The sequence below is a fragment of the Pistacia vera genome, unplaced genomic scaffold (assembly GCF_008641045.1).
Source record: "Pistacia vera cultivar Batoury unplaced genomic scaffold, PisVer_v2 Contig260, whole genome shotgun sequence".
NCBI lineage: Eukaryota > Viridiplantae > Streptophyta > Magnoliopsida > Sapindales > Anacardiaceae > Pistacia > Pistacia vera.
The window spans coordinates 784,209-856,297 of NW_022196069.1; the positions used below are offsets into that span (position 1 = coordinate 784,209).

General features: G+C 38.7%; 2 protein-coding genes across 2 annotated transcripts; both read right to left on the minus strand.

Moving 5' to 3' along the window:
• Positions 1–12,920: 12,920 nt before the first annotated feature.
• On the minus strand, positions 12,921–14,230 carry LOC116132842 (early nodulin-75-like). Its single transcript, XM_031418514.1, has one exon. The coding sequence runs from the start codon at positions 14,222–14,224 to the stop codon at positions 13,199–13,201; it is 1,026 nt and encodes a 341-aa protein (XP_031274374.1). The 5' UTR covers positions 14,225–14,230; the 3' UTR covers positions 12,921–13,198.
• Positions 14,231–32,179: 17,949 nt separating this feature from the next.
• On the minus strand, positions 32,180–32,848 carry LOC116132804 (early nodulin-75-like). Its single transcript, XM_031418472.1, has one exon. The coding sequence runs from the start codon at positions 32,846–32,848 to the stop codon at positions 32,180–32,182; it is 669 nt and encodes a 222-aa protein (XP_031274332.1).
• Positions 32,849–72,089: the final 39,241 nt, after the last annotated feature.

The window sequence follows — 72,089 nt, forward strand, 5'->3', positions numbered from 1 at the left end:
TGCCCAAGAACCAGGGCTAGCATAAGCATGCGTCAGTAAGAACCAAACAGAATTCAGGAAGGTTTTCTGATGCCAGGATGCAGCCACGTCCCTCAAGGACTAGAGGGGTAAGGTCATCGTCAGTAAGGCAGGTGAACGCCAGGCCTATGGGTGGTTGGGAATTGTCCACCTACTTAAGTTGTGCATGATTTAAGGATACCTCTCGTACAGGCAGCCCATGGGAAGCGGGTTAGGAATTGTAACACACTTGCCTGCACGCAGAATCATGATTGCCATCTTGGATCCTCCCACTATAAATAGAGGGCTCTCCTCCAGTTTACGGGATTGGCTCATTCACCATCTGAACTCTCCCTATCTCCCTCTCTACCCATTCATTCTCTCTATTGTAATTCAGCTCGTCAAGCACGACCTGACTGTAACCTGCTATTAATATAATCACAGTGAACGTAGGATTCGCCTTAGAGCATCTGAACCACTTTAAAAATTGTTATCCACTCCATCTCTTTCTTTGCATTTCCATATCACGTGTGATTTCTAAATCCACTTAGCACTTCACACGTGCGAATAGTTGGTGCCAAAATCAAGCATCAACAGTTTGGCGCTAGAAGGAGGACCTGATTTAGTATCCACTCTTCATCAGATACCTCTGACCAATTCCATCCACCAGCCAATGGCTCACGGTTTCGAAACTAAGCGACCCAATGTCAACAATAAGGAAGTTCCCCAGGTACAAAATGACACTTCTCCTGAAGTGCTGCTAGCCTAGTAAAGTATCATGGCGGATATTCCTTCGAGCTCACAACTGGACCCAACCGTAATGAATTACCTAGAGAGGTTCAACAATACTCTTCAAACGGTTAGTCGAAAGCTGGACCGTTTGGACCAGGTCGTGCCACCAATGTCTAACGAAGCAGTGTCACCATCAAAGATGTCTGTAGGTCACGCAAAGATGAGAAAAAGGACAAAGGCCTGAACCGTGCGCACTGCAGCGCATAAAAATAAGGGGAAACAAATGGCGACCAGTGAACTTGGAGGCTCCGAAGGGCTAGCGAACACTGGTCGTATAACGGGTAGAATACCCATGGCATTGCGACTTGGTGACATGTCGCAACCTAAGCTATCCAACGCCACGTCGTATGGCCACACCCATAAAAGTACAGGTCGGGGGAACTCCCAACCTACTCAAAGTAATGGTCTTGACCATTGCCACAAGGGAATCCCCACCATCCACGGGTCGGTTTTGACCACCGTGGGGGTCAGGAAAATTCCCCGAGCCATTCACTACCCTCACACGACTCTAACTAGCGTGTGTTAAGGTGTGTCGGAGCTTCCAATCGAACAGCGAAAGGGCCGGACCATCGATCCTTCCTCGATCGTAATCGTGAAGGTCGAATCCACGTTACGAAAAGTAACCCCTCGATAGCTCCGCTATCTTAGATCAAGGAGTTGTAGCCACAATTAGATCAGCTCAAGGCTCAGCAGAACGAACAGGGTAAGATCGTAGAAGCGTCCCCTTTCTCTCCTACAGTACTAGCTGCTCCTTTCTTGTCGAGATTTAGGATGCCCAACCTGCAGGCATTTGACGAAAATTCTGATCCGCAAGACTACCTCTACGAGTTCAATGACCTTATGGAGCTCCACCAAGTCTTCGACTTGGCCAAATGTCGTTGCTTAGCAGTGACATTAACCGCCCATGCCAAGCGCTGGTTTAGGTCGCTCCCTACGGGAACAATAAGCTCATGGCAATAAATGAGCTCGTTATTCTTAAGGCACTTCTAGGCAAACAGGAAGTTCTCAATACCTTTGAGTTATCTGAGCAATATACGGCAGGAAAAGGATGACTCCCTCCAATCTTATACAGACAGGTTTCACTGCGAACTCCACAAAGTGGCTCACACTCCTAAAGAGTCCATTCGAACTCTCATTATCGCAGGGGTTCGCCCATAGACTGACTTATGGAAAGAAATACAGTCAAAGGATGACGTTTTCCTCACTCGTTTCTATGACCTCACCGAAAAGTATCTCCGAATAGAAAATTCTGTGGCTATTCTCAATCGCCATAACCTCGGCCTATCAACAAGTGCTCCCAGCCGAGGGGAGAACAGTATAAAGGCTGATCGCAGTTGGGCTAATGATGATCAGCGAAAAGGGAAGAAACAATGATTCGAGTCCAAAAAATCTTACGCCTTAGTTCCTTGTCGCGATCGCGACAAGGATCAGTACACTGCTTTGAATGCGTAAGTATTGACAATTCTAGATACTCAGAGGAGCCAGCATGCTTGAATAACCGGAGCCCATGAAGAATCCTCATTCAGCTAGGAATAGCAAAAAGTACTGTCGCTATCACTGGGACAATGGGCATCACACTGATGAGTGTCGGGCTCTCAAGCAAGCAATCGAAGACCTCATCAAACAGAGGCACTTCAAGGAGTATGTCGACAGTCTAACTCCCATTCGGGAAAAGGATCAAGAGGAATAGAGGAAGAGGCATCGTGGTCGCAAGGGGCTCTACTATTTGGGGATCATTTTCAGAGGGGGAGAGGGGCCCTACCTTGCGGGGAACTCTTGAGGTGCCTAGGAAAGGTATGCCCAGGAAGCTCGCCATGACCCCTTGAGTTTGATGAGCACGAAGCCACGACCTACTAAGATCTGTAGGGAAGAAGACATTACCTTCTCTGAAAAAGACGCAATATGCCTAGATCACCCCCACGACGATGCACTCATCATCGCGCCTAAAATAGGCCGGAAACTAGACGAGGCAGACTTGAAGCCTACCTCTTTCCCCTTCTATGGTTTTACCAGGGATCACCTAATTCCTAAGGGAATAATTACACTCCCTATCACGTTGGGGGAAACCAATGAAGTGACGAAGGTGACGGAGTTCTCAGTGGTAGATTATCCGTCTACCTTCAATGGCATCCTGGGACAACCTCTATTACGGAATTTCAAGGCTATCACCTCTATCTATCATTTGAAAATAAAGTTCCCCACCCTGATGGGGATCGGGGAAGTGCAAGGATCCCAACATGAATCCCGCGACTGCTACATAAGGGTAGTCTAGATGGCGTGCAAGGGAAAAAAGAAGCCAGTAGGCACCCCCGAACACACCATGGCAATCAATAGGATCAAACCACGACCTGGACCAACAAAGGATAACATGGATCCTCTCGTCCATGAGTGTCCCTATAGCGGGTCAGTTGAGGACCCGTCTAAGCTGTCGGTCGATGAAAGCGAGCCAGCCAAAGTGTTAAGGATCAAGAGTAATCTCAACTTGCAGCTCGCCAAAAACCTGACAAGCTTCCTCAGAAAAAATATCGATGTTTTTGCATGGACTCACGCCAATATGGTTGGGATCAACCCAAACTTAATATGCCAAGCTCTAAACATTGACAATACAGTCAAGCCAGTCCGCCAAAAGAGAAGAGCAATAGACCCTAAACACTATGCCACCCTGAAAAGTGAGGTGGATAAGCTCCTCTTGAAGGGGTCCATTCGAGAGGCACTTTACTTGAGCTAGGTTGCCAACCTGGTCTTAGTAAAGAAACCCAACGGCAAATGGCAGACCTACATCGACTTCACCAACCTCAATAAAGCCTGTCCGAAGGATAGCTTTTCCCTGCCAAGGATTGACCAGCTCGTTGATGCCACTTCTAGCATGAGCTGCTGAGCTTTATAGACAACTACTCAGGATATAATCAGATCCTGATGTACGCGTCAGATGAAGAGCATACCTCATTTGTTACATATTAGGGACTGTATTGTTACAAGGTCATGCCCTTCGACTTGAAAAACGCTGGGACAACTTACCAGCGGTTGGTAACTATATGTTTTCCGAACAAATTGACAAAACAATGGAAGTCTATGTTCATGACCTACTAGTTAAGTTGCATGTCCCTTCAGATCACATAGCGCATCTTGCCAAAATTTCGACATACTCTGAAAGTACATAATGAAGCTCAACCCTCTCAAATGCTCATTCAAGGTATCCTTGGAAAGTTCCTAAGGTACATGGTCAACCAACAGGAAATCGAAATCAACCCCAAAAAGATCCAAGCTCTCCTCGATATGAGAAGCCCCGCCAGCAAAAAGCAGGTTTAGAGCCTAAATAGCAGGATAGCGACTCTAAGTCGCTTCATAGCGAGAGCAACAGATCATTGCTTGCCATTTTTTAATGTGCTTAGGGACAACAAAAAGTTCGAATAGACTCTAGAGTGTGAACAGGCCTTTCAGAGTATAAAGGAACACCTCGGAAAACCACCTCTCATGTCCAAGCCTCTTCCCAAGGAAGTCTTACTCCTGTACTTGTCCATCTCTCAGCATATGGTTAGCGCTGCCCTCATCTAGAAAGAAGGCAAAGTTCAGTGGCCGGTATATTACGCAAGCAAGCAATTGCTAGACGCTAAAATGCAATACCCAAAAATAAAGCGATTAGCTTATGCCCTGCTAATCGCCTCCAGAAAGCTACAACCCTACTTCCATGCCCATATAATGTTTTGACCAGCTACCTGTTCAGGAAAGTCCTTTAGAAGTCGGAGGCTTTAGTTAAGTTGCTTAAGTAGGCAATGGAACTGAGTCCGTTCGATCTATATTACAGACCAAAAGCGACCATTAAAGGGCAGGCTGTTGTTGATTTCATCTCAAAGTTCTCATACCAGCCTGATTGAGGACCCAAGAAACCAACCAGCGAGGTTGTCCAAGAGAACGCTCAGAAACTATCAACTTGGAGCCTTTATGTTGATGGTTCCTCGAACAGAAAAAGGGTCAGGGCAGGTCTTCTCCTCCTCAATCCTGAAGGGACGCGCATTCATGGAATCCTCTAGTTCGGGTTCCAGGCTACTAACAATGAGGCTGAGTATAAAGCGCTACTCACTGGTCTGCGACTAGTAAGAGAAATGGGATCCGAGTGATCAACATTCACAACGACTCCCAATTGGTCGTTAATCAGATCTTGGGAGAATACCAAGCCAAGGAAGAGAACATGATCAACTAACTAAAGAAAGCAAAGGTTGCACTCGAGCCTTTCAAGCATTTCACGATCACGCAAATCCCAAGAGACAGTAACTCTGTCGCGGATGCCTTGACAAAAATAGCCTCATTGCTAGACTCGGATGTACCAGACAATATCCCAGTCCAGCACATAGGAATCCTGAGCATTAGTTTGCCTAAACGAACAGTAGCCACAACCGAATCAGTCTCTTGGATGACCCCAATCATTCTGTATCTTCGAGATGGGACCCTACCCAGCAACAAAACTAAGGCAAAAATCCTGCGCACCAGAGCTTCTCGTTACACCCTCATCGGGGATCAGTTGTACAAGCGAGGATTGAACGCCCCTCTCCTCCGATGTGTGACCGACAAGGAGGCAAATTATATTATGAGGGAGATACATGAAAGGATCTGTGATAATCACACTGCCGCTCGATCCTTTGCCAATAAGATTGTCCACGAAGGATACTATTGGCCCCTGCTTCAGGAAGACATTTTCAACTTTGTAAAAAAATGTGACAAGTGCTAATGGTTTGCAAACATCCCACGAGCTCCTTCTCACCAGCTGACTATAATGACCAGCCCCTGGCTATTCTCTACGTGGGGAATTGACCTTATTGGGCCTATGCCCACTGAGAAAGGGGGCGTCAAGTATGTCGTGGTTGCAGTAGATTATTTCACAAAAAGGGCAAAAGCCAAGCCCCTGGCTGCGATCACCACCAAGAAGCTCAAGGACTTTGTCTTCAAGAGCATAGTGTGTCGATATGGAATCCCTCATACTCTCATCTCTGATAACAGTAAGCAATTCGACAATGAGGAATTTAAGCAATTCGACAATGAGGAATTCAAGCAATTTTGCAACGAGCTGGGGATCCACAAAAAGTTCACCTTAGTCACCATACCACAAGCCAACGATCAGGTTGAAGCTATTAACAAAACCATCAAGCACACCTTAAAGGTCAAGCTTGGCGCTTCCAAGGGTAATTGGGTCGATGACCTCTCTGAAGTTTTGTGGGTATACAAAACAACTCCTAGAACCTCCACTTCGGAAACACCCTTCTCACTAGCATATGGCTGTGAGGCAATGATCCTGGTAAAAGTGGGGACTGGTTCACTTCAGAGAGACCTGTTTGACAAAACGGACAATGAAGTGCTTCTACGCGTAAGCCTAGACCTAGTCGAAGAACATCATGACAAGGCTCGATTAAGAATAGCATCTTACCAGCAGCGTGTAAAAAAGTTCTTCGACTCCAAGGTCAGAAGAAGAGACTTGCAGGTCAGCGACCTGGTTCTACAAGAAGTCCTTCTCGGTACAAAGGAACCAAGCATGGGGGTATTATGACCCAACTGGGAAGGTCCGTACTGTATTGCTAAAGTGATATAACTAGGGATGTATCACCTCAAGAGGCTTAACGGTTCTGAAGTACCGAGAGCTTGGAACACAAAGCATCTTGACCCCTATTATCAATAATTCCAGGCTCACTCTCAGTGTTCCATCTTTTTTACTTATAAAGTTTTCCTTGTAACCTTCATGAATGCGATCTTTCTTCTTCACCTTGAATAAATGTTTACATGATCTTGTTCATTGTAATATTTTTATAAGTTTCTCAATGAGATGTAATATCAGTTTTGTAAAGCACTCGAAATTGTAAAAAGATACTTTTTTCATTCATAATTTACGAAAGTATAGTGAAAAACCAAAAAAGAAAAGAGTTAGAAAAAGCAGAAAAAGATAGACAAATCACTAGGCTTCATCTCCAAGATGCAAGCGCGACCTCGTCATCCCCTAGTTGGTCGCTGGCTGTTAGGTCAACCGCTGGATCCGCAGGAACATATTCCCCTGGCTAATCATCCTTCGGAGTGGGCTCTTGTCCCTCAGCCTCATCGTCAGCTCAAGCCATGAAAGCAAGGATGTCTTGATAATCAGGCGGGAGGTCAGAGAGAACCATTCCCAGGTTCCTTGCCCGCAAAGCATAAATGGCTTGAATTGCCCAGTCGGCGACTTTCCCTTTGAGCTCAAGATTCTATTGCTTCATCTGGTCAATCAGTGAAGTGACCAACCCTCGGGAAAGCTTGAGGTCCGTTTCCAACGCTCTTCTCTACTTCTCGGAGGTCTCCCACAATCTAGCTCTCTCTTCTTCCGCCCTCGCGAGACACTCTGAGTTTGCCTTCAGCTCCTTCTCTTTCTCGCCATCCTCTTTGGTAAGTCTGGCTACTGTTCTCCAGGGTTGTTTGACCTCTTAGCCTTTCCTTTTGAGTTTGGCCTTCTGGAAATCCACAGTGCTAAGGGCGAAGTTTTTCTCCAACAGTTATTGATTTGCTTGGAGGTTGAGCGACCTTGCTTCCACATCTCGATCCTCGAGATCCTTCTTTAGATTGGCATTCTCTTCTTTCAGGCCGTGGATCCCTCCGACATAGTCTAATTTGACCTTCTGTTGGGCCATGTGCAAAGCTAGCAAGGTCTACAAAAGAAAGAAAGCGAAAGTTAACTCCCATTTTTTCTGAAAATTATTAAAGCCAGAAAATCAACCAAGTTTGAAGTCCTCGATGAGGACGAATCGCCCTACCTGGCTTTGCAGCTGAAGAGTAATGGTCAACAAGTCCGTAGGCCGGGAAGCCATGAACTCCTCAAAGGCCGAAGCTAGTTGACACTCCCGCAGGGTGTACACCACCAACTGCAAATGCTCCAGAAGTTGCCCCATGGAGTTTAAGAGTGGTGTATTTGCCTTTGTAGGAAATGGCAACTCATTGACCTGCTCCTTGCCCGCTCTCTTGCGGGGGACCATGGTTTCCCCCTCTCTTTGGCTCAAGCTCTCAAGGATCACGGAGACGCCCAACGGGCGTCTCGAGTAGAAAGCCTGGTAAGGTTGCAAACTCCTAGGCTGCACCCCAACGCCCTTTGACTCGAACTCCGATTCGTTGACTTGTAGCTGTTTTCTCTTATTAGTCTTTTGGCCCGCGGTCTTCTGTTTGGGAGGACGAGCAGCCGTAGGCTGAGGAGCTTCCTTATGTTGCTCTAGAGGTGTTCGCCCTTCGATGCCAATTTGTATCCCCCTTGTGGGGATATCACATGGACCATCTCGATTAGCTCAGGCAGATCGACCTAGGGAAACACAAACTTTCTCAGCACCTTGGGCAGCATGATTGCTGCACACCATAAAAATGTTAGTAATACAAGTCGCCACAGGCAACCAAAAAGTATTCTAAGTATGGGGGATACTTATGGTCCGACTCTAAGGATGCTTTCAAGTTGAAAAAGCCGTACTTCCTCAAATTCCTCAAATTAGCAACGGTCACGAGTAGCTTCGCGTCACGACAGTGGTTGGGAAGACGGCCAAATGAGACAATTCGGTTGTAATTTGTTAGATTTCCCAACCTGGTCGTCTTATTTCCTACAAAGAGATAGAAAGTTTCGTCAGATACAAAAACCAAAGGTATAACAACTCGCAAATGGAAAAGAAAGACGTACTTGGCTCCCTGAACTAGCAAACGGCCATCGTATTCAAAAAAGAAAAACTTTGTTTCATAAGCCCCGACGTTGCTGGGGTAATTGAAAATTTTTCTCTCGATCGTGGATCGCTTCGAGAGATAGAAGGAATCTTTGTCCTTGCTCTTCTTCAGATAGTAAAAGCACGCGAGCTCCAGTACTATCAGCTCGCCAAGGTCATCTTCGCCACATGCGATATATATAGCAATAGCTATCATAAACGCATTGAGCGTTAACTGCATTGGCGCGACCTCGAAGTGGTCAAGAATTTACCTTACGAAGGGATGAAAAGGTATCAGTGCCCCACACTTAAAGATCATCTCTGAGATCGCGGCCTTTCCCTCTGGGGGATTCCGAGCCATACGGTTTCTGTGCTTGTAGACATCCACACTAAGTGTGTATTGGTCCACTGCCTTTTGAATCTCCTCTCGGGTGATCACCGACAAGGTCTTTGGCATAGGACCCGCTTGGGTGGCTAACGCCTGCAAGCTCGTGCCTTCGGCTCCCCTGGTCGCTGAAGCGTCCATTGTTCCTAAGGTCTGAAAAGGGCCGACGTAATAAAAAATAATAAAAAGTAATATGTGATAATATATAATAAAAGATAGGAAAAAGGCTCAGTCTTCGTACGATGTTCCATACGGTGACGTGGAAGGACAAGGGGAACCCTAATGCATCCTTCTAAAACCCTAGTAAAACCCTCAAAAACCTTCTGGGAGTTAACCCCCAGGGATCTGTGCCCTAAACTTCTCATTTCAAGGAAGACTAAACCCCTCTCCCCACCACTGTCTGGGGACATGCACTGCAAAAGCCCACAGGACAACCCATGCTCACCATTACCAAACAAGTCATACAGAACCGTTGAGCGATGGAAGAAAGTGAGAGAGAAACTCTTCTTACCTCTTGGTGGCGTGGGAAGAATTTTCTATCATAATGAACGGTGCACATCAACGGAAGAATGTGGGCTGACTGTTGCGAAAGCTTTGTTTCTCTTTCTGAGAATGAGAGTTTATGGTAACAAATCTGAAGCAAATTCAGATTTTATAGGCAAAAAGGCATCGATTGGGTTTCCTGAGTAGGCGACGTTTGGGCGAGACACAATCCTCACCTTTGATTACAACCATGTATCATTAATCTATGAGAAAAGTAACTCCCACACTTCGAAAAGCCAATCGATGTTTCCCTCCTTTGGAATAACCAAACGACGGCACAGTTACCCTTCTCCACATTAAATGCGCCCCTATCCGCATTTAATACCCTAACAGAGAATGCCGTTTTAGCATGGCTTGCATTAAATGTATATGGCTGACACTTATTGCGTAATGGACAAATCTGTCAGAAGCAAGAATATTTTATTGGTTAGGTAAACTATCACTTGCAATGGATAACATCTAAAGTGGTCGTTCGAATTAACACTCTTCATCGTGCGTTGGTTTCAAGGCAACACAACCCCTCGCTTTTGATAAAAGAGGTAATAAGGCTTTCTCAGGTCGCGTGATAGAGTTGAGGCTCATGACATATTGATACGACACTGATTACGAGCTGATCCAGGTCGCTGAACCTACCATAAAAAAAGTTGTGTCAAGTTGCTAAGTATAGTTCTCAGGGATCCATGCAGCTCGATCGGTTGACAACCTAATTCGCAACATAATCATAAAGTTCTCAAGGTTTAATCCTTAAACCTTAAGAACTAGGGGGCTTCTGTTATGCTCAAGAACCAGGGCTAGCGTAAGCATGCGTCAGCAAGAACTAATCAGAATTCAGGAAGGTTTTCTGACACTAGGATGCAACCACATCCTACAAGGACCAGAGGGGTAAGGCCATCGTTAATAAGGCAGGTGAACGTTAGGCTTATGGGTAGTTAGGAATTGTCCACCTACTGAAGCTATGTATGATTTAAAGATACCTCTCGTACAGGCAACCAATGGGAAGCGGGTTAGGAATTGTAACACACCTGCCCACACACAGAATCATGATTGCCATCTTGGGTCCTCCCACTATAAATAGAGGGCTCTCCTCCATTTTACAAGATTGGCTTATTCACCATCTGAACTCTCCCTCTCTCCCTCTCTACCCATTCATTCTCTCTATTGTAATTCAGCTCGCCGAGTGCAACCTGACTGTAACCCACTATTAATATAATCACAGTGGATGTAGGATTCACCTTAGAACATCCGAAACACTTTAAAAATTGTTATCCGCTCCATCTCTTTCTTTGCATTTCCATATCACATGTGATTTCTAAGTCCGCTTAGCACTTTACACATGCGAATAGTTGGTGTCAAAATCAAGCATCAACACCACTTTTTTCCTATGAATATGTCTTCTTGCAATACAAACTCAAGCACACCAAACCCTTTTCTTTTTTAATTCTATCTCCATTCACAAAGGTAAGCACAATACATATTGAGCACACACTCAACAGAGGACTCTTTTTCCAGTAGCCAAATACTCAGCTCGACTCTGATAGAATTTAAGGTGGGCCTAACTCCTTACCCAATAAGGCCTTGTTGAATGGGAGGATTACCCCCTCTTATAAACTAGTAGGTTTGAGGGTGCCTAGTTGGTGTAGGACTCCAACACTCTCCCTCACGGTCAGGGGCGGATCCAAAGTGTATTAAGGGTGGGCCATGGCCCACCCTCAATTTAAAAAAAAAAAAATTAAATACATTATCTTATTTACTTTGACTTTGGCCCACCCTTAATTTTTATTGTAAAATATTAAAAAATTATGGCCCACTCTCAATTTTGGAACTGAAAGTCTTGGCTTATATGGTTTGGCTCCAAGTGTAACATAGTCTAGCTATCGTTTTCCAACGGGTTTATAATATTTAAGTTGTTAAGTCGAAAATCATTTTTTATGCGCATCAACTTTGCTAAAGTAAACGATAAGCTATCGTAATTGGTCACATTAGTTATTAGTTGAGTAGATATATATGGTAAAACAGTGACACTTACCCATATAGACTATGAAATTCGAAGCACCGACTATTGTATAATAATATAAATATAGTGAACAAATTTATTTTAGTCAATCAATAAAATCCGATTAGAAAGAAGGCCCCTACATATATAAATTATAGAACTAGAAGCACCGACTACTATATAATAATATAAATTTATTTCATTCAATGATTCAATCAATAAAATCCGAATAGAAAGAAAGAAGGGCGCGTTATAATGAGCAAAGTGCAAGCTACATGTGAACAGTAAATTACTCTAATTGGTCTTGAGAATGGGGCCCAGCATTCGTCATCATACATGTCATTTTGCAATACTACGTTAACTGCTGCTACTCTTTGTTACAAAATGTTCGGAACACATCAATTATTGGGTCCATTTAGTTGAGATTTTTGACTTTTAGTTTAATTGTCTGCTTCTCATCATGATTTCATAATATAAAAATACAAATATAAAGACTTAATTAAGTTACATAAATTACACAAATCACTAAAATTTTAGGAGAGCTCATATAAAAATAGAGTTTAATTATAAATCATGTATCCTTTTTTTATTAATATTTTCAAACATTTTTCTTTCCTTATTTATGAGAAGGTGTAATATTTAAATTATATATATAGGGCACAATACTTTTAGTGTCACATCATTTTATTTATATAAGTTAGTTTGACTGAATTGAGTTTGTATACAAATTCATTCATTCATATTGTGTATTCTTATATATTAAAAAATTTATATATTTTTGCATGAGTACTTTATAAATATAATATTATTCTATTCTTATGAATAATGTTATACTTATAAACTCTTTGTAATAAAGAGATTAATATAAAATTACGTGATATTACTATTTAAATGACATACCAATTAATAAATTGATTTTATCATATAAATTTTGTCATATCATTTTGTATATATATTATTAAGTTATGTGCATTTAAAACTTTTCATTATTGTCTATATAATTGCTTACAATGTCTTTGTGATGAATTCTTGACAAGATTAATTAATTTGCCTTATTATAAAGTTCCGTGTTGGGTAAAAGCAGCAAAACGTAAAATCAAAGATCGATATAGGGAAACATCTCCTTGCATGCGGCGAAAAGACTTGCTAATTATGCGTGATAGTCGACCTTCTTTTCTCATCCTATATTTCTGTATAGAAATATTATCTCAATACCAATTAAAGCGTGTCAGCTTGACCTTTTGATTTTTCGTATATTTTTTTGATAGATTACTTTTTTGAAAAATAATTTTTACAATTTTAACAGAGATTTCAGACAAATTTTAAAATTAATTAAAATCTATCTGCAAATTAATTGTGTTATGTAATTATATGAATTGTCAATGAATTTTTTGAGCCCCTTCTTTATTTTTTCACTTTCGTTATTTGGAGGTCGATAAAATAAGATTGTATATTAATTGATGATAGAAGAAATCTTAATCCTTATAGGTTAAAATAAAGATAAAGGAAAAAAAAAGCATGCAAATAGTGAACAGAAGAAATCTCAAGTATAACTCGGGAAACTGGATAATTTACATGACAACATAAGACGAGCAAACTACTGAATAAAATATGCTCATCAGGTACAAGCCAACTGATAATAAGCACTACAATGACCAAAGCAAAACAAATAATACTCCTCTTAAGTAGTAACTAATACACAGAACAGAATACTAATCTCAAGAAATTGATATATGATTTGCATGGTCTGTTATTTCTTCATACGAGGAAATTCCTATAGATATATATATGTGTAGGTGCTGATCAATTGGAAGATGGGGGCTTATGGGGTGGCTTGTGGTAGGGCTTTGGTTCCTTCTCTCCATGAGTTGGTGGCTTCAGCTTCCTGGGTGGCTTATGTGAATCCTCAACTTCTCCATGAGTTGGCGGCTTGTGCTTTGGTGGCTCCTTCTCTCCCTTGCCACCGTGGCCAGGGAAATTAGGCTTGTTGGGTGGTTGCTCCTCTCCCTTGCCACCATGTCCTGGGAAATTAGGCTTGTGTGAGTCCTCAACTTCCTCCTCCAACATGTGTCCATGCGGTGGCTTGTGTTTGGGTGGTTGCTTCTCTCCCTTGCCACCCTGTCCTGGGAAATTAGGCTCGTTGGGTGGCTGTTTCTCTCCCTTGCCACCATGTCCTGGGAAATTAGGCTCGTTGGGTGGCTGCTTCTCTCCCTTGCCACCATGTCCTGGGAAATTAGGCTTGTTGGGTGGTTGCTCCTCTCCCTTGCCACCATGTCCTGGGAAATTAGGCTTGTGTGAGTCCTCAACTTCCTCCTCCAACATGTGTCCATGCGGTGGCTTGTGCTTGGGTGGTTGCTTCTCTCCATTGCCACCATGTCCAGGGAAATTAGGCTCGTTGGGTGGCTGTTTCTCTCCCTTGCCACCATGTCCTGGGAAATTAGGCTTGTTCGGTGGTTGCTTCTCTCCCTTGCCACCATGTCCAGGGAAATTAGGCTTGTGTGAGTCATCAGCTTCCTCCACCAACATGTTTCCATGCGGTGGCTTGTGTTTTGGTGGTTGCTTCTCTCCCTTGCCACCGTGTCCTGGGAAATTAGGCTTGTTGGGTGGTTGCTTCTCACCCTTGCCACCATGTCCTGGGAAATTGGGCTTGTGTGAGTCCTCAACCTCCTCTACCAACATGTGTCCGTGAGGTGGTTTGTGATTTGGTGGTTTGTGTTCTGGTGGCTTATGCTCATTTTTGGGAGGCTCATGATGGTTATCAGCAAGTGAGGAAGTGATGAAAAGAACCACTCCGAGAAGGAGCAACACTGGTAAGTATTTGGAAGACATTTTCGAGTTTGTGGAAAACTGAGAAGATTGAGTGCCCTTTTATAGGGAACGAGGGAGCTAGCCATCGTCATCACTTATGTAAGCCTCATTTGTCTTTTATATCACTGCTACTGAACTAGTTTGAGTGCACATGCACATGCACATGCACAAACGATACATTTCTTTTGATATCTTCTTCTGGTTGCATTTTTCAAGGATAATGTGAAAAGGGCCGATTCAAGCCCTCTAATTTGAAAAATTTTACAATTTGGCAGAGGTCAAGGCCTTGTTGTAGACTTTTTTCTTTCTTCTTTTACTTTTTTACAGTAAATTTCGGCGGAACCGGGAACTTCTCCCATTGTTTTCTCTTTAAACATTTCACTACCATCTTTAGGTAATCACCCAGACATACATTATCTTCCTGATACTTTCGTAATAAATCTCCAAAATAATCTAAATTTCTACACCGATCAACTGCGAAGTATTGATACATGTCTTTGATTTCAAGCATAGAAAATTTTCTGGTTAGACCAGTAGCTTATCTCATGAGCATATATCATGTATCCATACTATGCTGAAGTGATTTTGAAAAAAAGGCAAAAAAATAATGCACAATATTATATATGGTAGCTTTTTGTTGACGATACACATGAAAGGGTAGTACCATATATCATGTATCCATACTATGCTGAAGTGATCCTGAAAAAAATAATGCACGATATTATATATAGCAGCTTTTTGTTGACTGTAGACGTAAAAATCTACCAGTACAGAAGGAGGGACTGATCCCGTGAGATTGAGGCCACTAGCAATCTGCTGTACCTGCACACGTAAAGAAACACATGTGAAGCAACGGAGAACACCGGGGTGGTGTTTGCCGTAGGCACTCCGACGCTCAAGTCAACAAGGCTGAAAGGCTGATTTAGTGAGGGCTAGAGAGTAAAAAAGTTACCAGAAGTCTAGTTGGGGACTGTGACTGCAGCTGTAATGTGAAGTTCTCAAGCTAGAACTCCGAGGTCTATAAGTGTAGTTTAATCTGTCTTGTGAGAGGGATGACCTCTGTTTAAATAGTGACTGTCTGATCTCCCAATCCTGGTAGGATTGGGAGTTCTCATTGTAATCGTCCTCCCCTTGTGATGTATCCTTTGCCCCCCATATCCTGGCGTGAAAGGGAGTCCAAGTATGATTCGGATACGGGTGTTGGAGGAGTTGCGGTAGTAGTGGACTACCCTATTAGAGTTCAAGTAAGAGTGCGATCCGTAGTTGACTGTGGGCTTCGAATTTGGCCATAGGCCCAGGTGGTGTGCTGGGAGCAGGAGGCCTAGGTCCAGATGGTATGGACTGGCTATTCTTCACACTGAATGTGCTTCATATGGGGAATTCTGGCCCGGGCCGCATCGAGATTAGGCCTAGGCTTAACTCTGTCAGATGTGTTATCCTATTTGGGCTGATGACTTTTTTTGGCTCTGACTGTTTGTCCCCCACTCTCTGAGTTAAGGTCTGCTTAACTTAGAGAGTAGGAATCCCCCGAGGCGTCTCTGGTCATCCTCTGCAGTCGACCGATCGCTAGCACGATCCCGCTAGAAGTTAATGTCTCCAATGTAACTGATCGGTCGGGTGGAGATGGCGTGTGGTCAAGAGTCATTTGGTGTCCTTCGCGGAGTCATGTTGTGCACCCAGTTCAAGGGGATGTGGTCGATCGGTGTGCAAGGCCAAGCAGATCGAGTAGGGGCAATCCATCTGTGTACAAGTAATCACTCGGTGTGTCCGACTGAGTGCAGAGATGAACAGTTTACTTATCACAGGTGTCTTCGATCGGTATGCCAGGTCGAGTGAGTAAACAAGTTAACCGAAGGCGAGCTCGCTCGATGTATTAGGCCGAATGAGTAGATGAAATCGACTCGACCGGTTTGCTTGACCGCATGGAGGATACTAGAGTGATCGCTTGGGGCTATCTTTACTAGGTGCCATTGGACCAAATGGGTGAGATTGGGCCAAATGTTCGCTCGGGCTGAGCGGTCTGATCCAGGCCAAGGGTTGTGCGAGTGCTAACAGTACCCACTCGTCCTCTAGGGAAGACCGAATATCCAGGCCCTCTTGTCTCACTTGTTTCAAGGCAAAAGGTCTGGTAGACTATTCCGGGCCAGTCGCCCCGATTGGGAGAATCTCCTAGACATGAAGCATGGGAGTGTCGGCTTCGTTACGAGAGCTAGCATGTTGCAATGTGTTGGCTCGGTCGGGTAGGAAGGGCGATTGAATCTTTAGACAGGTTAAGTTTATGATTTGATCGGTGGCGTAGGGTGGGGTGAGTTGTGATAAAGTCATTAAGTTTGAAAAGACCGGGTCGATCGGTGTTATAAGGAGAGTGGTTATCCAATACTTGGTTCCTGGGGAGTGAGGATTCTAGAGTTGAGTTGGTTCGTTGGTCGATCGATCGGTTGGGTAGAGTGGATACGCTAAAAATGTCTGGTTCGGGGTCGAGTGGTTCTGGTGGGGCTAGGGCAGATGTGCAGAATGAGTACGAGAGTGTCCTACCCATGGTAATGATGCCCGAAGGGGCTGTTCCGGTAGGTATACCGACCGGTGTGAACGTAGCTGCCCAAGGGACGAATGTTACTAAGCCGAGTGGTTTGGGTCAGCAAGGGGGGACTGGGGAAGATTCAGGAGGAGTTGGTAGTCCATCTTCATCCAGTAGTGGCTCTGAGGATGAGCCGAGTCAACAAGGAAATGGGATTCTAAGCAGGGATTATCTGCCCATGCTTAAAGAAAATGACGTGTGGTAGCTCCGGACAATGTATCACATTCCTGATTCGATCCAGATCAGGGCCCACGCTTGTACGAAAGGGTCGACTGGGAGGTAAAAGGTTGGGTAAGTGTTGGTGATAGGGTGATCGAGTTGGAGATGGGAGAGACGACTCGAACTGAGGACACTTAGCTTAGTTTTTCCTTTAACTCCTGTATTTTAGGGCCTGTGATGCCCTTTTTCTTAGCATGTGTGCTTTTCATTGTACTATGAACTGAGCCGTTTTGAGGCTGTTTATATGTTATACTTGTTGTTATGTTTTTTGATGCTTTCTTGATGGGTGAGTGAGTTGTTGATTGCTTCTTTGCTCGTAGATGTACTAGGGGTTAAACTCATATACTGGTGTTGACTTTGGTGCAGCTTAGTGGTTGAGTCATGTAGACTTCTCGTTGGGTTAGGTCAATGACTTGTCGATTTATGGGTGTAACAACCCTTCGCTCGGTCTGGCCAACTGAGTGTGTAGCTTCATGAGTCGATCCGAAGGTGTAAATTCGTGGATCGAGTAGGGTCGATCTGAAGGTGTAAAAAATTCATGAATCGAGCAAGGTCGATCCGAAGATATAAAAAATTCGTGATTTGAGCAGGGTCGATCTAAAGGTGTAAATCCGTGGATCGAGCAGGGTCGATCCGAAGGTGAAAAAATCCATGAATCGAGCAGGGTCGATTTGAAGGTATAAATTCATGGATCGAGCAGGGTCGATCCGAAAGTGTAAAAAATCCGTGGGTCGAGTAGGGTCGATCCGAATGTGTAAATCTGTGGATCGAGCAGGGTCGATCCGAAGGTGTAAAAAATCCATGAATCAAGCAAGATCGATCCAAAGGTGTAAATCCATAGATCGAGCAGGGTCGATCCAAAGGTGTAAAAAATCTGTGGGTCCAGCAGGGTTGATCCGAAGGTGTAAAAAATCCGTGGGTCAAGCAGGGTCGATCAGAAGATGTAAAAAATCTATGGATTGAGCAGGGTCGATCCAAAGGTGTAAAAAATCCGTGAATCGAGCAGGGTCGATTCGAAGGTGTAAATCCGTGGATCGAAAAGGATCGATCCGAAGGTATAAATCCGTGGATTGAGCAGGGTCGATCCGAAGGTGTAAAAAATTCGTGAATCGAGCAGGGTCGATCCGAAGGTGTAAACTCGTAAATCGGGCTGGGCCGATTTGAAGGTGTTAGTTGCTGAATAATGCTTCATTGAATTCGGGCCATGAGACCGACTGTCTGTGAAGGAGGTGGATGGGCCCACTCATCCTTTTTAAATAAAAAATGAAAAGACAACAAATATTTAGATTGAGTTCACCTAAAAGTAGTGGCGTGTGGGATGAACTGCATTCCAACTGTTGCTGATGTCTTTACCTTTGGGAGTTTGGGGTCAGTAGGTGCCCTTCCTTGCTGCTTTGGTGATCTTGTAAGGCCTACAATCGATCTAAGCTCTGGCCTCCTATCATTATGCATTCAGTCATACTTGACATGACTCGCCCGATTATTTCTTCTTCCTCCCACCTTATTTGAATCATCGCTGTGGCCAAGGCATCTTCCATCGTGGTGCAACCGAGCTTCTCAGTTCTTTGTATCATTCACCATCCGGGAGGAGACCTTTTCTGAATGCATCTACGGCTGTCTCGGGGTTGCAGGAAGGAATGGAAATTTTCTCTCTGTTGAATCTGCTGACATACTCTCTCAGTGGTTCCCCCATCTTCTGGTATACTATGTATAGATCAGCTGATAGTTTCTCGAGCTTCTTGCTATTGGCGAATTACTCCACAAAGGTGTTCATGAGTTGTGCGAATGAGTCAATAGAACCGTTTGGGAGATTTGTGTACCATTGGAGTGCTGGATCGGTAAAGCTTGAACCAAAACTCTTACACATGTAGGCTTCCCTCAGCGCTTGGGGTATTGAGACAGTGAACATCCCCTATTTGTACAAGGCTATGTGATCATCTGGGTCAGTTGTGCCGTCATAGGGCTTCATACTGGGAATAGTAAACTTATGGGGCATGTCGGCTAGGGCGATAGCATCCACAAAGGGTGAATTCACGTAGTAGTGAGGCTTGCTCTTCTTGGTTGGGATCGACATTCTTGGTATGTGCCTCATCACTGCCTCTACATCAGCCAGTCTCTTGGCCAATATCTACTCCATAGGAGAGGGGGATACCACTAGGTCATCCCGTTTGACTGGGTCGGCCATTACAATCGCGCTCAACATATTTTGTTGGGTCATTCCACATGGTGTAGCCTGGTGGATCATTCCTTTGTGTACATCTTGGTAGCCTAGATCGCCGTTCATTCCCTCCGGTTGGATGACTCCCATTATAACTGATCGGGTATTTCGCCTTACATGGATGGTCAGGGGGATTGTTTAGTATTCGTTCGGCCCATTAGGATGGATGGACTCGAGTAGGATAGTTTGGTTTGGGTGGCCGTTCGACCCGCGAGGGTGAGCCGAGCCGAGCCTAGCTAAATGGTGTTTGTGTAGGGATGGTCGACTGGAGGTGAGGTGGGATGGCAAGGATGGGTTGGTCTTACTGGAGCGGGTTTTCTGTGTTAGTGTATATTAGTGTATGCCCTAGAAACCATTCGTGTTATCGGTTTCAGAGCATTTTGTCTTGCATCTATATATCATAAATAATAGAAGAAAGAGTTCTTCAATTCATATATATAAATTGCTTCCTTTATTCAGTCATGCATTTAAAATAAAGTATGTATATGAAATTCATATATATAAATTGCTTCCTTTATTCAGTCATGCATTTAAAATAAAGTATGTATATGAATTGTCCAGATGATTTATTTAATCGGTAAATGAATTGTCGAAAAGGGTTCCCTATGGAAGCAATATAATTTGGGCAACTATATTGCATAGTAGGCATATCGGATGCTTCCGAAAGATATCATGAGTTGATATAAGTATAGATGACGATGATAGTCATGTCACTGAGGCATTGGTATGGATTAGCGGTTGGTGAACTGTTTTTCGAACATGACCAAATAACGACAAATCACTTGGAAAAAACATGTAGTCAATGATTTATCGTTTGGTTATATCAGTGCACGATGTAGTCCTTTGACCTGAGACATTGTAGTCGGATCCGATACGGATACGTATGGTTCATACGGTGTATAAGTACGAGACTAATCATGTTTTGTATAATAAAGCCTATTTGATCATACGCTGTTCATATGCGGAAACGAACGATGGTCAAGAGGGGATCCATTGACTTGGAAATATAGGATCGAGAGCACCGCTGACTCCATCTGAATTCGAGTTCCTAGAATAACGTCAATAAATGTCCGAAAACAGAATCTCTGGCTAGAGTTTATTATTAGTCATACAAAAGCAAGTTTGTGATGATAAGTTTCGAATATATTGATTGACGATTCGGTAGAAGATCGAGTTTAGGATTTTGACGTTAAATGAATCCGTGCTCGATCAGGATATTTCAATGGAGGGACTTTACCTGCATGGTACGTATGATTTGAAATGGGTTCGATGAAGTATTTCTTCATCGTGGTTTAGGTACTATGGCACATTGCTAGATGTTTACCATAGTCGTTGGGCCTTCAGACATGTTTCTAGATTCATCCAGAATCGGCTCACTGCTAATCCATGGTGGACCTACATGGTCACACCAATAGCCTTGAGAAGTTAGAGAATGGTGAGAGAGATAAATGATTATTCGAAGATTATCCAAAGAGGGCTAGCACCTTCCGAGGGTAATGATGGGATTTCTATGGTAATAGTTACATAGAAAATTGTTTGTGACATTTTAATGGTTAAAATGGTCAAACAATAATTAATTATATTTAATTATTATATCTTAAAGCATTAAGATTAATGAGATGAACGAAAATTACCTTTTAATAGTTAAAGGGTAAAAGGGTAAATTTATGGGTTGTTAATGTAAACTAGTTTAGTTTACATGGACCCTTGAATAATATTGATTATTCAAAGGGTGACATAATAAATTTAATAAACACTTGGGCTCCCTTTTTAAAATAAGATTTTATTGGGCTTGGAAGTGAAAACCAAATAATTACAAAATTGCCAAAATATATATAAATGCAAAAGGTTGCATTTTAGTTCATAACACACATTGCTCACTCAAAGCAAAACTGAAACTCTCTCTCAAACCCACGGCCACTCTCTAAACCTCTCAAGGTGGTGTTAAAGTGTGGAGGTCTCATTACTTTGAGGCTAATCTTCATCAATCCAAAGCAAAGAATTAGGTATAATCTCTTTTCCAAGCTTTGTTTGAAAACCGGTTTTTGAATCCATGCTTTCATTCTCCATTTCCACCACTCTTCATGCATGCTGATTTTTTCAAATGGTATCAGAGCTAAAAGCTCCTTGCATGTCGAATTTATAAGCAAAAATGACATTTTCCATGTGTTCATATGTTCATCAAACTTGGTTGAGTTTGCATGTTAGTGATATGGTTCAAAAATGATTTTTTCATAGTAGATCTTTACATGCATGTCTCGGCCATACATAGATCAGAGGTATATGTTCATTCTTCTTCTCATTCTTATATGTTTGAATGATGATAATGGTTATAATGAGCATGCCTTTCGTAAGGAATGAGTTGTTGATGTAATAAGCATGTTGATGCATGTGTGATTCTCGGCCATCTCTTTGTTTAAGGAAAACATTTTTTTTTTGCTTGCTCTAATAGTTTGGATATGTTAGAATGTGATTTAAGCCTGTTTGGATGATGGTTATTACATGAGATGTGTTGAGAAACTACATGCAGCATATATGTCATTCTCGGCCATGACTAGTTTTGCCCTAAGAATATGTCATTCATTCAGGTATTGATGAATGATGTTTTAGGAAATGTGATGATGTTCATTTAGAAAAATGTTCATGCATGTTATTCCATGACTTTGATTAAATGGTTTATGCTTTGACATGCTAAATGTGTTATTCTTTAATTTGATTAAATATATTTTTGCATGAAGTGTATGCAAATGTTGCAAGTGTTGTGGTGGAATTTGATGTTAGCATAAAGTTATGGATTATTAATTCATATGATGATAGGATATTAGTATATTGATGGTGGTAATTTTAATGTAGGATATTTAATTTGTTAAATTATTTATAATGCATCATTGCATGGCATAAATATTATATTTTTGAAATGTAATAATTGGTTGTTTGAATGGTTTCAAAAATTGATGATGCAAAATAACATGATTGTCTTTGAGAAGATAAATGTGTCATAAAAAAATATTACTTTAGTTAAAAGTAACTTGTGTCATAGAATGATTACTCTTGGAGTAATATAACCTATTTATCTATGTCATGCATGACTTTGTGAAAAGTGTTGAAATGTGATACAGTTAAATAATATATCTTTGGGTGGAATATGACAAAAGTGTTTGTGTAATGATTCTATGAAATGTGTAATTGTTGCATGCCAAAGTTATAATTAAATTACCACATGAGTATATTATATATCTTATATATCTATATATAATTATAGATATATATATATATATAATTGATTATATTCATGCCTTTAAATAATTGTTTATTATATTTGGTATGAATGTTTAATATTTATTTATGTGATAAAGGAATATTAGATTAGAGGGTTGATCATGGGCGCCGTTTAGTTTTAAAAAATATTCAAAAGTGTTTGTAATATTCTTTTATTAAATGGCATATAATAATTAAATTTTATTTATTTATTTTAATTGGGCCTACGTGCCTAAGATCCAATTTGTAATTGAATCGGCCAGACGGGAACCGAAGAGCATCCGGATGACGATCCAATCGAAGATATAGTATTAGGGTAAATAGTTTACGAACATCCTACGAGCTCCTTCCCACCAGTTAACGATAATGACCAGCCCTTGGCCATTTTCTATGTGGGGAATTGATCTCATCAGACTCATGCTGATCGGAAGTAAGGGCGTCAAGTATGTTGTGGTCGTAGTAGATTACACCAAATGGGTTGAGGTCGAGGTCGAGCCTTTAGCCGCGATCACTACCACAAAGCTAAAAGACTTCGTCTTCAAGAATATAGTGTGCCGCTACGGCATTCTCCATACACCCATTTCCGATAATGGAAAGCAGTTCGACAATGAGGGAATTCAAGTAGTTTTGCGATGAGCTGGGGATCTATAAGAAGTTCGCCTTAGTAGCAAGACCATAAGCCAATGGTCAGGTTGAAGCTGTCAACAAAACCATCAAGCACGCATTGAAGGCTAAGCTTGGCACTACCAAGGGCGATTGGGCTGATGACCTTCCAGAAGTTCATGGGCATATAGAACAACTCTAAGAACCTCTACTTTAGAAACATCCTTCTCGCTAGCATATGACTGTGAGGCTATGATTCCAGTGGAAGTAAGGATTGGTTCACTTCGGAGAGACCTATTCAATGAGACAGACAATGAAGCACTTTTACATGCAAGTCTGAACCTAGTCAAAGAATGTCGCGACAAGGCTTGTTAGCGAAAATGTCACCTCAGGCAAAAAAAAAAAAAAAAGAAAAAAAGAAAAAAAGAGGGTTCTAAGTGTGAAGATACTTATAAGCTGGGGGTTCCAAAGATGCTTTCGGGTTGAAGAAACTGTACTTTTGCAAGGGGCAGTAGTCACGAGCAGTCTTTCATCGCGACTCTATTTGGGCAGATGACCGAACACCACAATACAGTTAAAGTCTGTCAGAGCCGTCAACCAAGTCGTTTAGTTTTCTGCAAAGAGACAAAAGTTAGTTAATTTCACTTAACGAAGAGGGGCTGAAGAAAAAAGGGTAGTTCGCAAACCAAAGGAATGGAAAACCTACTTGGCTCCCTAAATTGACAAACACCATTATATGCAAAAAAAGAAAAATTTGGTCTCATAAGCCTCGACATTACTAGGGTAATCAAATATTCCACCCTCGATCATAGATTGCTTCGAGAGGTAAAAAAAATCTTTATCTTTGCTCTTCTTCAAATAATAAGCGCATGCGAGCTCTAGCACTATCAGCTCGCCAAGACCGTTCTCGCCATAGATGATATACATAGTAACCGTTATCATATATGCATTAGGCATCAATTGTAATGACTGATAAGAGCTTAAAAGTATACATTTTATTAGTGATTCAATTGGTTTATTTGTGGAAAAAGGTGTTTAATTGTTGGAATTTGAATTTATTATTTCATAAATACGTTTTACGGGATCACGGGTGTATTTTGAGTATTTTCAGGCTCAAACAGGTTTTTGAAGGGAAAATAATGATATCGATAGGATTCATGACGCGTAGGAACAAACGGCACAAGAATCAGGGTCGAAATGAGGGAGTTGTGGTACGTCGAAGATGTTACGGAAAATCTGGAAATTCTTCATCATGAGTATGCCTCGATGTTTCTATCATAACTTGAGCTGTAGACGTTGGAATTTGACGATTCTGGTGGTGTTGGAAAGCTTATTCAAAGAGCTACAATGTTTGTGTTGATTACTTCATCTAATTCTGAAGTTTACAGATGCTTTGGATAGAAGGAACGATCACTGTGGCGATCATTCTTACCGCCGCGGCGATGGGTCACGGGTTTGTGTTAATTCATTACCCTAATCCGAATCTGAATGGGCTAAGTTTTCTAATATTTTTCCTAAGCACGACCAGAACCCTAGGGATATAAAAGAGAGTCTTTAAGAAGTTAAAAAGGGGACTTTTGGGAGAAGAAGAAGACGGCTACCAATTTGGAGATCGGGATCCTGAAAGCTCTCGTTCACCGATTAGAGAAGTTTATCTTTTTCTTAAATTGATGTCATTAATGAGAATGATGGGTTTTGTTATTTTCATTATGAACTAACTTTCTTGTCTAGGGCTAAGATGTAGCCCGATTTATGAATATGTGTTGACTTGAATTGTTGTTAATTCTTATTGTGTTTATAATTCTAAGTTTTATTACTGTGCATAATGCTTTCAATTCTCAAGGGCCCGAGGGTTGAATGATTTCAAGGGTTAGGTTGAGATCGAGAGATGAAACCTGATTTGTCTTAGGTAATAAAACCATAGATTGAGCGAACGCTAGAGATAGGTTACCGCGATCTGTGAGGCTCCGGTAAATTCCATAGAGCTTAATGATCTCTTAGCTCCTAAATCCAATTTAGAGATATCTTGGGTTGTTGTTTAAGGGTTAATTTGCTAATTGCTCGAGAGAGAGTTAGTGGAATAATAGGGGATTTGGCTTTTAGAATACACTTGATTAGGTTAACAACAAATGTCAATGCATAGGATTAAATTGGTATGAAATCTATGCCCTAGGTTTAGTCATATTGATTTTCACTTCAAAGTGTTTACAAATTCTGCCTTTATTTAGTACTTAGTTTTTAGTTTATTTACTTTTTCATTAAATTCATTCTTAAACTTCAGTTTAATCAAATAGCAATAGAATATAATAGTTTGGTACTTGGTAGGTAGTTCCCTTGGGATTCGACACTCGTTTACTCGAGTTTTACTACTTGCACGATTCGTACACTTGCGAATAGCCTGTCAATGACGCGACCTCGAAGTGGTCGAGGATCGATCTAATGAAGGGGTGAAAAGGAATCAATGCCCCACACTTAAAGATCGCCTCGGAGGTCATGGCCATTCCTTCTATGGGGTTCTAAGCTGTGTACGTCCTATACTGGTAGACGTCTACACTAAGCACAAACTGGTCCACCATTTTCTATATCTCATCCCGGGTGGCCATTGATAATGTCTCTTGCACAAGACCCGCTGAGGTGCTCGGTGCCTGCGGGCTCATCCCCTCGGCTGCTCTAGTCTCAAAAGTGTCCATTGCTCCTAAAGTCTAAAAAAGGAGCGACATGCAGAGATGACTCAGTCTACGTGCAGTGTCCCATATGATGACGTGAAAGAGCAAAAGAAACCCTAAAAACCCTTGTAATATTCTGTCTAGCTAGTAGTTCTTTGGAAAAATATAAGTAAAACTCACTAACATGTTATAGAAAATTTATATGTAGATAAGAATGTAATAGTGGGCCTAAAATAAATTTAACTTTATATACAAATCTCTACATCAAGTAATAAAGTCACAAAAACAAGTACAAAGTAATCTCGGACAGTGGTGCCATTCTCTTCCACTACTTGACATTCCTCCCGACCGCATCTCTTCTATTACCTGCAAAAACAGTGAAATCAATGGAGTGAGCACTAATTGCTCAGTAAGTAAACCCATAATACTTATTTTCTTTCTCCGTTACTCAGATCCTGGATTTTCTTTCCTTACACCAAACTTCTCAATTCTTCTCTGCTCTTTCTAAGATTCTAGTTTTCACTTACCGATATGTAAGCACAAATAGGGAAACTAACTCGGGGTAGTAGAAATAGCATGATGCATTTGCACAAAAGCATAAACTTTTTCTATGCAATGCATTTTCTTTTCTGTTTTCCTCATTTTGTTTTCTGTTTCCTTCATGTTTTCTTTCTTTTTCTGTGTTTCTGGTTTTTTCTATTTTTTCTTCTTCTATTTCAATTCTCTCTTTTTCTGTTTCTCTTCTTTCTTTTCTGTTTCTATTATTTTCTATTGTTTCTTTCTTTTCTTTTTCTATTGTTTCTTTTCTTTTCTATTCTTTCTTTGTCGATCGGACTCGGTTGAGGCATGGATTCGGAACCCTGGCCGTGTGAGTGTGTTCTCAAATTCTTTCTTGGGTACAGTCCTCATCCACATGCGCTTCTTATGGACTGTACAAATTCTTCTTTCTTATTCTTAGGCCACTCACTAAAGGCGGCGAACATGTGGGGATATTCTTCTTCTCTGTCACTCATGGGTTCCCCATTGCAACAACCTTTTCTTCTCTTCTCTTTTTATATTTCTTTAAATAAAATTTCAGATTTGAGGTATTCTTTAATTATGTTCTTTAGATAATGATTCTACAATTAATTTCTTTTCTTTCTTTCTCTTTATTCTTTAATGTTCTCATATATGTATATGTACATGTAAATATGCTCATTCTTTGCTATTCTTTCTAAATGCAAATGCTCAAATGTAAGAATGCATTATGGCATATAAAGATATAATTATGGAACTAGTATTCTCTACCAACAACATTTCCATAACAAAGTAATAATCTAACATACGCAAATATATGCACTTTCTTTGAAATTTCATCAAACACCGTACATGCACATACCAACCCTAAATTGGTTACACTTCCACATATTTCTCAAGCCACCAAAATTGGAGCAAAAACTCCCTAAGGCCAACAACCACCCTAGCCGAATTTCACCTTCCACCCTTCCATATCCGTTCTTTCACATTTAATCAACTCAACTCAACACATACAAATACATCACTTCTCATGGCCATAAGATTCACAAATCAAACAACCTCAATTTCAGTCCATAATTCTTATCATCCAAACACACATACAACATATACGAAATTTCTCTACACAAGTATTTATTCAATCAAAGCTAAAGTTGGATTTACTTAACTTGAATTTGAGCAATTCCAACACTATAATCTCTCTTTGGTAGAATTCCCCTTCCTCTTAACCCTAAACATATAAAATCATAAGAATTCAAAACTTGAAAATTTAATCTTATATCTTGGTGCAAGAATCTTACTTTTGAATGCTGAGGATTGAAAATCTACCAAAATCTAACCAAAAATCCTATGAATTTCCTTGGAAATTTAGTGAAGAAATTTAAGAGAATTTTGGGTGAAGGTGGCGTGAACAATGGGTGGAGTGGCCAGGGTTTCAACTCTTGAACTCTTATTACTACATAATAATATATATATAGTTTCCCATTTTACCCTTGCACTTTCTAAAAAATTCATCTATGTCCCTTAGTCAATTACCAAAATACCCTCATTTTTATTATCTTCTTCACATTATTTTCCTTCCTTTCACTTCCTACTTTTTCAACTAATTATGAGTGAAAAGACCATTTTACCCCTAATGAAGTTTGAAGGAATTTTCCTTCACATTTGTCTAAGGTAACTTCAAAGAAATTTAACTAAGGGTATAAATAAAATTATGTACCTTGATGTGGAAGTTACAACCCTCGAGAATGAATTCCCAAGGATCTGTGCCCCAAGTTTTCACTTTTAAAAAGTGTTCCTTTTCGAACACTATTCAAAAACATGCATCGTGTAGGTTTACCAGGCAATTCATACCCACCATTACTGTAAAGTGAAGCTTTTGACAGAAATAAAAGAGGAAAATGAAGGAAAGTTCTCCTTACCTCTTGATTGCTAGGGATGAACTTCTTGTCATAATGACAAGTTCGCATCAACTGGAAGAAGAACAAACTGATTTCACAAATGCAAAAGTTTTGCTTTTCTCTCTGACAATGTGAGTTTTGTGATAAAACTTGAAGCAAACCTGAGGTTTTATAAGGGGGGAAAACAACTGTTGGTTTCCCTAGCAAGCAACATTTGGGCGGAACACGTTTCTTGCCATTGATTATGTCCACATGTCGTTAATCCTCGTGAAGGATAACTTTCACATTTCGTAGATGCCAATCGATGTTCCCTTCCATTGGAGTAACCAAGCGTCAGCGCGGTTATCTCCTACACATTAAATGCGCTCTCATCTGTATTTAATGCTCTGAAAAGAAATGTCGTTTCAGCATGGCTTGCATTTAATGTGCATGGCTGACACTTATTACGCAAGAGACATGTCTGTCAGAATAAAGTTTACATTATTGACCAGACTGACTGTTGAGTGCAACGGATAACATCTGAAGAGGTCGTTCGAGTAAAACACTCTTCTTTATATATTGATCTCGAGACGGTGTGCTTCCTAACTTTCGGCAAAAATGTGCTAAGTATTTTCAGGTTGTGATTGACGGATGAAGTCCAAAGCATGTTGGTATAGCACTAAGCAGGGTCTGACCCCGGGTCGCTGAACATGTGGGGGAAGACCACCTTAGGTCACTTGTGCTATTCTTATAGACTTATACTACGACCTCCTTACAGCTCGCTAGTCGGGCTGAACCACTAGTTTCACATCATCTTAACTGCTTGTCTCATACAACTCGATCAAGCGTCTCTCAGGATAAGCCAGGTCATGGCATAATCATGAAGTTCTGAAGATTTAATCCTTAAACCTTAAGAACTGGGGGGCTTCTGTTATGCCTAAAAAATCAGGATTGACGTAAGCTCATGATAGCAAGGGCCAATCAGAGTTCAGGAAGGCTTTGTATCGTCATGACATTGCCACGTCACATAAGGACGGTAGAAGTAAGGCTGTCGTCAGCGTGACAGGTGAAGGCTTGGCTTATGAGTGGCTAGGAATTGTCCGCCTGCTCAAGCCCTACGCGATTTAAGGATACCTCCTATACAGTCAGCCAATGGGAAGCAAGTTAGGAATTGTACCACACCTACTCGACTACAAAATCATGATTACTACCTTGAATCCCTCGACTATAAATAGAGGGTTACTATCTCATTTACAGGGTCTAGACATTTTTAATCCTCAAAAAGTAAACTCTCTCTCTGTATTTAAATTTACTTTAGATTATAACTCAGCTCGCTACTCATGACCTGACTGTAATCATTCATCAATACAAATACAGTGGACGTAAGATTCGCTTTTGAGCATCCGAACCATTTTAAAAATCGTTTATTATTTATTCTTTCATTGCACATTTCCATATCATGTGTAATTTTTAAGCTTACTTAGCACTTTACACGTACGAATAGTTGGTGTTAAAATTAAACATCAATAATATATATATGGTTTGGCTCCAAGTGTAACATAGTCTAGCTATCGTTTTCCAACGGGTTTATAATATTTAAGTTGTTAAGTCGAAAATCATTTTTTATGCACATCAACTTTGCTAAAGTAAACGATAACCTATTGTAATTGGTCACATTAGTTATTAGTTGAGCAGATACATATGGTAAAACAGTGACACTTACCCATATAGACTATGAAATTCGAAGCACCGACTATTGTATAATAATATAAATATTGTGAACAAATTTATTTTAGTCAATCAATAAAATCCGATTCGAAAGAAGGCCGCTACATATATAAATTATAGAACTAGAAGCACCGACTACTATATAATAATATAAATTTATTTCATTCAATGATTCAATCAAAAAAATCCGAATAGAAAGAAAGAAGGGCGCGTTATAACGTGCGAAGTGCAAGCTGCATGTGAACAGTGAATTACTCTAATTGGTCTTGAGAATGGGGCCCAGCATTCGTCATCATACATGTCATTGTGCAATACTACGTTAATTGCTGCCACTCTTTGTTACAAAATCTTCGGAACGCATCAACTATTGGGTCCATTCAGTTGAGATTTTTGACTTTTAGTTTGATTGTTCATCTTCATCATTTCTCTCTCTCTCTCTTTCTCTTTTTCCGTTTTCCTTTTGTTTTTTCTTTCACTTTGTATACTTCTTTGTAAGGATAAATTTATTGATATAAAAATACAAATATAAAGACTTAATTAAATTACATAAATTACACAAATCACTAAAATTTTAGGAGAGTTCATATAAAAATAGAGTTTAATTATAATCATGTATCCCTTTTTTATTAATATTTTCAAACATTTTTCTTTCCTTATTTATGAGGTGGAATATTTAAATTATATATATATCTTATATATTATATATATATATATAGATAGAGAGAGGAAAAGAGAGAGAGAGAGAGAGAGAGAGAGAGAGAGAGATTTAAGAATTTTAACTTACAATAAAAACTTCTTTTTGAGAGAGTTTCGAAAGGTTACGTAAAAAGAGTGAGGGAGTAGAAAATTTGAGATATGACTTTCTAAAAGCTTGGGCTTTAATCTGCCAGATTATATTAGCGTGTTGACTTGTCCATGGAGTTTTTGATCATTCTTCAACCTTTCGTATAAAGGTCTGTAAATTTGACTAAATTTAGGATTAAAAATCTATTACATAAATAAGACTTTCTAAGAATCTTTATAACTGAGTTTTATCAGTGATAGCATCAGAGAATTTTTGACCAAATTTAATGGATCTTTGAATATATATGATTGTACCATTATAGATTATTTGACCTAAAAAACGAATCCTTAGAAAATGTTTATTTTTGTTTTTGATACAACTAAACCATTTGGTTTGACAACGTGGATAAATGTTTTTAATTGTTTAAAGTGTTGATCTATATTAGATGAAAATATAAAAACATCATCTATATAGATAATAAGGAATTGAGAGTATAGATTGAATATATCATTCATTATTCTTTGGAATTCTAATGGGGCATTTTTTAACCCAAAGGGTATTATATTTCATTCATATTGACCAAATAGTATAGTAAATGCGGTTTTATACCTATTAAGTTTGTATACAAATTCATTTATTCATCTTGTCTATTCGTATATATTAAAACATTTGTATAAAAAATTTGTAAATCTTTATATAAGTACTTTATAAATATAATATTATTCCATTCTTACAAGTAATGTTACACTTAAACCTCTTTCTAACAAAAAAAAATTAATATGATTATCTTTAAATTAATTATAAAGTTCCGTGTTGGGTAAAAGCAGCTAAACGTAAAATCAAAGATCGATATAAGGAAACATCTCCTTGCATGCGGCGAAAAGGCTTGCTAATTATGCGTGATAGTCGACCTTCTTTCTTATCCTATATTCTTAATACCAATTAAAGCGTGTCAGCTTGACCTTTTGATTTTTCATATATTTTTTTCACACATTACTTTTTTGAAAAATAATTTTTACAATTTTAACAGAGATTTCAGACAAATTTTAAAATTAATTAAAATCTATCTGCAAATTAATTGTTTTAAGTAATTATATGAATTGTCAATGAATTTTTTCAGCCCCCCCTTTATTTTTTCACTTTCGTTATTTGGAGATCGATAAAATAAGATTGTATATTAATTGATGATATAAGAAATCTTAATCCTTATAGGTTAAAATACAGATAAAGGGCAAAAAAAGGCATGCAAATAGTGAACAGAAGAAAATCTCAAATATAACTCGGGGAACTGGATAATTTACATGACACCATAAGACGAGCAAACTACTGAATAAAATATGCTCATCAGGTACAAGCCCACTGATAATAAGCACTACAGTGACCAAAGCAAAACAAATAATACTCTTCTTAAGTAGTAACTGAAACACAGAACAGGATACTAATCTCAAGAACTTGATATATGATTTGCATGGTCTGTTATTTCTTCATATGAGGAAATTCCTATAGATATATATATGTGTAGGTGCTGATCAATTGGCAGATGGGGGCTTATGGGGTGGCTTGTGGTAGGGCTTTGGTTCCTTCTCTCCATGAGTTGGTGGCTTCAGCTTCCTGGGTGGCTTATGTGAATCCTCAACTTCTCCGTGAGTTGGCGGCTTGTGCTTTGGTGGCTCCTTCTCTCCCTTGCCACCGTGGCCAGGGAAATTAGGTTTGTTGGGTGGTTGCTCCTCTCCCTTGCCACCATGTCCTGGGAAATTAGGCTTGTGTGAGTCCTCAACTTCCTCCTCCAACATGTGTCCATGCGGTGGCTTGTGTTTGGGTGGTTGCTTCTCTCCCTTGCCACCATGTCCTGGGAAATTAGGCTTATGTGAGTCATCAGCTTCCTCCACCAACATGTTTCCATGCGGTGGCTTGTGTTTTGGTGGTTGCTTCTCTCCCTTGCCACCGTGTCCTGGGAAATTAGGCTTGTTGGGTGGTTGCTTCTCACCCTTGCCACCATGTCCTGGGAAATTGGGCTTGTGTGAGTCCTCAACCTCCTCTACCAACATGTGTCCGTGAGGTGGTTTGTGATTTGGTGGTTTGTGTTCTGGTGGCTTATGCTCATTTTTGGGAGGCTCATGATGGTTATCAGCAAGTGAGGAAGTGATGAAAAGAACCACTCCGAGAAGGAGCAACACTGGTAAGTATTTGGAAGACATTTTCGAGTTTGTGGAAAACTTAGAAGATTGAGCGTCCTTTTATAGGGAACGAGGGAGCTAGCCATCGTCATCACTTATGTAAGCCTCATTTGTCTTTTATATCACTGCTACTGAACTAGTTTGAGTGCACATGCACATGCACAAACGATACATTTCTTTTGATATCTTCTTCTGGTTGCATTTTTCAAGGATAATGTGAAAAGGGCCGATTCAAGCCCTCTAATTTGAAAAATTTTACAATTTGGCAGAGGTCAAGGCCTTGTTGTAGACTTTTTTCTTTCTTCTTTTACTTTTTAAAGTAAATTTCGGCGGAACCGGGAACTTCTTCCATCGTTTTCTCTTTAAACATTTCACTACCATCTTTGGGTAATCACCCAAACATACATTATCTTCCTGATACTTTCGTAATAAATCTCCAAAATAATCTAAATTTCTACACCGATCAACTGCGAAGTATTGATACATGTCTTTGATTTCAAGCATAGAAAATTTTCCGGTTAGACCAGTAGCATATCTCATGAGCATATATCATGTATCCATACTATGCTGAAGTGATTTTGAACAAAAGGCAAAAAAATAATGCACAATATTATATATAGTAGCTTTTTGTTGACGATACACATGAAAGGGTAGTACCATATATCATGTATACATACTATGCTGAAGTGATCCTGAAAAAAATAATGCACAATATTATATATAGTAGCTTTTTGTTGACGATACACATGAAAGGGTAGTACTGTACACTTGAAACTTTTGTCCAACACTTTGTAGACAAACCCAAAGACTATGTTCAATATTTTGTTTGAATGGACTTGGTTGTCTGCTAATATTTTTTAGTGTTTTGATAATGAAAATTAGATATTTGGAACGAGAACAAATAGTATTGAATATTTGAATCAAAATTGTATACAAAGTACAATAACTCTCCACCTTCAATATTCTCTTGGACTTAAAGATACAAATAAAAAAATCACTATTTTATACTTCTACTTTTTCGTAGGCTTGACCTCTTGGATCTAACTTAAATAAACTCATTTTACTTCTAAGTTTACCTCTAGTTAAAGCTCTTTGCACCTGGCCCAATTTACATTTTAAATCCCGTATTAACTACTGCAATTATGTAAACCACAAAATTTGGTCTAGATAGCTTCTATAGATCTTTCATCTTTGAAACAGTCCAAAGTATAAAATTTTTAACTTTCTTTTTTAAATAATATTTATTAAAATATTAATTATTTTCAAAATCTAAATAATTTAAATGAATAGTGTTGATGATATTTCTCTTCTTCTTCTCTAAACAGACGTGGCCGTTAACGACCATCGATTGGCCGTTCTCCGGCCAAATCTTTGGTCGAAAATTAGCTGCCGCAGTGGTTGTCGACAGCCGGCAGTGGTAGGCCAGTGGGGGTGGTGGCTTGGGTGGATTGCAATTTGTTTTGAATTCAAAGATAATTTTGTCCAAAAAGTTAAGTAATTAGGGTGAAATAGTAAAAGTCATATTCATGTAAATTAATTTAAAAATAAAGGTATTACTATCCTAAAATTTTATTAATAAGGGATATAATTGTAATAAAAAAATATTATCTTGGTAATCTTATAATACCTAAGAAAATATTACCAACAGTAACTACTATTGGTATTTAAAGATTATGTTTTGTACGCATGTTTGAACAATTCAACAGTCCAGTTATTCACGATATCTTTTCACAAGTTTCTCTCCATAGCTTTCTCACTTGCCGCACCTGTAGGAGATCATCATGAGGTAATCAGTTGCAGTTTGAATATTTCAAACTAACATGCGATTTCTATTTTACTTTTCGTTGTATAAATAAACTTGATTCTCTGGAATAAAGGCATTAAGAATTTTAGTATCCAAAAGATAGTTTATTCTATCAGAGGTCAAGAGTTCCTCCATAAGCTCTACTTTTCTTTTCTTTTACATTTGTTCCCTGTTCTTATCTTCAACCTCCAACACCCCACATTTTGCCTTCCTCCAAAGGTCACCATAGGTAAAGCCAAGGGGAAGTTAAACACATACATTCTAGCTTGGTATCAGAGCCTCGCTATGGATCAACACATGGAGACCTTGGAAAATATAGTTCAGTCTCTCTCCAATGGACAACAAGCTCTGCTTCACCAGATGAACGAATTCATGTCCCAAGTAAACTCGAAGATTGACCAATTCTCCAGCCATACAAGGGGAGAGACCTCAAACAATAGAGAAGTTTCTTCTAATCCACACAATAATAACCACAGCCGTGCATTCGGTGCTACTTATACACCTAAGCTCGTCAAGCTCGATTTTCCTCGCTATAATGGTTGAGAAGATCCCACCAGTTGGCTTTGTAGGGCCGAGCAATTTTTCCAATTCCATGAGACACCATTAGCTGAAAGAGTGACTTTGGCTTACTTCCACTTAGAAGATGAGGTTCAACTCTGGTTCCAACTTCTCAAATAGGAGACTGACAACTTGACATGGGATGAATTCAAGCACCATCTTCATTCACGTTTTGGTCCAAGTTAGTTCCAAGATTTTTTTGGAGAGTTGACTAAGTTACACCAACTTGGTTCTATCCTAGAATACCAAGCGCAATTTGAGAGACTTCTTGCTAAGGCAGGACCACTATCTACAGAGAGAAAAGTGAGTTGTTTTGCAAGTGGGCTCAAGGATGCAATCCGCACCAAAGTTATGGCAAACAGACCCACTACATTGTCCGAAGCCATTAGCTTAGCAAGACTCTTTGAAGCAAAGGTAGCTGCACAAAAGAAAGTTTCCCTTCCAACAAAAGGAGTACCACCAGCACTCAAGCCTCTTGTTTTTTCTCCTGCCACTGCTAGTAATCCAATTAAGAAGTTGAGTTTAGATGAGGTTAATGAAAGAAGACGACTTGGACTTTGTTTTCGTTGTAATGAGAAGTTTGGCCTAAGACATCGTTGCAAAAGTTTTTTTGCAATCTAAGTCATTATGGAGCCAGAAGGTGAAGATGTCAACATAGATCTAGAGAGCCCTACTTCTCCAAAGATGCCAGCAATATCACTCCATGCAATGGTTAGCATGTTGCACCCCAACACCATGCAAATCCACGAAAGAATAAGGGGAAAGATAGTTCTAATATTGCTAGACTTTGGAAGCTCACACAACTTTATTAATGAAAGTTTCGCTTCTCGCATTGGTCTTCAACCTTTAGCCTAAGGGAAATTAGAAGTGATGGTTGCCTCTGGAAAAAAGTTAGCTAGCTCTGGTTGCTGCACTTAGGTTTCGCTTACTCTCCAAGGAGTACCGCTAAACGTGGACCTTTATGTTCTTCCACTAGAAGGATATGACATTGTCTTGGAAACACAATGGCTTCAGGCTCTAGGGCCTGTCATTTGGGACTTTTCAAGGATGGTAATGAGGTTTAGCCTTGATGGAAAGGAAGTTACTTTGCGTGGATCATCAATGCCAAAAGATGAGGTTGTAGATAATTTCATGATTGAGAAAGTAACCTGAAAAAAAAGGTGAGGGATGCTTCTCCAAATCAATGGACATGGGGTTGAGGCAACAAATGAGAAAGTGCTTTTACCAGAAATAAAGCAACTCCTTGATCAATTTTCTACAATCTTCAATGAACCCAGGGAATTACCACCTGTCAGGCTGCATGACCATCGGATTCCCTTACAAGAGGGACATAACCCAGTCTCTGTTTGACCCTATAGATACCCACATTTCCAAAAGTTTGAGATTGAAAAGATTGTGTCAGAGATGTTAACTTCTGGAGTCATACGGCCAAGTACAAGCCCCTATTCATCTCCTGTCATACTCCTCAAAAAGCACGACGGCTCATGGAGAATGTGTGTCGACTACCATGCTTTGAAAAAAATCACAATCAGAGATAAATTCCCAATTCCGGTTATTGATGAACTCTTAGATGAGCTACATGGGGCACAATTCTTCTCTAAACTAGATCTTCAGTCGGGCTATCATCAAATTCGAGTTCATCCATTAGATATCGAGAAAACAGCATTCAGAATGCACTAGGGTCACTATGAGTTTTTGGTTATGCCCTTTGGGCTAACAAATGCTCCTTTAACTTTCCAGTCTCTAATGAATGAGGTATTCAAAAACTTTCTTCTAAAATTTGTCTTGGTGTTTTTTGACGATATTCTTGTGTACAGTAAAAGTTGGGAGGACCATCTCAAGCATCTGGAAGCTGTTCTTTCTGTTTTGCAAACTCATCAGTTGTTTGTGAATTTAAAAAAGAAAATGTCAATTCTATCAAAAGGAGGTAAAGTATTTGGGCCATGTGATCTCTAACTAGGGAGTAGCAATGGATCTGAGAAAACTGAAGCAGTGCTTAGTTGGCCCAAGCCTAATACTCCTAAGGCTTTAAGAGGTTTTTTAGGCCTTTGTGGTTATGATAGGAAATTTGTCAAGGATTTTGGAAGAATTGTTGCTCCACTTACAAAAATGCTTAAAAAAGACAATTTTAAGTGGAGTTGCTATGCAGAAAATGCCTTTAAGCAGCTCAAGCGAGTTATAACTCAATCTCCGATTCTGGCACTCCCTGACTTCTCAAAGAAATTTATTATCCAGTGCGATGACTCTGGAACCAGTGTAGGAGCAGTCTTAAGACAAGAACACCCTATAATGTTTTTCAGCCATGCCTTACAGGGAAGAAATCTTCTTCTTTCTACCTATGAAAAAGAAATTCTGGCATTGGTCTTAGCAGTCCAAAAATGGCATCCTTATTTGTTAGGTAGGCAATTTATTGTTTTAACTAAACATCAGAGTCTTAAGCATTTAGGGACTCAAAAAATTACCATCGTTGCTCAACAATGTTGGTTATTTAAACTAATGGGATTTGATTTTTCTGTTGAATATAAAATGGTCAAAGAAAATATCGTGGCTAACATTTTATCGAGGAACCATAAGAACTACGTGGAAGGGGAAACAATGGCTCTATCACAACCCATTCCAAATTGGTTGGAAGCTGTCAAAACTGAAACTACTACCAATCCTAACACACAAAGGTTCAATTAGTTCAAGCAGGAGAAACAATTGGTCCATGGCGTTATCAAGATGGAGTATTGTTTTTCAAGGAAAAAAATCTATCTTGACAAGGATTCAAAGCTGGTTGATTTAATTATTCAGCAATTCCACAACAGTACCCATGAAGGGTTTCATAAAACCTTACAATGGGTGAGGTCTAGCTTTCATTTTCCCGAATTGAGAAAAAAGGTGCAAAAAATAAGTTTGTCTTGTGATATTTTTCGTTAATGTATGCCCTAGGAACCATAAACCCTAAACTCTAGGAACCAATCGTGTTGCCGGTTTCAGGACATTATATCTTGTAAATGTATTATGAATAAAAGAAAGTGTTCTTATTTCACATGTTTATTTTCTGCTTCATTTATATTATATTATATTTAATATTGCATGTGAAATGTCTGGATGACATGGATCTTCAGAAGATCAAATCATCAAGGAATTTCCTATGCAAGTAATGTTAATTGGGCAATAACATTGCACAGTAGGCATTTTGAATGTCTTCATTGAATATTATGTGATGATATTAGTGTGGGTGATTATAAGAGGTATGTCACAAAGGCATTAGCATGGATAAACAGTTAGTGAACTGTTTATCGAATATAACTTATTACAATGAATCACATGGATGTGGTCAATGATGCATCATATAATCGTGCTAGTGTTTCACTTATCCTTAGACCTGAGACATCACGGTTGGATTCAATATAGGATGCATATGGTTCATGTGGTGCATAAGCACGAGACTAGTCATGTCTTGTGTAATAAGCTGGTTTGGTCATATGTTGTCCATGTACAAGGACAAGTGATGGTCAAGATGAGATCTGTTAACTCAAAATAGTCTAATCTCGAGTTCCCAGATGAATGTCAATAAACATTGGAAAAGGGAAATCTCTAGCCAGAGTATAATGAATGTCAGATGAAAAGTAGTTTCATGTTGATGAGTTCTATTGTATCGATTGACAATTCGATTAAAAATTAAGTTAAAGGTTTTGACATACCATGAACCATTCTTAATCGGGATTAGATAACGAAGGGATTTGACTACACGGTACGTACAATCAGAATAGGTTCATTGAAGTTTACACTTCATTGTGGTTTAGGGGTTATGGAACATTGCTAGAAGTCTACCATAATTAGTGGGAGTTTCGATTATAAAGATGAGCATTATGTTGCAGTACATAAGTTGGGGAGTTTTGCATGACATTTAACATTGCGATATGAATATGAAATGTGTGTTTGTGAAGCTTGAATGGAGATAGGCAAATCTTGACGGTTCTTTATTTAGGATTGTTTTGTTTGCTTATTGTGTTCAAATTTTCACTTTACCTTTTGATGAATGCCTTGAGTGTTGATGAATATGGTTGTGTATGGTTTGGTGAGAATGTTGAAATAGTCCTTCGACTTTACTCGAGGACGAACAAATAAGTTAGGGAGTGTGTTAGAGTCATGAAAGTGACTCTATTTGTTAAAAAAAGAGCTATGTGCAATTAAATTAAAGTGTATATTGAGACAATTAAGAGAAATTATGAATTTATGTAAAAATCATATTTTGAGCTTTGTTACTAATTTGGCATGTTTGGATTGAAATTTGGATTCTGTAAGTTGATATTAGGATATGATTATTTTCTAGGGTTGATGTTGTCTCATTATGTCGTTAAGGGGTCAATTGTCATAAACACTTGGGGTTGATTTATCATTTTTCAATATGCAGGGACCAAATGGATATTTGTCGTAATGTGTATAAATGCAGGTGAAAGGCGTGAAAATGGCAGCAGCAAAAGGGACCTTCACCCATAACCAGAGTTTGGTCGGATGGCAACTTTTCATCTTCAAGCCGGTGACTCTTCGCCTTCTCACGCCGACCAGTCACTCTCCACCATTATTCACCCACATCGGCGACATGCCACTGTTTCCATGCCGTGACCTTCATCTTCCACCAGAGTTTGCACTATTTCCAATGCGATGAGCTCCTTTTGTGTTGGCCATCATCCCATTAACTTTCCCTACATTTCTATGCCGATCTATCCTTTTTCCGGCGAGATCCATCACCTTGATCCGATCACTCTTCAAATTCCCAGTGCAATTTCACTCACTTTTCGGTAACCTTTCATCCCCTAGGACCTGATTCGAACTCCCATCACTGAGCTTTCCATCGGTACCTTCGGATCCTATTTTTATCACTATTTGTGGAAGACCCGTCGGAAAACTAACTTATTCTGGGAGTGCAAATGTTCGTATTTTGGGCTATCGTTGGTCATTTTCGCTCCTTCTTTGCATCATCTCATTGTGATTACATCCTATTTGCCATGACAGCTACGTTCCCGACGTTCCAGCCTTTGTCGAGACCACATGAGCAGCTGAGCTCCTAGTTGCCTGTTACGGTGTAGGGAGATCAAGATCGACACTCATGGATCTTCTCGACGGTTCTCAACTAGTTGGATGGCCTGAATGTTGGATATTTGGTTAAGTTTCTTGTATTCAGATTATATTTGTTTTCGTTTCAGTTTGTTTGCGATGCTTTATATTATCTGATGCTCGACATGCTGAATGATATGTCCATGAGAACATTTGTGATTGTAACTTTTCGCATAATTGAATGTCAGTTTGAGAGTTGAATGTTGATTATGAGTTTAAATTGCTTCGGTACTAATTACAATCAAGTTATTAGCGTTTACTATCATTTCTACTAGGAATGCATTTGTTGTGTAATTAGTTGAAGGATGATACAAGCTGATAGGTTGTACTTGTTAACATTGTACCAATTAGTGGTGTTTAGGGTTTAGCATTTTTCGGTTAGTCAATCACAATCGGTCTATAACTAAACGACGGGGAGACGGGATAGATTATACCTAGATTGCTGGGAGATATTTTTATTGCTTTGCCTAGCCTTGTAGGTTTAGGAAATTGAAGAGTGATGAGAGGAATTTGGAGAGTTGGTCTTGAGTCAAACCGAACCGTAGCGGCAACGCTTTAATATTGTGTTTTAGTTAGCAATTTATTTGATGTTTTAATTTCCTGTAATCAATTAGTTTCCTTATTTTTATTTAATCAATTTGCCAATTTCTCTTCGTTAACTCAAATATCATTAGGTCGTTAGTCTTGCTCTCTGGGATTCGACCCTGCTTACCACTAACTCGGTATTTAGGATTAATTTGTGGGTCGTGATGACCGGTTCGACACATGTGTAATGTGAGCATGTTTGATGCAAAATTTGATGACTTTGAAAAGGATGAATTTGGCCAAACATTATATGGATGCATAATGTACTTTGAATGCATGTTGAGATGTATATTATGATGCAATAGTCTATAAATGCTTGAGTGGATTGTATTTTGAATACAAGTTCGTTGATTCACTTTGAGTAAATAATGATGATCTAAATTTTTGTTTAAGTTTTTTTTTTTTTTTTTTTTTTTTTTTTTTTCATGATGGTTAATGTTGATTAAATGAAGGTAGAATGGATTAAGGTGATATGCATGCTTGATTAATTCTTTGCTCATCACATGTTTTCTTTTTGGATGGTGAATCGGTGCATGATGCATAGGTTTGCAATTTTTAATTTATTTGATTGAATGTGATGTGAGAGATTTTTTAATGTGATGGGTAATATAATATTTTTATAAATATTAGGTGATGAAATATGCATATACCTTGGTTTATCATGGCATATTTTATACATTTATTGCAGATGAAATCCTTAGGATATAGTGGTGTGGTGTGTGTGATGGATAATATAATGATATTATAAGTTTAAGGGTAGTAAAATTATGCATGTACCCTTTGTTCAATCATGAAATGTTTTTATGTATTTATACATGAAGTCCTTTATTATAAATATTGCAACTTACATAAATATTTATTTAATGCCCTTGATTGAATTAATATATTAATGTGATGGATGATATAATTAGGTGATGATCATGGGTATATTATTTTTCCCAAAAATATTTGATATTTGGGTATGTAATATTCGTTTCAATGGCTTGTAATAATAATTAATTTTATTATTAGTTTGTTATCGAGCCTGCGTGTCTTGAATTGGTTTATGTAATCGTATGATTGGATGGAGATGGAGATCCGATCAATCACTAGATGAAGATCCGCAAGGAGTAATAGAATTAGGTGAATAGTTTACCTAATTAGGTGTATTTTCAAAAACCCCCATGATCATCCCATCATGTTTATATATTAATGGATGCATTTGAATTAATGTATGTGATAAATGTAAAAATTTTTAATCAAAGGTTAAACCTAATAATCTCCCTAACAAACAATATTAGATCCAAGCCTTCCAAATGGGCCAATTAATTCTTTGACATAAAATTAGAGATCCAAGAATTCTTATATGTGAGGGATGCTAATTTTACAACATGGAATTAATGTCTTAGTTCTTAGATAGAAATTTTCATAATACCCAAGATTTCTATTATGTGAGGGTTGATGTGAATTCTATTTTAAGAAAGCAAGGGTTAGATTTAAATAGTCTAGGGTACCAAGATTCTATTATATGAGGTATCCAAAACTAGAGGCAAGAAATTAATCATACCTTATATAGTGATATAAAAGGAATAGTTTCCTATTGTTAAATTTAATTGACCAAGATTTCTATATGTGGAGGTTTAATTAAATTAATAAGAATTTGATTCCCCACTAGAAATTTATTCCAACGAAATTTCCAAATCGTCATTTAGGGGATATGGGATTTGAATAAAATAGTGGGAGCTAATAAGATTAGCACTAAAGGGTTTAAATTTACAAGACACTAATAAAACTTATATTTTTCTTGCAGTCTCTTTCGGTATTTTGTGATATTTAATTAGTGAAAATGAGCAATAACTTTCTTTTGAGGATTCTCGATGACAACAAGCTGATCGGACCTAATTTTAATAATTGGTTAAGGAATTTGAGAATTATTCTCAATTTCGAAAACGCTAGGTATGTTTGGGAAGCACCCATTCACTTTCTCTGCCTCTAATGCCACACCACAAGAAAATGAAGTTTCGATAAGTGGCAGGAGGATGACTTAGGAGCTTGAACCTGCATGCTAGCATCATGAATGCTGAGCTCCAGGTTGAGCATGAAAAGATGGAAAGTGCAAGTGAGATAATGATCCATTTACAAGATTTGTAGGTGAGAACTCAGTGGTGAAGCAATACAAATTGTGTTCGACACTATCACATAGAGGCTTAGGAAGGGACTGCCCAGATGATCAGTTATGAAAATGAGTAATATTATAGGGCAATTGCATACACTTGAGATTGTGATGCCACACAGTCTCGAGGTGAATTTGATTCTACAATCCCTTCTACCAAGTTTCAAGCCCTTCATCACAAATTATAATCTCAATAGGATTGAGCGCACTCTGCAGAACTATCGAATGAGATTCAACAGTTCTATAAGCAGGGAAGAAAGGAAAAGGGGCAAGAGGATGTTTTGCAGCTTCTTTAGTAACAATAAGAAGAAGCAATGGAAGCAAAAGAAATGCCCAAAAGTTGGACCATGGAAAAGGCCTTTTAAGAAGGATTCTTCTAAGACTGAGAAGGCAAAGAAAAGGTCAATGATAAAGGTAAGGGTTTCCTATAAAAAGATGGACATTGGAAGAGGAATTGTCCTCTTTATCTGAAGAGCTTGAAGAAAGCTCCAGTAGGTATGTTCCTTATGTTATAGAATTGAATTAAATGTTAGTTCAAATGATCATTCCTAGATATAGATTCAGCTGCTACATCTCACATTTATGTTTCATTGCAGGCACTGTAGAATAGTTTTGCACTGTTTAAAGGTGAAGTCATTTTGAAAATGGCAAATGGAGCAAAAGTTATGGCCGAGGCAGTAGGGACTTGCCATTTGACATTGCCATCAGGACATATTTTGTATTTTACAGAACTTTTTATTTGCCAAAGCAACTAGAAAACTCATTTCTATTTTGTTTTATGTAAATCTGGGTACAAAAATACAGTTTAATGGAAATGAATGTCTAATTTATTTTGGAAATGAATTAGTTGGCAAAGCAATGAATACAAATGGTTTGTATGTTTTGGTATAAATGATTATGACATAATTAATACCATTACAAATAAGAGATCTTGAAATGAAATTAATCCAAAATTACTTTGGCATCATCGATTAGGTCATATAAGAGATAAAAGGATAATCAGGTTAGAAGCAAATGGGCTTTTAAGCCTATTGGGTTCAGAACCCTATCCAACTTGTGAATCCTGTCTTCAAGGAAAAATGACCAAATTGCCCTTAAGGGTAAAGGGGAAAGATCCAAAGAATTATTAGAGGTTGTACATTCAGATGTATGCGGACCATTTAATGAAATGGGTCGAGGAGGTTTTCAATACTTCATTACCTTTACCAACGATTATTCTAGGTACGGGTATTGTATTAATGAAATAAAAATCTAAATCCTTTAAAAAGTTCAAAGAGGTTAAGAATGAAGTAGAGAAATAGACTGTAAAGAGTATAAGACTCTGCGATCAGATCATGGTGGTGAATACTTAAGTATAGAATTTTGAGATTTTGAAAGGAGAATGAATAAATTCCCAGTTGACTCTCCGTATACGCCGCAACATAACAGGGTGTTTGAAAGGAGGAACCGTATTTTATGGATATGATACGGTCAATGACAAGTTTTAGGACTTGCAAATGTCACTATGAGGATTTGCCCTTGAATCCACTGTGCATATTTGAATAGGGTACCATCCAATTTATTGAGATGACACCATTGAGATGTGGTATGGTAAACCTTTAGTCTCAAATATATGAGAATTTGGGGTTGTCCAGCATATGTCAAGATTGTCAAGACAGACAAGTTGGACGTTAGATATGAGAAAGGTCGGTTTATAAGGTATCCCAAAAATAGTTTGGGATATATTTTTACTTCCCATTGATCAACAAAATTCGATCAATAGGAATGCACACTTTCTTGAGAAATAGTTCTTAGAAGAGAATGGCGCGGGGAGAAAAAATTGTGCTTCAGTAAGAGTCTGGGGAGCCTCAGACTGAAAATACTCAAATGGGTGGTCCCTCTCTGAAACGGTTTCAATTCGTAAATCATCTAGAGTATCTCGGCCTTCAAAAAGATATGGGTTACTTCATAAAGAGATTTTTGAATCTATCATGATTGGAGAAGTCAGCCATGTGGATGATCCTAGAAGTTATGAAGAAGCGATATTAGATTTCGATCGGAAAATGGCTAGAAGCTATGAATTCTGAGATAGAATCCATGCATGCTAATCAAGTATGGACTCTCGTTGATCCTCCAGAAGGAATAGTTCCTATTGGATGTAAATGGATCTTCAAGAGAAAGATTGCACAAGATGAAAAGTAGAGACCTACAAAGCAAACTGGTTGCGAAAGGTTATACTAAAAAAACAGGATTGGATTATAGGGAAACTTTCTCACTAGCGCTATGCTTAAATTAATCAGAATTGCTAGCCATAGCTGCACACTATAATTATGAAATATGGAAATGGATGTCCAATAGCATTCTTCAATGGATTTATTGAGAAAAATATCTACATGCAACAACCTATAGGTTTGTATCCAGTTATGAAAGAATAAAGTGTGCAAGCTGCATAAATCCATTTATTGGTTAAAACAAGCTTAAGGAAGCTGAAACATCTGGTTTTATGAAATAATCAAAACGTTTGGTTTTATAAAGAATTCGAATGAACCCTGTGTTTATAATGGACAAAAGATCATGTAATCATATTTCTCATACTGTATGTAGATAACATACTATTGATGGGAAATGACTTGGGTGATGGACTGAAGTTAAGTTGAGGTTATCCGGAACTTTCTCCATGAAAGACTAGGAGAAGCGACCTACATCCTAGGAATTCGATCTATAGAGATAGAACGAAAGGATTAATAGGCTTATCCCAGAAGATGTACATAGAAAAGATGTTGAAACGGTTCGGCATGCAAGACTCTAAAAGGGAGTTTTGCCTTGCAGTCACAGAATTCATCTTTCAAAAGATATGAGTCCAAAGACGATCAAGAACGTGAGGGATGTATGGGATACCCTATGCTTCAGCCGTAGGAGTCTCATGTACGTTATGCTATGTACTAGGCCTAATATTGCATATGTTGTGAGTGTACAAGCTATATCAGTCCGAACCGGAGGAAAAACACTGGTCAACTGTTAAGACGATCCTTAAATACTTAAGAACAACTAAGGATCTAATGCTAAGTTTGGAGTCAAAGTTGAAAATTGAAGGATTCTTTGATTCTGGTTTTCAATCAGATATGGATGATAGAAAGTCTACATTCGGGTTCATTTTCATATGCAATGGAGGAGTAGTCAGTTGGAAGAGTTCTAAACAGCCAACTACTGCCGATTCCACTACTGAAGCTGAATACATTGCTGCTTCAGAAGCAGCAAAGGAAGCCGCTGCGGATGCGCAAGTTCATGACTGAACTTGGTGTGGTTCTAAACATGGTTTATCCGATAAAATTGTACTGTGGACAATACTAGTGTTATTATGCAGGCAAAAGAGCCAAGAGCAACCAGAAGTCAAAACATATTTAGCGTAAATATCACATTTGAGAGAATTCTCGGAGCTGGAGAAATTTTGGTATAGAAAACACCTTCAGCAGAGAATGTAGCTGACCCACTCACTAACGCGATGACACAGAAGCAGTGGACTATCATCTGAGAAGATGTGTATTAGATACCACAACGATTGGCTCTAGTGCAAGTGGATTTTGTTAGGTATGCGGGTCGTTCAACACTATGATAGCCTTACCGTATTATCTGTGCCCTTATTTCAGAATAATACTAGGGCTACGGACGTTTCTAGAATGGCCACCATATGTGCTCATAGGGTTCTCACTATCAAGATTTGAAACACTTGATACCCTCGTCACGGTTCTACCATTCTAAGGACATATATCAATACATATTGCAATAATAATAATGATTTACGCGATATAGAATAAAATGCCTTTTATTATTGATTAATGAACATTATTACAAAGAGTCAATTCCACAATAATTGATTGGCTCTAGGGCATCTACTCTAACAATAACCATCCTAATTTTGCATGGAAGCAGGAACAATCTCAGAATGTCTCCCATAATATGCCATATAGTTCTTCCAATCAAGAGGGCAATTATTGGGACATGTATTCGGTCCAACCACCCACCCAACCTAGGATCCCACCCCCCGTCTAGCAGCCCACTCTAAAGCCCGATTCACTAGAATCAATGATGGCTCAAATGCTCCAGACCATGCAAGAACAAAAAGATGACATGAATGCTAGGTTCAATGACTTAGAGCAGCATTATCAAATATTGCATTCCCATTCCCAATCTATTAGTAAGCTAGAGACCTAAATTGGTCAAATAGCTTAAGCAGTTTATAAGAGAGAGCAAGGCCATTTGCCAAGACAAGTTATAGATAATCCCAATGGTGCACCTCACCAGATAGGGTGTCATGAATAAGCTAGGCCTAAAAGGGAATTATATGCTGAGTTTGGAGAGAAAGATAGCCTAGAGAGGAACCAAGTAGGGAGGAGTGAAAGAGAACCAACCATAGAGTCAAGTGTACTGAGACATGAAAACAAGAAAGTTGGGGAGAAAGAACCATCCCCTGCATCTAACATGCCAATAGAACCTTTTCCTGAATACCTAGAGTCAAATAATGCATCCAACTTTAAGAAAACCACTAGGATGGAGGAAATGGTCGACCTATTTAGACAAGGGCTGATTGGTATTCCACTTCTAGATGTCATTAAGCACATACCTGCCTATGCTAAGTTCTTAAAAGACTTGTGCACATGGAAATGGCGTATTAAATTCAAATATGCCTTCCTAGGACCTCGTGATACCCTACTTGTTACTAAATGGCGAGGGTCATGTAAGGCATTGCCAACGTTTCAACTACCTTGAACTTGATGTTTGCATTCAGTCTGGCTGAAGACTTAAAACTTAGCGCTAGTGGGAGGTAACCCACCTTTTTTTTAAATGCTTCTTTATTACTTTATTTTCTTTGTTATTTTTGTCGTTGTAGGATTTTCCATGTGTGCCGTGGTTGAGAACGCATTACCTAGTCGAAGGCTACGCTTAAGCATACTCCACAAACCCCACTAGTGACAACTCCATCATTGTCCCTCATGTTTTATCTTTCCAACTTTTATGTTGATATTAGGTAATATGTTCTCATGTGTTGCCTTATTTTAATGGTTATTGATTTTATTCCATTTGAGATCATTTGATGCTAAGTTGGGGAGAATGTTTGTAGTTGTGAGTCATTGAGGACAATGACATTTTAAGTTGGGGAGTGATTGATTTTGTTTTTATGGAGTATGTATGTTATTGTGGAGTGTTGTTGATGATATTTTTGTGGAGATGATGTTGATGCTGTTTTGTGGAGATTGTGTGTTGAATGGATTGTGCTTAAATTTTTGTGGCATGATTATGTTTTTGTTGAAAATATGTTGAATCTTACTCTTGTAAATCCAAAAGTGGAAAAAGTGAACTTAAGTGAGCCATTTTTAAATTTTTTCATGAATTCATGCATAATTACCATTTTAGAAGCAACTGAGGTGCTAGTTGAAAGGTTTTGTGAGGTTTTTGAAAATGGTTGGTTGTAACATGGTTTTAAACATTGAATTATTGTTGCTGTTATGTGCTAGGCTTGTCCATAATTGTGGTTAGACACTGTTTTGTGCGAATGTCATGTGTTTTAATGTTTATGCAAGTCTCCCACATACTTTACATGCCCATGGAGCAAATTTTCATTTATTATGTTGCATGTATTGAAAATGTTAATCTTTGTCTTTGGAAGTGCTTTATTGTTGCTTGATGATTTAGTTTTGATTTGTAGCCTAGTTGACCCGAGTAAGTAAGCCCGAGGGGTGTTCTACACCTAATCCCCTAAAGCTATCTAGCTTGAGAGTTGTTGGCTCAAAGCTCGTTACACGGGTCCTCTAGAAAGCTTAATAAGTCATTATATAGATCACCAACTTTATATATATATATATATATATATATAAGTCTTGACTTGTAGCCTAGTTGGTTCGGGTGAGTAAGTTCGAGGAGTGTTTTACATTTAGTGCCCTATAGTCGTCTGGTTTGGGAGTCATTGACCTAAAGCCCGCTACATGGACCTTCTAGAAAGCTTAAGTAGTTAAGACAAGAAAAAAAAAAAAAAAAAAAAAAAAAAAGGTGATGAATGAAAAAGAAATTATACGTCAGAATCTTGTGTGGAAAATGAGCATTATGTTGCATGTACATAAGTTGGGGAGTTTTGCATGACATTTTAACATTGCGATATGAATATGAAATGTGTGTTTGTGAAGCTTGAATGGAGATAGGCAAATCTTGACGGTTCTTTATTTAGGATTGTTTTGTTTGCTTATTGTGTTCAAATTCTTCACTTTACCTTTTGATGAATGCCTTGAGTGTTGATGAATATGGTTGTGTATGGTTTGGTGAGAATGTTGAAATAGTTCCTTCGACTTTACTCGAGGACGAACAAATAAGTTAGGGAGTGTGTTAGAGTCATGAAAGTGACTCTATTTTGTTAATAAAAAGATGCTATGTGCAATTAAATTAAAGTTATATTGAGACAATTAAGAGAAATTATGAATTTATGTACAAAAATCATATTTTGAGCTTTTGTTACTAATTTGGCATGTTTGGATTGAAATTTGAGATTCTGTAAGTTGATATTAGGATATGATTTATTTTCTAGGGTTGATGTTGTCTCATTTATGTCGTTAAGGGGTCAAATTGTCATAAACACTTGGGGTTGATTTTATCATTTTTCAATATGCAGGGACCAAATGGATATTTGTCGTAATGTGTATAAATTGCAGGTGAAAGGTCGTGAAAATGGCAGCAACAAAGGGACCTTCACCCATAACCAGAGTTTGGTCGCCGACTGGCAACTTTTCATCTTCCAAGCCGGTGACTCTTCGCCTTCTCACGCCGACCAGTCACTCTCCACCATTATTCACCCACATCGGCGACATGCCACTGTTTCCATGCCGTGACTCTTCATCTTCCACCAGAGTTTGCACTATTTTCCAATGCCGATTGAGCTCCTTTTGTGTTGGCCATCATCCCATTAACTTTCCCTCACATTTCTATCGCCGATCTATCCTTTTTCCGGCGAGATCCATCACCTTGATCCGATCACTCTTCAACTTCCCAGTGCAATTTCACTCACTTTTCGGTAACCTTTCATCTCCCTAGGACCTGATTCGAACTCCCCATCACCTGAGCTTTCCATCGGTACCTTCGGATCCTATTTCTATCACTATTTGTCGGAAGACCCGTCGGAAAACTAACTTATTCTGGAGAGTGCAAATGTTCGTATTTTGGGCTATCCGTTGGTCATTTTCGCTCCTTCTTTGCATCATCTCATTGTTGATTACATCCTATTTGCCATGACAGCTACGTTCCCGACGTTCCAGCCTTTGTCGAGACCACCATGAGCAGCTGAGCTCCTAGTTGCCTGTTACGGTGTAGGGAGATCAAGATCGACACTCATGGATCTTCTCGACGGTTCTCAACTAGTTGGATGGCCTGAATGTTGGATATTTGGTTAAGTTTCTTGTATTCAGATTATATTTGTTTTCGTTTCAGTTTGTTTGCGATGCTTTAATATTATTCTGATGCTCGACATGCTGAATTGATAATGTCCATTGAGAACATTTGTTGATTTGTAACTTTTCGCATAATTGAATGTCAGTTTGAGATTGTTGAATGTTGATTATGAGTTTAAATTGCTTCGGTACTAATTACAATCAAGTTCTATTAGCGTTTACTATCATTTCTACTAGGAATGCATTTGTTGTGTAATTAGTTGATTGGATGATACAAGCTGATAGGTTGTACTTGTTAACATTGTACCAATTAGTGGTGTTTAAGGGTTTAGCATTTTTCGGTTAGTCAATAACCAATCGGTCTATAACTAAAACGACGGGGAGACGGGATAGATTATACCTAGATTGCTGGGAGATATTTTTATTGCTTTGCCTAGCCTTGTAGGTTTAGGAAATTGAAGAGTAAGGAGAGGAATTGTGAGAGTTGGTCTTGAGTCAAACCAAACTCGTAGCGGCAACGCTTTTAATATTGTGTTTTAGTTAGCAATTTATTTGATGTTTTTAATTTCCTGCAATTAATTAGTTTCCTTAGTTTTAATCAATCAATTTTCCAATTTCTCTTTCGTTAACTCAAATATTCATTAGGTCGTTAGTCTTGCTCTCTGTGGATTCGACCCTGCTTACCACTAACTACAGTATTTAGGATTAATTTTGTGGCTGTGATGACTAATTTTGTGGCCGTGATGACCGGTTCGACAAAATTTTGGCACCGTTGCTGGGGAGCAACGTGCTTTTGACTTTTTGTGTGTTTGGGTTTGTAAATACTTTAATTTTTTGTTGTGTTCTTTAATTTTCATTAGGACAATTTAATTTGCATTTATTTTTATTTTGCAAGAAGATCGTAATTGGGGAAACGCTGTAGTGTGTTGTGCATCAAAGTTTAAGCATGACCCGATTGTGATATTTTCTAATCTTTTTAGCTTTAGTTCTTGTTAATCATTTGTGTGATGTTTGCATGTTTTCTTGTTTATTTAGTTTGCATGTTTGTATTAGTTTTGCATATTTTGTTTTTATTCATAGGATTTAGTATTTAATTTAGTAATAATTTCTTTTTATTTGATTATTAGTTTTAGTTTGTTGATTGTGTAGATTATTTTTTTTAGGGTGATATCATATTTAGCTTTATTTTTCTTTATGTGTGCTTTTTGAATTTGCTTTTAGTTTTTTTTTTTTTTTTTTCCTTTGAATTTTGTGTTATGGTTGTTGGTGGAACCTTTGGTGCACTTGTTGATGAATGTTTGGTAGATAGTCGTATCAACCAATTTTAGTACCATTGGATTCAAAAATAGAAAGTACGTAGGATGGATGATAACCTTTATTTCATGCACGACCATCTAGCTTCTAGGATTCCTATCATAAGACAGCCACCTCGGAATGGTGGCATTTATAAGTTTTCTCCTTTTGACGATATAGACTCCAAGTTGGAGTCTTTAGCCTATCAATTTGACACGTTCATATCCATATAAGGGCAAGCTTCTAGGCAACCAACTCCCGGTAAGACAAGTCAGGATGTCTTTTCTATGCCTTCAGACCTTTTAGCTATTGAGTAAACATTTGAGGAACCAGCTCCCTACACTTTTGAGGAGCAAGTGCAAGATGCACAAGGTTTCCAGAGACGGAATGATTCGTATTCAAACACATTTGATAGTGAGTGGCATAACTGTTAGGAAACGACCCGGTTGCGCAGCGGAAAACAAAAATTTTACAACTACGGATCGTTCCTTAGAACCCAAAATCAGGGCATAGATTTTACAGTTTATGCATAATATGAATCTGCAGAAAAATAAATCCAAAGGTTTAGATTTATACCCACGTTTGGAGGCTCCACCAATGTTGTCTCTGAATGTGTTTGCTACCGATCCAAGTGTAGGATCGAACCAAGAATTCCACACGAAGACAACCACCAAGACCCAAGGAGGGATTTGCTAGATCCTCCTTGGCCTTAAGAAATCAAGAAGAAATCAGTATTTGATTTTTCAATCAAACAGTGATTGGCGTGAGAGAGTGTATAGGGGCTGCTGTGTTCTTTTTAAAAATTAAAAAAATTAAGAATGTCACACACTTATTCTTTTTATAGGCAAACCAAGTTGCCCTCCACATGGAATGGGCTTGGGCTCCAACCCAAACACCCCATGTTGCCAAACACTCCCAATTTGATATTTTAATTTAATTCATCATTATCTTAATTAAAATCAATAATATTAATTAACATTTAAAATAATGATGATTTAATAAATATGTGCGAACACACATTTAACCGTAATTTTCACTTATTTATTTTTTAACAAATTAAATAATAGGCTACGACCTCAGCAAATTTAATTGCACTGTGAAATTACCAAAATACCCTTTTGCCTAAAAAGACGAAAACGCCCTTCTTTCTTCTTGGCTCTTAAATTATCTTCTATGTGTGTGACCCATACTCCTCATCATACCGTTTGTATAGTATCGCGATTAACACCAATTAATCGTCTCACTATACACAGACCAAGATGGCCCCTAGCAAGGCATCATGCCACCCGATAGATTCGGATTCAGCAAAGTAGCTACCTTTCAACGATAGGTTACCGTACAATACGATCCTTTCATCAACGTTATCTCGACGAGACGAGGCATAGAAATAGTGTCAACCTTCGGTTACTCTCGATATATATATTCAGTTTCTGGACCAATGACCCGTATTATAATCTGGATAGAGCAACAACTCAATCCCACTGTGGCCCCAGTTTTAGTGTCATTGCCATATACTGAATTGCGCCGTGAGATAACTTCTCCCGTACCCGAGAGTGATGATCCTTTGTCAATCCATCATAGTCTTGATCACTTCTTGATATAGCCAATCACCACCGTACTGAAGCTCTGAATAGAACTGCGTTAGGCTAGTGTCAAACTGTACCAGTCGGTGCACAAGGCACTCCGGTGCCCTCAAGTCTAAGATCACATGCACCACCATTCGTTAGAGGATTTGTTCCATAGACACTGGGGTTACCATCCTTATGGAATCCTCTGGTGGGTCAGTCCAGTGAACTTGCTGCGGTATATCCCCTACAACAAGCACCCATGTGTGCACCAGGTTGTCACCAAACAACCTTGCACTGAGATCATCACTGCCTTTCGACAGGGTCGTTCAACACTATGATAGCCTTACCGTATTATCTGTGCCCATTTCAGAATATATACTAGGGCTACGGACGTTTCTAGAATGGCCACCATATGTGCTCATAGGGTTCTCACTATCAAGATTTGAAACACTTGATACCCTCTTCACGGTTCTACCATTCTAAGGACATATATCAATACATATTGCAATAATAATAATTTTACGCGATATAGAATAAAATGCCTTTTATTATTGATTAATGAACATTATTACAAAGAGTCATTCCACAATAATTGATTGGCTTTAGGCATCTACTCTAACAATCTCCCACTGCACTATAGCCAATCATTCATGTATTTAATACCAAATGATTTCAAGTGCCTTTCATGCTTCGCTGCGACAGAGGCTTGTAAGTGGATCTGCGAGATTGTCGTCAGTATGCACTTTACTAATCTGCACGTCTTTCCTCTCAACTATCTCTTCGGAGGAGATGGAATCGTCTGAGTATGTGTCTGGACTTCTGATGAGACCGTGGTTCCCTAGCTTGAGCAATTGCTCCATTGTTGTCACAATAGATGTCTATAGGATCAACAACGTAGAAACCCACCAAGTTCAATGACGAACTTCTTAATCCAGACTGCCTCCTTGGCCCATCTGACAATGCAATATACTCAGCCTCCATTGTAGAGTCCGCTACAGTGCTTTGCTTGCAGCTCTTCCAGCTCACTGCCCCCGCCATTGAGACAAATCCAAACCCTGATTGCGATCGATAATCGTCTTTGTCCGTTTGGAAACTACATCACTGTATCCTCTTACAGGGAGCTCACTTCCCCTCCATAAACCAGAACATATCCTTAGTCCTCTTCAAGTCTTAAGAATATTCTTGACAGCCATCCAGTGACGCTCACCTGGATCGATTGATATCTACTACAAGTGCTCAAGCACATGAGACATCAATCCGAGTACACAGCATGGCATACTGATGGATCCTTGCTGATGCATATGGGATCCTCTTCATCCTACTCTCTCATCTTGTGTTTTAGGACACAATTCCTTAGAGAGATAAACACCATGTGACATCGGAAGAAATCCTTTCTTGGATTCTTCCATACTGAATCGTTTCAGTACTTTGTCAATATTGCACTCTGACTTAGCCAAGCAACCTACGCGATCTATCACGATAGATCTTTATACCAGGATGTAGGCTGCTTCCCCTAAGTCTTTCATGGAGAAGCACTTGGATAACCAAGTCTTTACCGACTGCAAGTTCGTGTATATTCCCGATCAGAAGTATGTCATCGACATACAACACTAGGAATGCTACTGCGCTCCCACTCACTTTCTGTAAACACAGGGCTCATCTTCGTTTTTGATAAAACCGAATTCTTTTACGCCTCATCAAACGAATGTTCCAGCTCCTTGAAGCTTGCTTGAGTCCATAAATGGATCTCTGCAACTTGCATACCTTATTAGCTTGACTATCAAGAACGAAACCATCAGGTTGTGTCATATACACTCCTCCTCAAGGTTTCCGTTCAGGAAAGCTTTGACATCCATTTGCCAAATCTCATAGTCATGATATGAAGCATTGCAAGCATAATCCGGATGGATTTAATCATGGCAACCGGCGAAAAGGTTTCTTCATAGTCAATGCCATGAATTTTTTTTGAAACCTTTGGCAACCGCCGTGCTTTATAAGTATGCACGTTGCCATCCATGTCAGTCTTCTTCTTGAAGACCCATTTACACCCTATAGGTTTTACCCCTTCAGGTGGTTCCACCAAGGACCAAACTTGGTTCTGGTACATGGAGTCCATCTCAGATTCATGGATTCAAGCCATTTAATGGAATCTGGATCCGATATAGCGTCTTCGTAGGTTCTGGGTTCATCGTCTTGATAACTATACGTCACCTGTTGAGTCACGAATAACCGTATCTCTCGGGCTCATGGCGTACTCTCCAGATCTACGTAGCTCCTGTGCTACCTGAGGTGGTTCTCTTTGATCCACATTTGTGGAGTAACCTCCTCATGATGCTCAACCACTCCTTGTGGCACATCATCCCGTCCTTCGTCTAGTATATCTTGTGGTTCTAGATTCATCAAGTTCTATTTTTCTCCCACTAGTACTTCTTAGAAAATGTTCCTTTTCTAGGAAGACACCAGATCGAGCAACAAAAATTTTGCGCTCTTCTGGTGGTAGAAATAGTATCCTTTGGTCTCCTTTGGATACCCCACAAATATACATTTACAGGATTTGGGCCCAGCTTGTTCGAAGTCAATTTCTTACATAAGCTTCGCAACCCCAAATCCTTAGATAAGACAAGTTGGGCTTTCGCCCACTCCATAGCTCATATGGAGTCTTATCTCAGACTTTGATGGCACACTTTTAAAACGTGAGTCGCAGTCTCTAGGGCATAACCCCAAACGATGCAGGTAAATCACTAAAACTCATCATGGACCTAACCATGTCAAGTAAGGTCCTATTCCTCCTTTCTGACACTCCATTGTGTTGGGGTGTATAAGGAGGGGTGAGTTTGATACTATCCCACATTCCTTCAGGTACTCAGAAAACCCCGAGCTTAAGATTCACCTCCTCGATCCGACCGAAGACTTTAATACTTTTACCCAACATATTCTGTACTTCATTCCTGAATTCCTTGAATTTATCAAAGGCTTCAGATTTTGTCTCATAAGGTAGACATAACCATATCTACTGAAATCATCAGTAATGTGATGAAGTATGATAATCCACCTCTGGCTTCAACTGTTAGTGGACCACATACATCACTATGGATGATGCCTAACAGTTCAGTACCCTTTCACTTTGTCCTGGAAAGGAGACTTGGTCATCTTGCCTAAAAGGCATGACTCGCATACCTCAAATGACTGAAAGTCAAAAGGGGCCAAATCCCATCCCTTTGAAGTTTTGCAAGGCGAGTCTTATTAACATGACACAATCTACAATGCCAAGATATGTTTGGTTTTGATCGCTATGTTTAGCTTTCGTTGTCAATATTGAGAATATCTTTATTGTTTAAATCAAGAACATATAATCCATTATATAACCTTGAATTCCAAATAGAATACCATTCAAACTAAAGGACAACAATCCATTAGATATCTCAAATGATACCCCATATTATCCAAAACGGATACTGAAATAATTTTCTAGAAATAGAAGGTACGTGATAACAGTTATGTAGTTCCAACAATAAGCCCGTAGGCAAAGAAACAATAAGTCCCACAGCTAATGCAGCCACATGTGCTCCATTTCCAACTCGTAGGTCCACCTCTCCCTTGGCGAGCACTCTCTCTGCCTTAGTCCCTGCACATCAGTACAAATGTGAGTACCACATCCTGTGTCCATGACCCAAGATGTTGAGGGAGAGAAGTTAATCTCAATCATGAAAGTACCTGAGGTCGTAGCCTCTACTTCTTCTTACTGTGCGAGGAAGCCTTGCAGTGTTTCCTCCAGTCCAGGCTTGCCACAAAAGAAGCAGACTACTTTGCCCTTTCCTATGCCACTCTCAGGCCCAAGAGCAACCTGTCCTTTGGGCTTAGGCTTGGGTTTGGCCTTGGCCTTACCCTTGCCGTTACCCTTTGCTTTACTGGCAGCAACCAGTAAAACAGCTTGGACTTTTTCAAGTCCTGCTCTGCATTCCTCAGCATGTTCAAAGTTCTGACGGGTTTTCTCCATCGTGTTCATATTGAAATTCATTATGAACGGAGCATATGAGTCGCAAGGATTGCAGAATTAAATCCATTTGTAATTCTGCATCCAAGCCACATCCCAAAGTCTCAAGCTCTCAATGTGCTCGATCATCTTGAGCACATAGGACCAACTTGGGCACCCTCAGTCAGACGACTCCCAAACAGTGCTTTCGACACCTTGTACCTCTCATGTCGAGCATTTGTTTCATAAAGCTCCTTGAGGTGTAGAATTATGGAAGAAGCATCCATATTCTCATGCTGCTTTTGCAGCATAGGTGTCATCGATGCTAACATCAAGCATTGTACGCTATCAGCATCATCAAGGAACTTGATAATTATCCTTAACTTCCTGGGTGCATCAGGATCAGGCTCAGCCATGTATGGCTTTTCAAGGATATACAATTTCTTTTCTGACTTAAGTATAATCGAAGATTACGATACCAGTCTGAGAAATTGGATCCATCCAACCTGTTTTCTTTTCGATTATCGGTCGCAGGTTCATAATATCCATTTTCGGTGAATCTACAATTGCAGAAAAGATAAAGTTATTATAGGTTCATTATTATTTAATATGGTCTTTTATTAAACGATGCTCCCACTATTTTACTCAAGCCAATAGCCCTCACTATTAACTCGGAAAGCCCGTTGGCTTTCCTAGTGGACCGAGATCCCATCCTGCCCATTTCAAACCTTCGCTTTGGCGAACAAGCCAAAATGGGTTGATTAGTGGCCAACAAACTTAATCCACACCAAGGATAGCTCCCACTATCAACCTCAAATGTGAAAAGCCAACAAGCCAATCACACAATTCAATGGCTCCAACCATTGTCCTCAAGTGTGATTCTCAGTATCAGTATAGTGGACCACTACATGTCACCACGTACACATAAATGTGTACTGCTCTACTATGCCTATGACGCGTTTATCAACCTTCGCTTTGGCGAACAAGCAAAACCATTTTAGTCGACCCATCACCATTAAAAACTCCAATGAATTTTAACCTCCCACTGGTAGAAGTGTACCCTTCGCTTTGGCGAACAGGTTTCGCACGACAGTGGTTTGATTAAAACCATGGTGAGGGAAGGCAGAGGTGACTTAATATACTTAGTTGAGGGGTTTGTTATTTAATGTCTCATCAGATTATTATCTTTGTTAAATGACATTGTTTGGCATGTTATTCAACATTCAACTATCATGCATTCTAACAAATATTAAACGGGCCGGTACATGGCCTAACTAAAACCGTCTCCTCGACCTAGAGGGATCGGTGGTCACCTAGGGATCCTGTAACAAATATCTTGAGTCTTCAAGTATGGGTTGCCTCGTCCTTCGCTCCGTCTCCAGGTACATTAAAAAAACATCATTCTAATTTACAATAAAATTAATATTAAACTAATTTTACATCAACAAATTTAGAAACCTCGATTTACATTCGAGGGGAATGAGATGAGAAAAGAATGTACATTAGAAGAAGAGAGAAGGCAGGACACGCAGGCCCTATTAAAATATTACAGCCATACATACCCAATATTTTAAAACATTCACCCTTAGGTCTAAGGCTCATGTACCGCGCACCATCCATATCCAAACAAGTACAAGCATACATTCAAAACAATCAATTTTTGAATTGGTGGGTTAATTAATTAATTACCCTCTTAAATGTGCAGAATGTACATTGGCTTTATAGGTTATTAAAACTGCAGATTAGTCCCTTTCAGGAAAAAAAAAAATACGAATGGGAAAACTACATCCTTCCCGCGCGAAGGTTTATCTTCGCCGCGGCGAGGATTTACAGTATGCTTTCGCTCTGGCATACTTCGCCGCGGCGAGGTTTTATCTTCGCCGCGCGGGATTTAAATTAGGTCTAGCCGCCACAGATTCCGCCGCGGCGAAGGTTTTATCTTCGCCGCGCGAAACTGTCCAGAGGCCCTCGCCGCGGCGAAGCTAAAGCTTCGCCGCGGCGAAACCTGGAAATCCCCAATTCCTACAGTTCGCGTTTTTGCAGTTTTTTGTGTATAAATACTAATCCAAATCAAATCAAACGCACACGCTTTTCAACCGGATATTAACAACCAATATAACATTCATCAACACATTTAAACAGTTTATCATTTGAATCATTCATGCATAAACTGATTTTTCAGATTTTACAGATTTTTCAAAAACTGGGTTTTTCATGGCAGATTCATCAAGGCAGCATGTTATCAACAAATACATGTATCAACCATTCAATAACTGTAAATCTAGTACCCTAAGCTCTGATACCACTGTTAGGAAACACCCGGTTGCGCAGCGAAACAAAAATTTTACAACTACGATCGTTCCTTAGAACCCAAAATCAGGGCATAGATTTTACAGTTATGCATAATATGAATCTGCAAAAATAAATCCAAAGGTTTAGATTTATACCCACGTTTGGAGGCTCCACCAATGTTGTCTCTGAATGTGTTTGCTACCGATCCAAGTGTAGGATCGAACCAAGAAGTCCACCGAAGACAACCACCAAGAACCAAGGAGGGATTTGCTAGATCCTCCTTGCTTAAGAAATCAAGAAGAAGATCAGTATTTGATTTTTCAATCAAACAGTGAGATTGGCTAGAGAGTGTATAAGGGGCTGCTGTGTTTTCTTTTAAAAATTAAAAAAAATTAAAGAATGAATCACACCACTATTCTTTTATAGGCAAACCAAGTTGCCCTATTCCCACATGGAATGGGCTTGGGCTCCAACCCAAACACCCCATGTTGCCAAACACTCCCAATTTGATATTTTAATTTAATTCATCATTATCTTAATTAAATCAATTAATATTTAATTAACATTTAACAATAATGATGATTTAATTAAATATGTGCAACACACATTTAACCGTAATTTCACTTATTTAATTTTTTAACAAATAATAATAGGCTACGACCTCAGCAAATTATTCACTGTGAAATTACCAAAATACCCTTTTGCCTAAAAAGACGAAAACGCCTTCTTCTTCTTGGCTCTTAAATTATCTTCTATGTGTGTGACCCATAGGCCTCCCATCATACCGGTAGTGTATAGTATCGCATTAACACCAATTAATCGTCTCACTAATACAACAACCAAGATTGGCCCCTAGCAAGGCATCATGGCACCCGATAGATTCGGATTCAGCAAAGTAGCTACCTTTCAACGATATGGTTACCGTCAATACGATCCTTTCATCATACGTTTATCTCGACGAGACGAAGGCATAGAAATAGTGTCACTTCGGTTACTCTCGATATTATATATTCATTTCTGGACCAATGACCCTATTATAATCTGGATAGAGCAACAACCATCCCACTGTGGCCACAGTTTTAGTGTCATTGCCATATACTAATTGCGCCGTGAGATAACTCTCCCGTACCCGGGAGTGATGAATCCTTTGTCAATCCATCATAGTCTTGATACACTTCTTGATATAGCCAATCACCACAGTACTGACAGCTCTGAATGAACTGCGTTAGCTAGTGTCAACCGTACCAGTCGGGCACAAGGCACTCCGGTGACCTCAAGTCTAAGGATCACATGCACCACCATTCGTTAGAGGATTTGTTCCATAGACACTGGGGTTACCATCCATATGGAATCCTCTGGTGGGTCGTCCAGTAACTTGCTGCGGTATCGCTCACAACAAGCACCCATGTGTTGCACCAGGTTGTCACCAAACAACCTTGACAAGTGAGATCAGTCACTGCCTTTCGACAGGGTCGTTCAACCTATGATAGCCTTACCGTATTATCTGTGCCCTTATTTCAGTAATAACTAGGGCTACGGACGTTTCTAGAATGGCCACCATATGTGTCTCATAGTTTCTCACTATCAAGATTTGAAACCTTGATACCCTCGTCACGGTTCTACCATTCTAAGGACATATATCAATACATATTGCAATAATAATAATGATTTACCGATATAGAATAAAATGCCTTTTATTATTGATTAATGACATTATTACAAAGAGTCAATTCCACAATAATTGATTGGCTCTAGGGCATCTACTCTAACAATAACCATCCTAATTTTGCATGGAACAGAACAACTCTCAATGTCTCCCATAATATGCCATATAGTTCTTCCAATCAAAGGGCAATTATGGGACATGTATCGGTCCAACCACCCACCCAACCTAGGATCCCACCCCCCGTCTAGCAGCCCACTCTAAAGCCCGATTCACTAGAATCATGATGGCTCAAATGCTCCAGACCATGCAAAACAAAAAGATGACATGAATGCTAGGTTCAATGACTTAGAGCAGCATTATCAAATTTGCATTCCCATTCCCAATCTATTAGTAAGCTAGAGACCTAAATTGGTCAAATAGCTTAAGCAGTTTATAAGAGAGAGCAAGGCCATTGCCAAGACAAGTTATAGATATCCCAATGGTGCACCTCACCAGATGGGTGTCATGAATAACTAGGCCTAAAAGGGATTTATGCTGAGTTTGGAGAGAAAGATAGCCTAGAGAGGAACCAAGTAGGAGGAGTGAAAGAGAACCAACCATAGAGTCAAGTGTACTGAGACATGAAAACAAGAAAGTTGGGGAGAAAGAACCATCCCCTGCATCAACATGCCAATAGAACCTTTTCCTGAATACCTAAGTCAAATAATGCATCCAACTTTAAGAAAACCACTAGGATGGAGGAAATGTCGACCTATTTAGACAGGGTGATTGGTATCCACTTCTAGATGTCATTAGCACATACCTGCCTATGCTAAGTTCTTAAAAGACTTGTGCACATGGAAATGGCGTATTAAATTCAAATATGCCTTCCTAGGACCTCGTGATACCCTACTTGTTACTAATGGCGAGGGTCATGTAGGCATTGCCACGTTTCAACTACCTGAACTTGATGTTTGCATTCATTCTGGCTGAAGACTTAAAACTTAGCGCTAGTGGGAGGTAACCCCCTTTTTTTTAAATGCTTCTTATTACTTTATTTTCTTTGTTTTTTTGTCGTTGTGGATTTTCCATGTGTGCCGTTTTGAGAACGCATTACCTAGTCAGGCTACGCTTAAGCAACTCCACAAACCCCACTAGTGACAACTCCATCATTGTCCCTCATGTTTTATCTTTCCAACTTTTTGTTGATATAGGTAATATGTTCTCATGTGTTGCCTTATTTTAATGGTTATTGATTTTTCCATTTGAGATCATTTGATGCTAAGTTGGGGAGAAGTTTGTAGTTGTGAGTCATTGAGGACAATGACATTTTAAGTTGGGAGTGATTGATTTTGTTTTTATGGAGTATGTATGTTATTGTGGAGTGTTGTTGTGATATTTTTTGGAGATGATGTTGATGCTGTTTTGTGAGATTGTGTGTTGATGATTGTGCTTAAATTTTTTTGGCATGATTATGTTTTTGTTGAAATATGTTGAATCTTACTCTTGTAAATCCAAAAGTGGAAAAAGTGAACTTAAGTGAGCCATTTTTATTTTTTCATGAATTCATGCATAATTACCATTTTAGAAGCAACTGAGGTGCTAGTTGAAAGGTTTGTGAGGTTTTTGAAAATGGTTGGTTGTAACATGTTTTTAAACATGAGATTATTGTTGCTGTTATGTGCTAGGCTGTCCATAATTGTGGTTAGACACTGTTTTTTGCAATGTCATGTGTTTTAATGTTTATGCAAGTCTCCCACATACTTTACATGCCCATGGAGCAAATTTTCATTTATATGTGTCATGTATTGAAAATGTTAATCTTTGTCTTTGGAAGTGCTTTATTGTTGCTTGATGATTTAGTTTTGATTTGTAGCCTAGTGACCCGAGTAATTAAGCCCGAGGGGTGTCTACACCTAATCCCCTAAAGCTTCTGCTTGAGAGTTGTTGGCTCAAAGCTCGTTACACGGGTCCTCTAGAAAGCTTAATAAGTCATTATATAGATCACCAACTTTATAATATATATATATATATATAAGTCTTGACTTGTAGCCTAGTTGTTCGGTGAGTAAGTTCGAGGATGTTTTACATTTATTGCCCTATAGTCGTCTGGTTTGGGAGTCATTGACCTAAAGCCCCTACATGGACCTTCTAGAAAGCTTAAGTAGTTAGACAAGAAAAAAAAAAAAAAAAAAAAAAAAAAGGTGATGAATGAAAAAGAAATTATACGTCAGATCTTGTGTGGAAAATGAGCATTATGTTGCATGTACATAAGTTGGGAGTTTTGCATGACATTTTAACATTGCGATATGAATATGAAATGTGTGTTTGTGAAGCTTGAATGGAGATAGGCAAATCTTGACGGTTCTTTATTTAGGATTGTTTTGTTTGCTTATTGTGTTCAAATCTTCACTTTACCTTTGATGATGCCTTGAGTTGTATGAATATGGTTGTGTATGGTTTGGTGAGAATGTTGAAATAGTTCCTTCACTTTACTCGAGGACGAACAAATAAGTTAGGAGTGTGTTAGAGTCATGAAAGTGACTCTATTTTGTTAATAAAAAGATGCTATGTGCATTAAATTAAAGTTATATTGAGACAATTAAGAGAAATTATGAATTTATGTACAAAATCATATTTTGAGCTTTTGTTACTAATTTGGCATGTTTGGATTGAATTTGAGATTCTGTAAGTGATATTGGATATGATTTATTTTCTAGGGTTGATGTTGTCTCATTTATGTCGTTAAGGGGTCAAATTGTCATAAACACTGGGGTTGATTTTATCATTTTTCAATTGCAGGGCCCAATGGATATTGTGCGTAATGTGTATAAATTGCAGGTGAAAGGTCGTGAAAATGGCAGCAACAAAGGGACCTTCACCCATAACCAGAGTTTGGTCGCCGCCTGCAACTTTTCATCTTCCAGCCGGTGACTCTTCGCCTTCTCACGCCGACCAGTCACTCTCCACCTTATTCACCCACATCCGACATGCCACTGTTTCCATGCCGTGACTCTTCATCTTCCACCAAGTTTGCACTATTTCCAATGCCGATTGAGCTCCTTTTGTGTTGGCCATCATCCCATTAACTTTCCCTCACATTTCTATCGCCGATCTATCCTTTTTCCGGCGAGATCCATCACCTTGATCCATCACTCTTCAACTTCCCAGTGCAATTTCACTCACTTTTCGGTAACCTTTCATCTCCCTAGGACCTGATTCGAACTCCCCATCACCTGACTTTCCATCGGTACCTTCGGATCCTATTTCTACACTATTTGTCGGAGACCCGTCGAAAAACTAACTATTCTGGAGAGTGCAAATGTTCGTATTTTGGGCTATCCGTTGGTCATTTTCGCTCCTTCTTTGCATCATCTCATTGTGATTACATCCTATTTGCCATGACAGCTACGTTCCCGACGTTCCAGCCTTTGTCGAGACCACCATGACGAGCTGAGCTCCTATCCTGTTACGGTGTAGGGAGATCAAGATCGACACTCATGGATCTTCTCGACGGTTCTCAACTAGTTGGCTGAATGTTGGATATTTGGTTAAGTTTCTTGTATTCAGATTATATTTGTTTTCGTTTCAGTTGTTTGCGATGCTTTAATATTATTCTGATGCTCGACATGCTGAATTGATAATGTCCATTGAGAACATTTGTTGATTTGTAACTTTTCGCATATTGAATGTCAGTTTGGATTGTTGAATGTTGATTATGAGTTTAAATTGCTTCGTACTAATTACAATCAAGTTCTATAGCGTTACTATCATTTCTACTAGGAATGCATTTGTTGGTAATATGTTGATGATGATACAAGCTGATAGGTTGTACTTGTAACATTGTACCAATTAGTGGTGTTTAAGGGTTTGGCATTTTTCGGTTAGTCAATAACCAATCGGTCTATAACTAAAACGACGGGGAGACGGGATAGATTACCTAGATTGCGGGAGATATTTTATTGCTTTGCCTAGCCTTGTAGGTTTAGGAAATTGAAGATGATGAAGGAATTGTGAGAGTTGGTCTTGAGTCAAACCGAACCCGTAGCGGCAACGCTTTTAATATTGGTTTTAGTTAGCAATTTATTTGATGTTTTTAATTTCCTGTAATCAATTAGTTTCCTTATTTTTATTTATCAATTTCCCAATTTCTCTTTCGTTAACTCAAATATCATTAGGTCGTTAGTCTTGCTCTCTGTGGATTCGACCCTGCTTACCTAACTACGGTATAGTATAATTTTGTGGTCGTGTGACCGGTTCGACACATTGTGTATTGTGAGCATGTTTGATGCAAAATTTGATGACTTTGAAAGGTGAATTTGGCCAAACATTATAGGGAGCATAATGTACTTTGAATGCATGTTTGAGATGTTATATATGATGCAATAGTCTATAATGCATTTGAGTTGGATTGTATTTTGAATACAAGTTCGTTGATTCACTTTGAGTAAATAATGATGATCTAAATTTTTGTTTAGTTTTTTTTTTTTTTTTTTTTTTTTTTTTTTCATGATGGTTAATGTTGATTAAATGAAGGTAGAATGGATTAAGGTGATATGCATGCTTGATTAATTCTTGCTCATCACATGTTTTCTTTTTGGATGGTGAATCGGTGCATAGCATAGGTTTGCAATTTTTAATTTTATTTGATTGAATGTGATGTGAGAGACATTGTTTAATGTGATGGGTAATATAATATTTTTTATAAATATTATGGTGATGAAATTATGCATATACCCTTGGTTTAATCATGGCATATTTTATACATTTATTGCATGAAATCCTTAGGATATATGTGTGTGTGTGTGTGTGATGGATAATATAATGATATTATAAGTTTAAGGGTAGTAAAATTATGCATGTACCCTTTGTTCAATCATGAAATGTTTTTATGTATTTATTACATGAAGTCCTTTATTTATAAATATTGCAACTTACATAAATATTTATTTATATGCCCTTGATTGAATTAATATTTATTAATGTGATGGATGATTATTAATTAGGTGATGATCATGGGTTTATATTTATTTTTCCCAAAAATATTTGATATTTGGGTATGTAATATTCGTTTCAATGGCTTGTAATAATAATTAATTTTATTATTAGTTTGTTATCCGAGCCTGCGTGTCTTGAATTGGTTTATGTAATCGTATGATTGGATGGAGATGGAGATCCGATCAATCACTAGATGAAGATCCGCAAGGAGTAATAGAATTAGGTGAATAGTTTACCTAATTAGGATGTATTTTCAAAAACCCCCATGATCATCCCATCATGTTTTATATTTATATGGATGCATTTGAATTAATGTATGTGATAAATGTAAAACATTTTTTAATCAAAGGTTAAACCTAATAATCTCCCTAACAAACAATATTAGATCCAAGCCTTCCATTATGGGCCAATTAATTCTTTGACATAAAATTAGAGATCCCAAGAATTCTATTATGTGAGGGATGCTAATTTTACAACATGGAATTAATTGTCTTAGTTCTTAGATAGAAATTTTCATAATACCCAAGATTTCTATTATGTGAGGGTATGATGTGAATTCTATTTTAAGAAAGCATAATGGGTTAGATTTAACTAGTCTAGGGTACCAAGATTTCTATTATATGAGGTATCCAAAACTAGAGGCAAGAAATTAATCATACCTTATATAGTGATATAAAAGGAATAGTTTCCTACTTGTTAAATTTAATTGACCAAGATTTCTATTATGTGAGGTTTAATTAAATTTAATAAGAATTTGATTCCCCACTAGAAATTTATTCCAACGAAATTTCCAAATCGTCATTTAGGGGAATATGGGATTTGAATAAAATAGTGGGAGCTAATAAGATTAGCACTAAAGGGTTTAAATTTACAAGACACTAATAAAACTTATATTTTTTCTTGCAGTCTCTTTCGGTATTTTGTGATATTTAATTAGTGAAAATGAGCAATAACTTTCTTTTGAGGATTCTCGATGACAACAAGCTGATCGGACCTAATTTTAATAATTGGTTAAGGAATTTGAGAATTATTCTCAATTTCGAAAACGCTAGGTATGTTTGGGAAGCACCCATTCCACTTTCTCTGCCTTCTAATGCCACACCACAAGAAAATGAAGTTTTCGATAAGTGGCAGGAGGATGACTTAGGAGCTTGAACCTGCATGCTAGCATCAATGAATGCTGAGCTCCAGGTTGAGCATGAAAAGATGGAAAGTGCAAGTGAGATAATGATCCATTTACAAGATTTGTATGGTGAGAACTCAGTGGTGAAGCAATACAAATTGTGTTCGACACTATTCACAATGAGGCTTAGGAAGGGACTTGCCCCAGATGATCATGTTATGAAAATGAGTAATATTATAGGGCAATTGCATACACTTGAGATTGTGATGCCACACAGTCTCGAGGTGAATTTGATTCTACAATCCCTTCTACCAAGTTTCAAGCCCTTCATCACAAATTATAATCTCAATAGGATTGAGCGCACTCTTGCAGAACTATCGAATGAGATTCAACAGTTCTATAAGCAGGGAAGAAAGGAAAAGGGGCAAGAGGATGTTTTTGCAGCTTCTTCTAGTAACACTAAGAAGAAGCAATGGAAGCAAAAGAAATGCCCAAAAGTTGGACCATGGAAAAGGCCTTTTAAGAAGGATTCTTCTAAGACTGAGAAGGGCAAAGAAAAGGTCAATGATAAAGGTAAGTGTTTCCACTATAAGAAAGATGGACATTGGAAGAGGAATTGTCCTCTTTATCTGAAGAGCTTGAAGAAAGCTCCAGTAGGTATGTTCCATTCTTATGTTATAGAATTTGAATTAAATGTTAGTTCAAATGATCATTCCTAGATATTAGATTCAGCTGCTACATCTCACATTTATGTTTCATTGCAGGCACTGTAGAATAGTTTTGCACTGTTAAAAGGTGAAGTCATTTTGAAAATGGCAAATGGAGCAAAAGTTATGGCCGAGGCAGTAGGGACTTGCCATTTGACATTGCCATCAGGACATATTTTGTATTTTTACAGAACTTTTTATTTTGCCAAAGCAACTAGAAACCTCATTTCTATTTTTGTTTTATGTAAATCTGGTTACAAAATACAGTTTAATGGAAATGAATGTCTAATTTATTTTGGAAATGAATTAGTTGGCAAAGCAATGAATACAAATGGTTTGTATGTTTTGGTAATAAATGATTATGACATAATTAATACCATTACAAATAAGAGATCTTGAAATGAAATTAATCCAAAATTACTTTGGCATCATCGATTAGGTCATATAAGAGATAAAAGGATAATCAGGTTAGAAGCAAATGGGCTTTTAAGCCTATTGGGTTCAGAACCCTATCCAACTTGTGAATCCTGTCTTCAAGGAAAAATGACCAAATTGCCCTTTAAGGGTAAAGGGGAAAGATCCAAAGAATTATTAGAGGTTGTACATTCAGATGTATGCGGACCATTTAATGAAATGGGTCGAGGAGGTTTTCAATACTTCATTACCTTTACCAACGATTATTCTAGGTACGGGTATTTGTATTTAATGAAATAAAAATCTAAATCCTTTAAAAAGTTCAAAGAGGTTAAGAATGAAGTAGAGAAATAGACTGTAAAGAGTATTAAGACTCTGCGATCAGATCATGGTGGTGAATACTTAAGTATAGAATTTTGAGATTTTGTAAAGGAGAATGATATAATATCCCAGTTGACTCCTCCGTATACGCCGCAACATAACAGGGTGTTTGAAAGGAGGAACCGTATTTTATTGGATATGATACGGTCAATGACAAGTTTTACGGACTTGCAAATGTCACTATGAGGATTTGCCCTTGAATCCACTGTGCATATTCTGAATAGGGTACCATCCAATTCTATTGAGATGACACCATATGAGATGTGGTATGGTAAACCTTCTAGTCTCAAATATATGAGAATTTGGGGTTGTCCAGCATATGTCAAGATTGTCAAGACAGACAAGTTGGACGTTAGATATGAGAAAGGTCGGTTTATAAGGTATCCCAAAAATAGTTTGGGATATTATTTTTACTTCCACATTGATCAACAAATTTCGATCAATAGGAATGCACACTTTCTTGAGAAATAGTTCTTAGAAGAGAATGGCGCGGGAAGAAAAATTGTGCTTCAGTAAGAGTCTGGGGAGCCTCAGACTGAAAATACTCAAATGGGTGGTCCCTCTCTGAAACGGTTTCAATTCGTAAATCATCTAGAGTATCTCGGCCTTCAAAAAGATATGGGTTACTTCATAAAGAGATTTTTGAATCTATCATGATTGGAGAAGTCAGCCATGTGGATGATCCTAGAAGTTATGAAGAAGCGATATTAGATATCGATTCTGGAAAATGGCTAGAAGCTATGAATTCTGAGATAGAATCCATGCATGCTAATCAAGTATGGACTCTCGTTGATCCTCCAGAAGGAATAGTTCCTATTGGATGTAAATGGATCTTCAAGAGAAAGATTGGCAAAGATGAAAATGTAGAGACCTACAAAGCAAGACTGGTTGCGAAAGGTTATACTAAAAAACAAGGATTGGATTATAGGGAAACTTTCTCACTAGTCGCTATGCTTAAATTAATCAGAATTATGCTAGCCATAGCTGCACACTATAATTATGAAATATGGCAAATGGATGTCCAAATAGCATTCTTCAATGGATTTATTGAGAAAAATATCTACATGCAACAACCTATAGGTTTTGTATCCAGTTATGAAAGAAATAAAGTGTGCAAGCTGCATAAATCCATTTATTGGTTAAAACAAGCTTAAGGAAGCTGAAACATCTGGTTTTATGAAATAATCAAAACGTTTGGTTTTATAAAGAATTCGAATGAACCCTGTGTTTATAAATGGACAAAAGATCATGTAATCATATTTCTCATACTGTATGTAGATAACATACTATTGATGGGAAATGACATTGGGATGATGACTGAAGTTAAGTTGAGGTTATCCGGAACTTTCTCCATGAAAGACTTAGGAGAAGCGACCTACATCCTAGGAATTCGTATCTATAGAGATAGAACGAAAGGATTAATAGGCTTATCCCAGAAGATGTACATAGAAAAGATGTTGAAACGGTTCGGCATGCAAGACTCTAAAAGGGAGTTTTGCCTTGCAGTCACAGAATTCATCTTTCAAAAGATATGAGTCCAAAGACTGATCAAGAACGTGAGCGGATGTATGGGATACCCTATGCTTCAGCCGTAGGTAGTCTCATGTACGTTATGCTATGTACTAGGCCTAATATTGCATATGTTGTGAGTGTTACAAGCATATATCAGTCCGACCCGGAGGAAAAACACTGGTCAACTGTTAAGACGATCCTTAAATACTTAAGAACAACTAAGGATCTAATGCTAAGTTATGGAGTTCAAAGTTGAAAATTGAAGGATTCTTTGATTCTGGTTTTCAATCAGATATGGATGATAGAAAGTCTACATTCGGGTTCATTTTCATATGCAATGGAGGAGTAGTCAGTTGGAAGAGTTCTAAACAGCCAACTACTGCCGATTCCACTACTGAAGCTGAATACATTGCTGCTTCAGAAGCAGCAAAGGAAGCCGTCTGGATGCGCAAGTTCATGACTGAACTTGGTGTGGTTCTAAACATGGTTTATCCGATAACCTTGTACTGTGACAATACTAGTGTTATTGCATAGGCAAAAGAGCCAAGAGCATACCAGAAGTCAAAACATATTTAGCGTAAATATCACATTTTGAGAGAATTCATCGGAGCTGGAGAAATTTTGGTATAGAAAACACCTTCAGCAGAGAATGTAGCTGACCCACTCACTAACGCGATGACACAGAAGCAGTTGGACTATCATCTTGAGAAGATGTGTATTAGATACCACAACGATTGGCTCTAGTGCAAGTGGGAATTTTGTTAGTGTATGCCCTAGGAACCAATCATGTTGTCGGTTTCAGGACATTATATCTTGTAAATGTAGTATAAATAAAGAAGTGTTCTTATTTCACATTTTCTGCTTCATTTATATTATATTATATTACATTTAATATTGCATGTTAAATGTCCGGATGACACGGATCTTTAGAAATCAAATCATCAAAAAATTCCCTACGCAAGTAATGTTAATTGGGCAATAACATTGCATAGTAGGCATGTCGAATGTCTCCATTGAATATCATGTGATGGTATTAGTGAGGGTGATTATAAGAGGTATGTCACTAAGGGATTAACATGGATAAACTGTTAGTGAACTGTTTATCGAATATGACCAATTACGATGAATCATATAAATGTGGTTAATGATGCATTGTAGGATCGTGCTAGTGTTCCACTTATCCTTAGACCTAAGACATCACGGTTGGATTCAACATAAGATGCATATGGTTCATATGGTCTATAAGCACGAGACTAGTCATGTCTTGTGTAATAAGCCGGTTTGGTCATATGTTATCCATGTGGACAAGTGATGGTCAAGATGGGATCCGTTAACTCAAAATAGTCTAATCTCGAGTTCCCAGACGATGTCAATAAACATTGGAAAAGGGAAATCTCTGGCTAGTGTATAATGAATGTCAGATGAAAAGTTGTTTCATGTTGACGAGTTCCATTGTATCTATTGACAATTCGATTAAAGATTAAGTTAAAGGTTTTGACATACCATGAACCATTCTTAATCAGGATTAGATAACGGAGGGATTTGACTACATAGCACGTATGATCAGAATAAGTTCATTGGAGTTTACACTTCATTGTGGTTTAGGGGTTATGGAACATTGCTAGACGTCTACCATAATCAGTGGGAGTTTCGATTATAAAGAGTTATAACGAAACATATCAAAATCCGATATTGGGCCCATGGCTAGATCACAGTTAACCAAAATGGTCACACATAAAACC

What these genes read in the sequence shown, in the direction of transcription:
- LOC116132804 (XM_031418472.1), bottom strand. Translation starts at nt 32,848, where the DNA reads ATGTCTTCCAAATACTTACCAGTGTTGCTCCTTCTCGGAGTGGTTCTT.
- LOC116132842 (XM_031418514.1), bottom strand. Translation starts at nt 14,224, where the DNA reads ATGTCTTCCAAATACTTACCAGTGTTGCTCCTTCTCGGAGTGGTTCTT.